Source organism: Oncorhynchus masou, unplaced genomic scaffold (genome assembly GCF_036934945.1).
Source record: "Oncorhynchus masou masou isolate Uvic2021 unplaced genomic scaffold, UVic_Omas_1.1 unplaced_scaffold_2432, whole genome shotgun sequence".
Lineage (NCBI taxonomy): Eukaryota > Metazoa > Chordata > Actinopteri > Salmoniformes > Salmonidae > Oncorhynchus > Oncorhynchus masou.
Window position 1 is genome coordinate 1 of NW_027008885.1, and position 66,685 is coordinate 66,685.

Sequence of the window (66,685 nt, forward strand, 5' to 3'; positions counted from 1 at the left end):
TGATCCACATTACAGGTTATGAGGTCTAAATAATGTGCTGTTCTGACCCAGAACTCTCTGTGATCCACATTACAGGTTATGAGGTCTAAATAATGTGCTGTTCTGACCCGGATCTCTCTGTGATCCACATTACAGGTTATGAGGTCTAAATAATGTGCTGTTCTGACCCGGACCTCTCTGTGATCCACATTACAGGTTATGAGGTCTAAATAATGTGCTGTTCTGACCCGGACCTCTCTGTGGTCCACATTACAGGTTATGAGGTCTAAATAATGTGCTGTTCTGACCCGGACCTCTCTGTGATCCACATTACAGGTTATGAGGTCTAAATAATGTGCTGTTCTGACCCGGACCTCTCTGTGATCCACATTACAGGTTATGAGGTCTTCACTTTTCCTGCATGCAATGTGAAGTCAATGTAATATTAATCTCAGAAGTGTTCAAGGATAAACACATGGGGATCGGTTGTGTTTTCCCATGAAGCTTTACAGATCTATGGACAAACAAGTAGTTAAAATGATCCCCCCCCCCTGTCAGCAGCCTTCTCCTGCCAATCGCCCTGTTCCCGAAACTGGAAGTCAGAATTACATGCAGCCGATTGCTTTATGATCATCTGTCATAGAGATGTCAAAGTATCAAACCCCAACTGCTGAGCTGTTGTTGATACTCCAATTTCATCCCATACAGTCGACAGCAGAGTCACAAGAAGTACAGTCTACCAAAGCAACAGATGAGTTACGAGCCCAATATGGCCATGTTCAGGGGTCAGAAATACATCCAGCTTCCACAGCAATCTCTAAGGTAATTTAGCATTGCTTCGTTGCTTTGTTGGCAGATCTGCTGCTATTTGAGCCGTGTTCCAGAGGACATTAACGTATAGGGAGCAGACTTATACCTGATATGGCTATTAAACGGACCAGTCAAATATCTGCTTATTCTTGGACAGCTTTATTTGTAGACTTTCAAATGTAAAGACAACAGAGATTGTAGAAAAATATAGTCAAGGACAAGTAAAGTCCATGTTTGTGTGTGTAAAACCTGTAATATAAACACATGTGTTTGTGTAGTTTTACCCTGTCTAGGGTTTTTTGTATGTTCATGGGGTTTTTAGCTAGTCTTGGTGTTTATATGTCTATGGTTGCCTTGATTGGTTCTCAATCAGAGGAAGCTGTTTATCGCTGTCTCTGATTGGGGACCATATTTAGGTAGCCATATTCCTTGGATAGTTTGTGGGTTGATATTCTATGTTTAGTTGCCTGTTTGCACTAGTCATATAGCTTCACGGTTCATTTTGTTGTTTTGTATAGTTTTGTTCAGTGTTCGTTCTTTTCATTGAAAGAGTTATGTACGCTTATCACGCTGCGCCTTGGTCTCCTCATTATGACGACTGTGACACTAAGGGGTTAATCAGGGCAAAGTTTGCATATATAGACAGGTATTGACCCCTCCATGGTAGCAGGATCTTGTCTATTTTTACAAGTTTTCTATTGAAATTCATTGTGAAGAGTTTCATTTATATATATCTACTTCACTGTCAACCCATTTTATAAGTAAACTGCAGGGTAATGTAAAAGCTGTATTTTGTAAAGCTCCTATACATAATATTGTACACTTATCATAATTAGGTTTTAGTCCAGAGAGTACATAAAAGTTATCTTCAATGAGACATTGCAGGGATCTAGCTTGCAGACTTAATATAAAACTTGAGTCATCAGCATAATAACACATTGTTTTTAAACCTTGGATTTCTAATCCTCTAATGTTGTTTATATGATCTGATTTTAATAGCTTGCATTTTGATGGCCTTAACGAATAGATATGGTGACAGCAGACACCCTTGTTTCACTCCTCTTGACAATTCAGTGTTTGATGGATCGCCGGAAAAGAGCAGGAATAGGATATTGTAGGCTACAGTCCAAGCTATGTCTACCAATGGTGCGACTGCTGTCGGCATCCAAAGATTATCCAACTTGAATAAACGCTTGGAGGTAAGGATGACAGTAGTGGTGTAGTCTACGGCGATACAGATATCACTTATTATTGATTTCTACATAGCGCAATGATGTCAATAACACTGCTGCTCTCTCATCAATAAGTGCATCAATGACGTTGTCCCCACAGTGAGTGCACGAACATAGCCCTACCAGAATCCATGGATTACAGGCATCATCCGCACTGGCTAAAGGGCAGAGCTGCCGCTTTCAAGGAGCGGGACTCTAACCCGGAAACATAAGAAATCCCGGTATGCCCTCCGACAGAAACCATCAAACAGGCAAAGCGTCAATACAGGACTAAGATCGAATCTTACTACAACGGCTCTGATGCTCGTCGGATGTGGCAGGGCTCGCAAACTATCACAGACTACAAAGGGAAGCACAGGCGAGTGCTGCCCAGTGACACAAGCTTACGAGAAGAGCTAAATTACTTCTATGCTCGCTTCAAGGAAAATAACACTGAAACATGCATGTGAGCACTAGCTGTTCCAGACGACTGTGTGGTCACGCTCTCAGCAGCCGATGTGAGTAAGACCTTTAAACAGGTCAACATTCACAAGGCCAGATGCATTAACCGGATCTGTACTCCGAGCATGTGTTGACCAACTGGCAAGTGTCTTCACTGACATTTTCAACCTCTCCCTGTCTGAGTCTGTAATACCAACATGATTCAAGTAGACCACCATAGTCCCTGTGCCCCAGAACACTAGGGTAACCTGCTTAAATGTCTACCGACCCGTAGCACTCACATCTGTAGCCATGAAGTGCTTTGAAAGGCTGGTCATGGCTCACATCAACACCATTATCCCAGAAAAGCTCCACAGATGATGCAATCTCTATTGCACTCCACACTGCCCTTTCCCACCTGGACAAAAGGAACACCTACGTGAGAATGCTATTCATTGACGACAGCTCAGAATTCAACACCATAGTGGAGCATGTTGAGAGCTTCAAGTTCCTTGATGTCCACATCACCATCAAACTATTATGTTCCAAGCACACCAAGACCGTCGTGAAGAGGGCACGACAAAACCTTTTCCCCCTCAGGTGACTGAAAATATTTGTAATGGGTCCTCAGATCCTCAAGAAGTTCTACAGCTGCACCATCTAGAGCATCCTGACTGGTTGCATCACTGCCTGGTATGGTACCTGCTCGGCCTCCGACCGCAAGGCACTACAGAGGGTAGTGCGTATGGCCCAGTACATCACTGGGGCCAAGCTTCCTGCCATCCAGGACATTTATACCAGGCAGAGTCAGAGGAAGGCCCTAAAAATTGACTCCAGCTACCCTAGTCATAGACTGTTCTCTCTGATTCTGCATGGCAAGCTGTACCGGACTGCCAAGTCGAGGTCCAAAAGACTTCTCAACAGCTTCTACCCCCAAGCCATAAGACTCCTGAACAGCTAATCAAATGGCTACCCAGACTATTTGCATTTTACATTGCCCCCCCACCCCTCTTTTACGCTGCTGCTATTCTCTGTTTATTATCTATGCGTAGTCACTTTAACTCTACCTACATGTACATATTACCTCAATTACCTAGACTAACCTGTACCCCCTGTATATAGCCTCCACATTGACTCTGTACCAGTACCCCCTGTATATAGCCTCGCTATAAATATATAAATCTTGTGTAATTTGGTCAGATAATCGATTGCCATTTTTTTCACGTTGTCTGGCTACATTAGACTATTGTGCCCGTTTTCTGGGACAAAATTCAAATGAAAAAAATGTTGTATCCTGAGAACTTTGTTCTGAGAATTTCCGGCCCAGTCACCAAAGTGTTCTCTCTCAATTGCTACCATGTTTATGTTACCATCTTGCTTCTCCTATTTGTTTCTTATCGAAACATTTCAATTTGGGCATGTTCATATAGGCCACTTCCCCTGAGTGTAAAGGGTTAAAACTATCATGGATGATTATAATAGCTTAGTGTATGAATTGTGTAGTTAAATTTCTCCATCCTCATCCCTGGTTACCAAAACAAGTGACCTCTTTATTGGGGTGTCCGCTTTGATGTGGTTTAAACCCCAGATTGCTCCTTTAGTTAAAGTACAGTATTTTTATGGTATGAAAAACTGTTTTCTGAGAAATAATTCCACAGTCACAAAGGAAGTGTATGTAGGCCGACATGTTTTTAATCAATACTCAACATTTTACCATGAAAATCATATTTTATGAAACACAGGAAATTGACAAGACTTTGGTCTTGTTTATTCAGCTTCTTTTCCCTGTAAGAAGAAAGAAATAACAGAATGGATCAGTATTAATAATGAACATGATAAATATACCAACACTTGGTAATAACATAATGGATCAAGTATTTAAGACTCTGTGCTCAGCTTGATTTTTGAGTGATTGTAAAAGGTCAGTATTGACCTCTGTGAAGGATGAATCATAGGTGGTGTTGATGTGGTCATGTTTGAACATGAGTCAGGTGTAGGTTTAGCAGCACTTCTATACCTTTCCAGAGTCACGGGTCTTGGCTCTGAGCTTGTTGACCTGAGTCTCAGCGATGTCAGCACGCTCCTCAGCCTCTTCCAGCTCATTCTGAACCTTCCGGAACTTAGACATGTGCTGGTTGGATGCTTCCTCCTGGGTGAGGAAAAGAGAGGAGAGCAAAACATCAGCATTGAAAGTTTGAAGCTTCAGGTACCAAATTAGTATATATTTTTTATTTTAAATCAGCACCACCACCAGACCAGATCCCAGCACCACACAAAGCTACAATAATATTTCAACCCTCTCTACTTTAAATGTTACACATAGGAAGAGGAGTCACATACATTTCTTCAGAAATTACTTGCACTATCAACTGAGTGATGTTGACGGTTGTGCAGTAACAACACTTCAACTAAACTGACTAAACTTTTGTAATGTCTCTAGGGACTGTAAGCTCTCAGAGTATTTGACTAAGTCTGTGACTCACCGCTTCCTCAGCCTGCCTCTTGTAGGCCTTCACTTTCATCTGCAGCTTATCTACCAGGTCCTGAAGTCTGGCGACGTTCTTCTTATCCTCCTCAGTCTGTGGGAGAAGTTACAAGAATCAATAGTCCATAGTTTAACACACAAACCAGTGTGCTTTAGTGTGTGCAGAATGCACTTTCTCTTACCTGGTAAGTGAGCTCCTTGACTCTGCGCTCATACTTGCGGACTCCCTTGACTGCGTCGACACCTCTTCTCTGCTCGGCCTCCACCTCAGTCTCGAGCTCACGCACCTTTGTGGAAGAAATAAAGGTCGGCATTTATGTGAGGTGGTGAAGTCAGACGTAACAAATCTTTGTAAAACAGAGGAATCTTCTTCTACTGGTCAAGAAATGTTGTCTGCTCCTATGTACTTTTACGATTTTAATTAAAGGGGTCTATAGTGAAAACAACTACTTTTCATGATGTAGGTGGGTTATTGAGAGAAAAAGCCAATACACAATGCCCCTGTTTATTTTCATATGATCAAATACATTTCCAGCAATCTGTTTTTCAATCCACCCTGCTGTTAACTCACCCTGGACTCCAGTTTCTGGAGCTGCTTCTTGCCTCCCTTCATGGCCAGATTCTCAGCCTCATCCAGACGGTGCTGCAGGTCCTTGACTGTGACTTCCAGGTTCTTCTTCATCCTCTCCAGGTGAGAGCTGGTGTCCTGCTCCTTCTTCAGCTCCTCAGCCATCATGGCCGCCTGGAATGGTAGTTAGTTTCATTTATGCACCAACTGGCACCAATCATAAAGCTCCTTTGGGATCTTGGTGTGGTTAAACCAGCCCAGCGACCGCTGGCCCTTGGGGACAAATCAAGTTGATGTAATTCAAGGACTCACGTCAGTGATGGCCTTCTTGGCCTTCTCCTCTGCATTCCTGGCCTCCTGGACGATGTCGTCCACCTCTCCCTGCACCTGAACCAGGTCAGTCTCCAGCTTCTTCTTGGTGTTCGCAAGGCTGGTGTTCTGAAGGAGGAAACAAGGCGATTTGTTTGACTCTCAAGAGAACTTACAAGTGAGAAAGAGAAAGTCACAAGGCTGAAATCGTGAAAATGTAAACGGTATGCTTGGTTGAGGTTCATTAGAAATGGCTTTTGACCCATACCTGGGAGTGCAGCAGTCCGACGCGCTCGCTGGCGTCCACCAGCTCAGTCTCAGCCACTTTGCGGCCTCTCTCTGTCTGCTCCAGAGCAACTCTCAGCTCCTCGATTTCAGCCGCCATCAGACCGTTTCTGCGCTCCACCATGGCTGCCTGCTCCTTCATATCCTCTGCGGCGCGGACGGCATCATCAAGGTGCAATTGGGCATCCTGGGGTTCACAATTACATAGTATCATTAGACTTGTGGAAGTAGGGGCGATAGGATTGGTAATAAGGGGGAATGGGGGATAACTAGTCAGTCGTACAACTGAATGCCTTCAACTGAAATGTGTCTTCCGCAATTAACCCTCTGAATCAGAGAGGTGAAGGGGTCTGCCTTAATCGACATCCTCGTCATCGGCGCCCAGGGAACAGTGGGTTAACTGCCTTGCTCAGGGGAACAGTGGGTTAACTGCCTTGCTCAGGGGAACAGTGGGTTAACTGCCTTGCTCAGGGGAACAGTGGGTTAACTGCCTTGTTCAGGGGAATAGTGGGTTAACTGCCTTGCTCAGGGGTACAGTGGGTTAACTGCCTTGCTCAGGGGAACAGTGGGTTAACTGCCTTGTTCAGGGGAACAGTGGGTTAACTGCCTTGTTCAGGGGAACAGTGGGTTAACTGCCTTGTTCAGGGGAACAGTGGGTTAACTGCCTTGTTCAGGGGAACAGTGGGTTAACTGCCTTGTTCAGGGGAACAGTGGGTTAACTGCCTTGTTCAGGGGAACAGTGGGTTAACTGCCTTGTTCAGGGGAACAGTGGGTTAACTGCCTTGTTCAGGGGAACAGTGGGTTAACTGCCTTGTTCAGGGGAACAGAGGGTTAACTGCCTTGTTCAGGGGAACAGTGGGTTAACTGCCTTGTTCAGGGGAACAGTGGGTTAACTGCCTTGCTCAGGGGAACAGTGGGTTAACTGCCTTGCTCAGGGGAACAGTGGGTTAACTGCCTTGTTCAGGGGAACAGTGGGTTAACTGCCTTGTTCAGGGGAATAGTGGGTTAACTGCATTGCTCAGGGGAACAGTGGGTTAACTGCCTTGCTCAGGGGAACAGTGGGTTAACTGCCTTGTTCAGGGGAACAGTGGGTTAACTGCCTTGTTCAGGGGAACAGTGGGTTAACTGCCTTGTTCAGGGGAACAGTGGGTTAACTGCCTTGCTCAGGGGCAGAATGACAGATCCAGCAACATGTTGGTTACTGGCCCAACGCTTAAACTACTAGGCTACCTGCCCCCCCAGTGGGGAATAGGCATGTTCATTGGTAAAAATGTCCCCGATATCCCTACAGTATATTAGTCTACTATAATATCCCTACCTTCCTACAGTATATTAGTCTACTATAATATCCCTACAGTATATTAGTCTACTATAATATCCCTACCTTCCTACAGTATATTAGTCTACTATAATATCCCTACCTTCCTACAGTATATTAGTCTACTATAATATCCCTACCTTCCTACAGTATATTAGTCTACTATAATATCCCTACCTTCCTACAGTATATTAGTCTACTATAATATCCCTACCTTCCTTCAGTATATTAGTCTACTATAATATCCCTACCTTCCTACAGTATATTAGTCCACTATAATATCCCTACAGTATATTAGTCTACTATAATATCCCTACAGTATATTAGTCTACTATAATATCCCTACCTTCCTACAGTATATTAGTCCAGTCTACATTCCTACAGTATATTAGTCTACTATAATATCCCTACATTCCTACAGTATATTAGTCTACTATAATATCCCTACCTTTCTACAGTATATTAGTCTACTATAATATCCCTACCTTCCTACAGTATATTAGTCCACTATAATATCCCTACCTTCCTACAGTATATTAGTCTACTATAATATCCCTACCTTCCTACAGTATATTAGTCTACTATAATATCCCTACAGTATATTAGTCCACTATAATATCCCTACCTTCCTACAGTATATTAGTCTACTATAATATCCCTACCTTCCTACAGTATATTAGTCTACTATAATATCCCTACCTTCCTACAGTATATTAGTCTACTATAATATCCCTACCTTCCTACAGTATATTAGTCTACTATAATATCCCTACAGTATATTAGTCCACTATAATATCCCTACCTTCCTACAGTATATTAGTCTACTATAATATCCCTACCTTCCTACAGTATATTAGTCCAGTCTACATTCCTACAGTATATTAGTCTACTATAATATCCCTACCTTCCTACAGTATATTAGTCTACTATAATATCCCTACCTTCCTACAGTATATTAGTCTACTATAATATCCCTACCTTCCTACAGTATATTAGTCCACTATAATATCCCTACCTTCCTACAGTATATTAGTCCAGTCTACATTCCTACAGTATATTAGTCTACTATAATATCCCTACCTTCCTACAGTATATTAGTCTACTATAATATCCCTACCTTCCTACAGTATATTAGTCCACTATAATATCCCTACCTTCCTACAGTATATTAGTCTACTATAATATCCCTACCTTCCTACAGTATATTAGTCCAGTCTATTACATTCCTCTGATCTATTCTTTTCTACTGATTCACAAACAAATCCCTCCCCATGTTCAGGTTGTTGAGCCTGATGTCCCAGTCCCTTTACCTTGAACTGTCCCTGGACGTTCCTCAGCTGTTTCTGGGCCTCAGCGGCCTGCCTGTTGGCGTGGCTCAGCTGGATCTCCATCTCATTCAGGTCTCCCTCCATCTTCTTCTTCACCCTCAGGGCGTCATTCCTGCTCCTGACCTCAGAGTCCAGGGTGCTCTGCATGGAGTCAACCACCCTCTGGCTGTTCCTCTTGATCTGCTCCATCTCCTCGTCCTTCTCAGCGATCTTCCTGTCCACCTCACCCTTGATCTGGTTCAGCTCCAGCTGCACACGCAGAATCTTGGATTCCTCGTGCTCCAGTGTGCCCTGGACAATGAGAAGCAGTCAAGCGAATTGTGCTCAATATATTAGGATGTGTATTCCACAAAGAATTAAATACTGTGTATATGATGACAATATAAACCAATACATGAGCATTGGATTGTAGTTGGTATAGGCAAGCGTAACACTGCTATTCCAATCAAACAGCTGTAGTTTGTACCTCAGCCTCCTCCAGAGCGGTCTGGATCTCAGACTTCTCTGTCTCCACGGTCTTCTTGGCCTTCTCCAGCTCATGGATGCTCTTGCCAGTCTCTCCGATCTGCTCAGTCAGGTCAGAGATCTCCTCTGCACACACAAACACAGAAGCTGTTTAGACTTGGGAGATTTTCAGTGGATATCACCAATGCACTGAAGTTTATAATGAATCATAATAACAGATAATTAATGAACAGCACTTCATACTGTCTTGCAAATCTAATTGCCACCAACATCATTGGGTTGTTCAAAGAATACCAATTACAAGTTCCAAAAATATATATATTTTAAAATGTATATAAAAATTCTGAGATTGTGTAATAGCGATTTTGATATAATGTTGATGATTCCAGTCGATTCCATTTTCAAACACTGGTCAAACATCATGCAAAAAGAACTGCTGTGAAATGCTCACGTTGCAGGTTCTTGTTCTCTCTCTTCAGAGTCTCCAGATGATCCAGAGCCTCCTCGTAGGAGTTCTTCATCTTGAAGAGTTCAGTGCTCATTGAGCGAGCCTCCTTCTGAGCTCCTTCCAGCTCAGCCTGGCCCTCCTCATACTTCTGCTTCCACTCTGCCAGAACCTGGGGAAATCCATGGGATTTTCATTACAACTCATTGATAGAGAGTTTTCAATCGGAAATATGCTACAATTATAATACAACTGATCAAATAGCAGACAGAAAATATCAACCGAGAGTGAGGTTTATAAATGTTCACCTTGTCAAAGTTCCTCTGCTTCTTGTCAAGGTTGGCGGCCATGGCGTTGGCTCTCTCAACGTCAATCATGAGGTCCTCCACCTCTCCCTGCAGTCTCTGCTTGGTCTTCTCCAGGGAGGCACACTTTGAGTTGGTTGCCTCAATGGTCTCCTCAGCCTCCTGCAGACGCTGGGCCAGCTTCTTCCTGTTGGATAACAGCGGGTGGTGTCATGGTGAGTAACTTGTTGTGAAACAAATATTGCACTCGATATTGAAGTAACATTTTCTCAGATCCCCTACCAGCCTCACCATCCGCACCATTTATTTTAGTCTTTGCTATTGAGTGCAACTCACTTGGCCTCCTCCAGCTCCTCTGTGCGTTGGATGGCATCAGTTTCATACTTAGTCCTCCACTGAGCCACCTCACTGTTGGCCTTGGACATGCCGCGCTGCAGCTCTGCCTTGGCCTCCTGCTCCTCCTCAAACTGCTCTCTCAGGAGATCACAGTCATGGCGGGCAGACTGGACACCATGGGCCAGTGCGTTTTTAGCCTGAGAGATAAAGAAAGACAAAGAGAGATTAGAGAGGGAGAGTAAAACAAATGACAGTAGAAGTCTCTGAGGGAGGTGTAGAAACAGTCTGTGTAGATAAAGCTCTAAACTGGAAGGTGGTTTCCATTTAGGATGCCTTACCTTGACCTCCTCCTCAATCAGTCTCTTCAGCTCCTCCACCTGCTGGGTGAAGGCCTGTTTGCCTCTGGTCAGCTGAGACACCAGGGCTTCCTTCTCCTCCAGCTGGCGGCCAAACTCACCTGACCGGGAAAGAGGGACATCTTGTTATGGGGACTCTGCTCTCGAAGATTGACATTTTATTTTGAGGAATCGTAGTGCAGAAACTGTGTGGACTGAATTTACAGCCCCGACACATGTTATTGTGTACTACTGAGGTGAACTATACTGGTTTGTTGTTCATTGTTGAAGGTACCATTTTCTGTAAGGAGTCTGGCCCTCTGTCCGCTGATGTCGTTGACCTGGCGAGCATTCTCATCATTCTTCGTCTTGAGCTCGCTCAGCTGGTCCTCAAGAGTACGGCACATCTTCTCCAGATTTCCCTTTTAGTGAAACATGTGGGACTGTCAACTTCAGTTATTGAATAGTAATTTAGTTGACCCTCAACACTGCTTGACCAAAACATCACTACTCACCTTAGCCTTGGCGACAGCCTCCATGTTGCTGGAGAGGTCATCAATCTCCATCTTGTACTCGCTCTTCTCCTTCTCCAGCTTCTGCTTGACGCGCTGCAGGTTGTCGATCTGCTCCCCGAGCTCAGCCACACTGTCGGCCTGCTTCTTGCGCAGAGCGGCGGCTGTGGCCTCATGCTGCAGGGTGGACTCTTCAAGATCACGACGCAGCTTCTGGAACTCAGCCTCGCGCTTCTTGTTCATCTCAATCTGAGCAGCAGTGGCGCCTCCGGCCTCCTCCAGTCTCTCGCTGATCTCCTCAAGTTCCCTGGAGAGATCGGCCCTCTGCTTCTCAACCTTGGCCCTGGCAGCACGCTCAGCCTCAATTTCCTCCTCCAGCTCCTCAATACGGGCCTAAAACAGGTGGTAAGAGCAGGGGGAATGAACCAGGAACCAAACTAACAACGGTAAGAAGCACAATCTTTACATAGATTAGAAGCACCAGCAAGAAGCCCCATCTTCCATCTTACTGAGCCATCAGAATCCACCAGGAAGAATGTGTGCTACCAGAAGAAATGTGTCAGTTATTTTCCTGTACTGGAGCTTAGATCCTCTACTGTACCTGCAGTTCCTTGATCTTCTTCTGCAGCTGAGCTCCCAGAGACTGCTCATCCTCTATCTTGCTGAGGAGCTGGGTGGTCTCAAACTCCTTCCTAACAAACACAAACACGTTGATTATAAAGTTTGTTTAGGTTAGACAGTGTAAAGGGAGCCTAAGCTAACATTCACTTTGCTTTTAAGAATCACATATAAAGACTATTTCATGATTACAAGAATGAGCCAAGAAGAACCATTATGTTGATCAAGATGGCAGGGAAAACTGTAGTCATTTATTTGTGTTTACTTCTTGATTTTCTCATCAGACTGCTGCTTGTCATTCTCCAGGTCCATTATGGACTCCTGGGCCAGTTTCAGATCTCCCTCCAGCTTTCTCTTGGCTCTCTCAAGGTCCATACGGAGCTTCTTCTCTTGCTCCAGAGAACCCTCAAGCTACAAGATATAAACAGACATGTTAGTCAAATCTAAACAACTGTAGATAAAATCATCTTGCATAATATCACGGCCAGAATGTCAAACTCCACTCACGTCGTCCACTTGCTGTTCCAGCTTGGTCTTGGCCTTGGTCAGAGTGTTGACTTTGTCCTCCTCTGCCTGCAGGTCGTCCAGTGTCTGCTGGTGGGCCTCTTGGAGGGCTTTCTTCTCCTTGGTCAGCTTGGCAACACTCTCATCCATAGACGCCATCTCCTCTGTCAGGTTTTTAACCTGAAAACGGCCACAACAAAATTTGTTTTTGGTCACTTCACCATAAGTGGTTTTAATTAAATGGATAATAGAAATGTGTCAACAAGTACTGTACTATAGATTCAACACTACATGGCACTGTACTCCATGCCAGTGGACTGAATGGAAATCAGAAACGAGGGGGGAGCAGAACATGTAATGAATGTGGGGAGGACACCACAACTGAAATTACACTATTTTGTGTCTTCATTTTTACTGCACTCAAAAAAAGACTTGAATTACAGTTCTGTTTTGAGTTGATTATTCTTTGGATTATTGTTTGGTTAGACTGTCTACAAGACCTTGTTTTCAGTGGCGTGCTTCTCCTTCTCCACTTTGGCCAAGGTGAGCTCCAGGTCATCAATGTCCTTCTTCAGCTCAGAGCACTCGTCCTCCAGCTTCCTCTTCTTGGCAGTCAACTCAGCATTCATCTCCTCCTCATCCTCCAGCCTCTCAGTTGTCTCTTTGAGTTTGGCCTCCAGCTGGATCTTGCTCTTGATGAGCCCCTCACACCTTTCCTCAGCATCGTTCAGATTCTCTGAATCCTGGTTTCAGAACAGGAGAAAAAAAGGTGTTTTCACTTTGTATCAAAATATAGACTTAATTTCATCAAAAAAGTCAGAGCAAATCAATTTAAATGTTTTAAATATAAATATATACCATGGGCATTTTCTTGAGTTAGCCACATAGCGATTGTGTTAGTGTCTGTGTACTTGTGTGTCTAAATGTGCTCTGATGAGGGTTGTTGCTCACTCACAGATGCGACTTGAAGCGCCAGGTCATTCTTCTCCTGCACCATGGCCACCATCTTCTCCTCCAACTCCTTCTTCTTGGCCAGAGCCTTGGCCAAGTCCGACGTCATCTTCTCATAGTTCTCCTTCATGTTGGCCAGCTCCTTCTCAGTCTCAGCGCTCTGCAGCAGGGGCTTGATCTTGAAGTACAACTTCATCCATGGCCAGGTTTTCACATTCATGAATGAACGGATGTTGTACTGGATGGTGAAGACGGAATCTCTGGTCCACAGAAAGGATAGAGTGACATGGTGAGTGACATGGTGAGTGACATGGTGAGTGACATGGTGAGTGACGTGGTGAGTGACATGGTGAGTGACATGGTGAGTGACATGGTGAGTGACATGGTGAGTGACGTGAGTGACATGGTGAGTGACACGGTGAGTGACACGGTGAGTGACATGGTGAGTGACATGGTGAGTGACATGGTGAGTGACATGGTGAGTGACATGGTGAGTGACGTGAGTGACATGGTGAGTGACACGGTGAGTGACACGGTGAGTGACACGGTGAGTGACACGGTGAGTGACATGGTGAGTGACATGCTTAAAGATCTCCTCCAGTGTTTTTGTTTTTTACTTTTCCTGTGGAAGACGATATCCCAAGTATAAATACAGTAAAGTACACACACTAAAGGGTAAAAATATATGTCTGGAAGAAAATAGTTTTTTTTTTTTATACAACTGCAAACTTCAAGGAGTGGCATTCCCAGTATTCCTTAACTGGAAAAGTACAAAATAAAATCATTGGAAGAAGTCTTTAAAGCTACATTCTGCGATTCGAAGAATAACAAAACGGGGACCCCAACACTTTTTGCGTACAGCTGAGGAATGAGGCTAGGGAAATGTAATCCCTCTTAAATTTATATTTATTATGCATTACATACAGGAGGCTGACAGAATTGTTTGCCAAGATGTCTACTCTTCCTCACCTCCTCTCCATCATCTTGGTGAACTCTCTCCTCATGAGGAATCCACGGCTGAGAGCCTGGACCATGCCGACCAGAGAGGCCAGCTTCTCATCTCTCATCTCCTCCAGGACACCCAGCAGACCGGCTTTGAAGAACACCTGACACAGGTTGACATGGTCAATTATGGAACCACAGTCAGGTGGTAACAGATAGAAAGGTTGAATCCAAAGAGAGGAACAAAACCACTAGATTGATTTGAACAACATAAACGTTGTAATCCTTACAAACAAACCATGAGATAGGTTCGTTATGAGTTGTAAGTTATTGTATAGTTGTAGATGAATAATGTACACTGATATAGATAACTGCAGACATATCATTCTGACATAATGCACAAGATAATGAATTGACTACAATGTTTCTTCACATTTTTAAGAAATAATTACAAGATGGATAGATCAACTGGAGAGACATTTAATGGTTAGAGTTTAAATTATCATTGAAGTTGTGTTTTAGTTGGCATCTTTTGCTGGGGGTTTTTTGACTGACCTTGGTGTGTCCAAACTTGTAGTCCTCGTGATTCACATCAATGGACCCAAGCAGCTTCTCAGAAGCCTTCTTGTTGTCCATGAACTGGCCCTCGGGGATGACGCTGGCATTCAGTACTTTGTACCTGAATCAGGAGAAATGTTAAACATGAGTCAAGTTGTAATGGGTTGGTTAAGCCTATTCTGATGCTGGGAAAACCCTTGGAGAAGATATTTCTGTGTGTGTGTGTGTGTGTGTGTGTGTGTGTGTGTGTGTGTGTGTGTGTGTGTGTGTGTGTGTGTGTGTGTGTGTGTGTGTGTGTGTGTGTGTGTGTGTGTGTGTGTGTGTGTGTGTGTGTGTGTGTTTACCTCTGCTTGAAGTCAGCATAGATGATTCTACTGGGGAAGCCCTTCCTGCAGATCCTGATCCCCTCCAGAACACCATTACACCTGAGCTGGTGGATAACCAGGAAGTTCTCCATCAGACCTGGAAACACAAACCAAGTCTCTTTAAATACTCATAAACAGGTTAAAGACGGGTTTGTTAGTGTTACTGATACTGTACTGACAAGATGTCATATTTAACTCAACATCTATTTGTACCTGGAGTCTTTGACTCGTTGGGGATCAGGCAGCGTACAAAGTGAGGATGAGTGCTCCTCAAGTTGGTCATCAGCTTATGTAAGTTCTCCTGTAGGAGGGTTACAAACCATGTTCTCAGAAATCATTTCTGATAGTCACTACAGCTGAATATCCACATTTTAAAAGCTCACCCTGAACTGGGAGGACACAGTCTGCATGGAACCACCCTTCTTCTTGCCTCCTTTCTTGGTTGTATCTGTTATAATGGAGAAAAGTTCAATATAATTATAAATGAGAGGGATCTCAAGTTATCTTCACACGTATCTTAATGCAAATGCTGCCAATGAGATTGTGTAAAATAACACCTATTGTATGAGTAAATTAACCCAGTAAATCACCCTGACAAATTGTGATACATTTAAAGCAGCAATCAGCAGTTGAAACAATAACAAAGCATGCTCCCTGCCCCTGTTTTGATAAAAAAAAACTGAGAGATGGTCTGGAGAAATGTAACCACTCAAATTTATAAACAGATCTATGTATTCAAGGACTGACCATTCATGATATCAAAATGATAGTTTTAATAATGTTTTGAGGCTGTGAAGTGCATGTTTCCCTTTACTTTGCTTACAAGCATACGAGTAAAAGCTTATATTTCGGCTTCTGATGGGGTACAACGGCTGAACTAAGCTGATGTTCTTCAACAAAGTTCAAGAAAGTTATGTTCCTCATGAACGAACGGGTACATGTCTTCAGTCCACAAATGGATGTAGCAACTGCAGACTGACCCTTTAAAGAGAATAGGACTGATTTGTAACTAGTTCTCCATGAAATATTTTGATGTTCTGCTCGTCTTACCCTCAGGTGGGGCAGCGACATACAGGGTCGCCATCAGTTTGACTGAGGACTTCCCGTACAGCTGAAGAACTGAGTCGTTCAGGGGGTCCTTGTTCTTCTCCAGCCAGCCAGTGATGTTGTAGTCCACAGTGCCGGCGTAGTGAACCAGGGAGAAGTGGGCCTCTGCCTTGCCTTTGGCTGGCTTGGGCTTCTCAAATGCCTTGGTTTTGCCAAGATGCTGGGAGTACAGCTTGTCCTTGAAGGTAGTGTCTGAAGACTTGGGGAACATGCACTCCTCTTCAAGGATGGAGAAGATGCCCAATGGCTTTATGAAAAGGGATGTACATCAAATTAGTGATATTTACATTTAGGTTCACATGTATTCCTTTAGCAAATACGCTATTATCAGAGTATCTTCATTTAGTGGCACAATAGGAAACATATTGAGTTCTCAACAGTCGTACCATGTGATAATATCTCACATCACTCCATTTGAACTTTGCTGTTGAGGTCCATTATAATCCTGACAGACAGCTTACCTTCTCAATAAGCTCAATGCAGGCAGCCAAGTCCATGCCGAAGTCAATGAAGGCCCAGACGATTCCCTCCTTCTTGTACTCCTCTTGTTCCAGGACGAACATGGTGTGGTTGAAAAACTGTTGCAGTTTCTCATTGGTGAAGTTGATGCACAGCTGCTCCATGCTGTTGTACTGTTGATGGAATTTCAGAAGGGATCATTTCATCATCATACAAGGCTGTAATCCCTCTCAATCACAACTAATTGTCTTGTTCTGGTCTCAGACTCACATCAAAGATCTCAAACCCGGCAATGTCGAGCACACCGATGTAGAACTGCCTTGGATTCTTGGTGTCCAACATCTCGTTGATACGGATGACCATCCACAAGAACATCCTCTCGTAGATGGACTTGGCCAGAGCCGAGACTGAGTTATTAACCTGCAATAATAATACCTCAAATGAATACATGAGATATTGACCATGTCAAGGGACAAGGTGAAAAGAGCTTGGGGAAAACATCATCACTATTCAAAACAAGCAATTCACTCATCACCAAAATATTTCTGGTGCTCAGAAAATGGTAGAAGCTGTGTTTGGCCACCTTACCTGAGGCACAGTCTGTCCCTTGGTCACATACTCGTTGCCGACCTTCACTCTGGGGTAGCACAGAGCCTTCAGCATCTCAGCTGAGTTCAGGCCCAGCAGGTAGCCGATTTTATCAGCCACTGGAGAGAGAACCAACAACAACAGACTCAGAAACACAAGATTACCTGATTCTGATGTCACACCGACAAAATGTCTAGGTTTTGACCGGTCCAGGACTACCTGACATGATGACTCCTTGCTGTCCCCAGTCCACCTGGCCGTGCTGCTGCTCCAGTTTCAACTGTTCTGCCTTATTATTATTCGACCATGCTGGTCATTTATGAACATTTGAACATCTTGGCCATGTTCTGTTATAATCTCTACCCGGCACAGCCAGAAGAGGACTGGCCACCCCACATAGCCTGGTTCCTCTCTAGGTTTCTTCCTCGGTTTTGGCCTTTCTAGGGAGTTTTTCCTAACCACCGTGCTTCTACACCTGCATTGCTTGCTGTTTGGGGTTTTAGGCTGGGTTTCTGTACAGCACTTTGAGATATCAGCTGATGTACGAAGGACTATATAAATAAATTTGATTTGATTTGGACCCACAACCATAATTTTAAATCATTTCTGGAGGTTGGAATTTGGTCTCTATAAATGATCTCCTGCCAGACTTTGATGAGGCTCTGTCTGTCTTACATGAGTGGGACTGGGACTTGTATATCTATGAGTGGGAATGGGACTAATGTTTACATATTGTATATCTATGAGTGGGAATGGGACTAATGTTTACATATTGTATATCTATGACTGGGAATGGGACTAATGTTTATATATTGTATATCTATGAGTGGGACTGGGAATGAGACTAATGTTTATATATTGTATATCTATGAGTGGGACTGGGAAATGTTTACATATTGTATATCTATGACTAATGTTTATATATTGTATATCTATGAGTGGGACTGGGAATGGGACTAATGTTTACATATTGTATATCTATGAGTGGGACTGGGAATGAGACTAATGTTTATATATTGTATATCTATGAGTGGGACTGGGAATGGGACTAATGTTTACATATTGTATATCTATGAGTGGGACTGGGACTAATGTTTACATATTGTATATCTATGAGTGGGACTGGGACTAATGTTTACATATTGTATATCTATGAGTGGGACTGGGACTAATGTTTACATATTGTATATCTATGAGTGGGACTGGGACTAATGTTTACATATTGTATATCTATGAGTGGGACTCACCCTCAGTGCCGTCTGGCTCGGCCTGCTCCTCACGCTGCTTCTGCTTGAATTTCAAGTTGCCATGGTGCAGTACAGCTCCTGTCAGCTTGTAGATGCTATTTTTCTCATCATTGCTGAAGCCCAGGATTGTAATGGCATCCTGGCATTAGACAGGAAGTACAACAGTGATGAACTGAACGGTAGTTTGTTCACATACAGAACACTACAGTTCTGTGCTCTCAGCAGAACAAATGAGATGGATACATTTGACTGGGTTCTCAGATCCACGTGATTACACTTGACCAACACTGGTAGATGACAGCACAAAATGAATTTTAGACTAGAGATTGACACGGGAACAGGAATCCCGCGGGTTTTTGCGGGTCCTCCGGGATTCTGGCAGGAATGGGAGTGAAGTTCTAGAATCAAGTTCGGACAGGATCAACAGTCCACAGGAGCTGGCAGTACATGTATAGTTATAAATATCGTTTTGGGGTGGAAATATATAATGTGTAGAGTATTTCATTACAATTTATTTTTATTTTTACGAAATACATTGTAATTTCCCCCTCCCCATCTGTCGGCTCACCCTCCCGGTTCACTCCAGTTGTAGCGGGTCACAACGCTACCTCAGATACTAACCGACGTTTGTAGACTAAATGACAAAGCCTTCAGAGGAATTGCAACATCTTGTTGCAGCGAAGGACCCTTCACTAACAATATTAACATTAGAGCCAAGGGAAATGGCGATGTTTTTGTTCAATTTGATGTGCTTGTCTCTGACAATGACGGTACCTAGAACAAGTCTTGTAAAAGAAATGCTGCGGTGTAACGTAATCAAATACGCAACAACAAGAGAGCGGGACAAGCGGCCTGATGCCGCATTGCTGCTCTCCTCCCAACAACTTTATCGTCAAGCCTGATTGTTCGTGTATTTAACTAAACCCGTAACGTATGAGGTGAAGAGTGAAATAAAAATGTATTGACTTATGCAGTAATGCCCGCTCAGGTTTATTTTTTATGTTCATGTTGTAAATGTTCATATGCGGCAGTGTTCAGCTGTAGGTTACTGTGGTCTGTCCTCATCCTCCAGTTTCAATCCATCTACATTTAGGTCGTTTAGAATATGTTCTTATCCAGGGCGATTTAGGCCTACAAGTTAGTGCATTTAACTAAGATAGGTAAAACAACCACATATCACATTGCATTGCTGAAATCATTTAGCATACTTCCTAAACAAACACAATAGCCTACATACTGTATTTCTGTGCGCAAAAATGAGCACTGGACGGGACAAGAGTGATTTTTTTTATCCGGAAGGGACAGGAAAGTTCAAGGGTTGAAGAACGTTTGCTGGATCAGGACAGTACAGGACAAAACATTGACAGGACAAGATGGGAAAGGAATGAATTTTCACTCCCTTTGTCAACCTCTATTTGACACAGTTCCACAGTGACTTAGTGGAACTCTCTTGTGGATGTCTTACATGTACAGTATGGGCCTCAAGGTGAAGTGTGAAGGCATGAAGAGTTCCTTGAGGCACTTGCATAACTAACAACAAGGCAGAATAAAACAAAATCCATGAAAATTCCCAGCTGCCACCAAGTTGGAATTGCACAGTGCATTCAGTGTGTATGGTGGTCCTACCCATTCCATATATAGAACATGATGAACCCTTTGTTTGACTCACGTCTGTGGCATCCAGCTCTTCCTTGTCGTTGATGCTGGCCACAGTGATCTGTCCCTGACTGCACATGGGGAAGTCGTAGGGGTTGGTGGTGATGAGCGACATTTCTATGGACAACAGAGGATGTCTTGTCAGTTAAATCTCTTAGAATTCTACTGTCCTACCTTTACAGTATCTCTCCTTTACTCAGTAGATGGACTCAAGGATGTAGTATAAAATAAATAGCATCAACTGAGACTCGTGGACTAGTGCACCACAGTCCATTACCTGATAGATATTTCCAAAGACCTGACCCATATCAAGATGCCTTGTTACCGTGGATGTACTCATTGTAATAGTATTTATAATGGAGGTAGGAAACATTCCCCCTGAACCTCTACTTTGCCTCACCAATAATGTCAGGTTTGTGATTGGTCATCATCTGGAAGAAGATGTGGTAACCTCTCTCATCGGGAAGCTGGAAGGACACTCTGGACTTCTCGAGCAGGTCTGAGAGAGAGAGAGAGAGACAGAGAGACAGAGAGAGAATATGAGATAAAATGATGTGATGATATGCTCTCCGAATAAGAATATGTGTGAATTTAGGAAATCATTGAGAAACAATGAAAATCAACTCACAGGTCTCAATGTCAGCTTTAGCCAGTTTGCTACCTTGGAAGTGAATCCTGATGAATTTACCCTAAAGTCGAGCATGGGGGTTAGAAAGAGGTTAACTAAATACATCTAACATTTTACTTTGATAGACTCCTTTAAATGTTACAGTTTGTTGGACATCTATTGATACAACAGAAGGGAAATACTGAAATACATTTGTCCAATATTAGATAACTTTCCCAGTGTGCCCTTCATACTTACGAAGCGAGACGAGTTGTCGTTCCTCACTGTCTTGGCATTACCGTAAGCCTCCAGCAGAGGGTTAGCAGCAATGATCTGATCCTCAAGAGACCCCTGATTGAGACAAACACAAGTTGCTCAGAAACTGGTAAAGTGGTAAAGTTAGTTATTCTCGATTGCTTGAAAACATCCCACCAAACTGACATGTGTTAAAATGGCACTTAGAAGCTGAACATACCTGCATTTTGCTGGGGTCTACTTCCTTCTTGACACCAGACACTGCAATGGTGGCAAAGTACTGGATGACACGCTTGGTGTTGACAGTCTTTCCTGCACCGGATTCTCCGCTGGTTAACATGACAGAGAAACAGGGGTTTTAATCACATGTTCGAATGTCAGATTGGCTTTCACTAAGAAATAACATTGAAAAATACACTGTTTTCCTACATAAATTAACAAATATCCCCACTCATCAACTCATTTCTATGCAATGCCTAATCCATTCATAATGTCATGTGTTTTCATCACACCCAAGTGTCCCAAAATATTGCAGTAGAAACCCTTTCTCAAGTGAGATTTTAGTAAACAACTTACGTAATCAGGACGGACTGGTTCTCCTGGTCTGTAACAAAACAACATATTGATTATCATACTCAAGCAACATTATGGGGACATTATTGAATTCATAGCATCATCATGGATTTCATTTTGGAACATTTTCCATTCAAGGCCAGTGAAATCAGATATTACCAGCAAACTGTTCTAATGTAGAATAGAAAACAGTAGATACATCTCTAAAACATATTTTAACTTCCTTCCATCCATCCATCCATCCATCCATCCATTAGAGCTCATACCAATCTGCATGAACTGAAAGGCGTTGTCAGAGACAGAGAAGATATGGGGTGGAGCCTCCATCCTCTTCTTCCCTCTGTAGGCGTTAACAACCTCCATGTCATACACAGGGAGCCACTTGTAGGGGTTCACCGTGGCACAGAACAGCCCAGAGTAGGTCTGGATGAACGAGAATAAATGAAATTAGGGGATGAGAACAATCAGATTGACATTTGCCTGGATTGATGTGAGGATGTGGGTGTACTATGGTATAGTAATGTAGGTCTACTGTATTGGTCTGTTTTGGTTTCTACCATGACTTTATGTGTAGTACTGTATGTGTGTGTATGTTTATACAGGTTTCTTACATAGATCATCCATGCTGCATAACGCTCTTTGAGGTTATACAACACAGAGGCTTCATTCAGGTAGGTCATCATGGCCATGTCCTCAATCTTGTCGTACTTAGGGGGGTTCATCTCATAGACATCTGCATCTTTGAACACTTTTCCTTCCTGAAACAGTCAGAAATCTAGATTATACACAGATCAAACTGGACAGGACTGAATGCTTTTAAAAACAAATATATATATAAAAAAAACTGCATACCCCATTTAATCCGACTACTTTGTTATCAACCACTGACACATACAAGGTGATACTTAACTAGTCAATATAGAAAATTCAATGCCAATTTTAATTAGCAGCGATAAACAGGATGTGCTTGAAGGTTATATTCTGCTTACAAAAAAAACTAAGAAATGCTTATTAATCAATATTTGTTTACTTATTTAATTTGTACAATTGGCATGATACAAATGAAAAAAGTGTCTGCACAATCTTCAATTCTTTTCAAATCAGGCTTACCTCCTTAGTGCCGTTAGGATTCGTGACTGTCACAGTACACTTTCCTTCAGCCCTGGCAGTGACCAAACCCTTAAGGTAAAGCTCCTTGGTGTCTGCGACATAGCAGGCGTTCTTTGAATCAAAGGGTGCGGTTTGTGCCTCCATCCTCTCCTTCTCAGGCTTACGGAGGTATATGGCAGCCTTGCCGTAGATTTGCATCTCCGCGTCCGTACTCATGGTGACGGATCACTGGGAAAGAGGCGAAACAAGAAGCATGATTGACTCTGTGGTGCTTCCTCCACAGTCAACAGAGTTGTGAGTGGTTTCTCTCACAGAACATTTGTCACTTTTCTTATGAAGACTCAAACTATGTCTCACCTTCTTTTCCCCCTTCTACAGATGAATTTGTACTTCTTGGAGAACCCTGGGAAACATTAGGGTGGTGTGAATAAGTCTAAAGCCTCTATCATTTAGCCCCCGGAGGGCCAGAAAACATAATTCAACTCAATCATGACAACCTTGTCCAATTAAACTACAGGTGACACTAGTGACTTTCATTGTCCTGGTGACAACTCCCTTAACTACACATTCTGACAAGAATTCCAATAAATACCCCCGAAAACCCAGTTACATTATAAACCAACCCCTCCATTTATAAACAGCAGGAGCACCACTTTAGACCGTAAATGAAATTTACAGATTTGAATAGAAAACACATTTAAAGTTAAGCACAATAAATAAATAAAACATTTTAAATCAATGTCACCTGATTGCATTTTAAATATCTAACAAGACACATGTAAGATTCTAAGCACACAAAATGTTGAAATGTAAACATGTGAAGAGAGTCTTACCACAGAGGAAGAAGGTGTCTGACTTATGGATGCTGGGCTCTCAGCCTGCTTATATCTGGTTGAAACTGACAGCCAGGCAAAAGTTAATTATGGACCACTCTGGTAAAGGAAATGGATTGACTGAGAGACCTCTGTATTTCTGTGTCTCACTAGCGCCACCAAGTCCCAGGAGCGCCACACTCCCATTACATTACTTTTTAATGCAATAGTTGGTTTTAAATTGAATTTCACTGAATTTACGTAAATTGGATCAAATCAAATGTTATTTGTCACATGTGCCAAATACAACAGGACCTTACAGTGAAATGCTGACTTATACAAGCCCTTAACCAACAATGCAGTTTTAAGAAGAAAATAGATAATAATAAAATAATAATAATTATGACAATATCAATATGACAATAATTATGACGCTGCCACTCAAATACTGTAATGACACTATAATTGTAATAAAAATATATAATGTTACTTAATTTAGTTTCATTTTTGTGGCATTAATCCTTATCAACAGCTTTCTTTATATTTAAAAAAAATATATCTATTATTTTGCTTTCAAACACATCTAAACGGTCTCCTCAGTCACCTCATGCTGTCAAACACATCTAAACGGTCTCCTCAGTCACCTCATGCTGTCAAACACATCTAAACGGTCTCCTCAGTCACCTCATGCTGTCAAACACATCTAAACGGTCTCCTCAGTCACCTCATGCTGTCAAACACATCTAAACGGTCTCCTCAGTCACCTCATGCTGTCAAACACATCTAAACGGTCTCCTCAGTCACCTCATGCTGTCAAACACATCTAAACGGTCTCCTCGGTCACCTCATGCTGTCAAACACATCTAAACGGTCTCCTCGGTCACCTCATGCTGTCAAACACATCTAAACGGTCTCCTCAGTCACCTCATGCTGTCAAACACATCTAAACGGTCTCCTCGGTCACCTCATGCTGTCAAACACATCTAAACGGTCTCCTCAGTCACCTCATGCTGTCAAACACATCTAAACGGTCTCCTCACCTCATGCTGTCAAACACATCTAAACGGTCTCCTCAGTCACCTCATGCTGTCAAACACATCTAAACGGTCTCCTCGGTCACCTCATGCTGTCAAACACATCTAAACGGTCTCCTCGGTCACCTCATGCTGTCAAACACATCTAAACGGTCTCCTCAGTCACCTCATGCTGTCAAACACATCTAAACGGTCTCCTCAGTCACCTCATGCTGTCAAACACATCTAAACGGTCTCCTCGGTCACCTCATGCTGTCAAACACATCTAAACGGTCTCCTCGGTCACCTCATGCTGTCAAACACATCTAAACGGTCTCCTCGGTCACCTCATGCTGTCAAACACATCTAAACGGTCTCCTCGGTCACCTCATGCTGTCAAACACATCTAAACGGTCTCCTCGGTCACCTCATGCTGTCAAACACATCTAAACGGTGGTCACCTCATGCTGTCAAACACATCTAAACGGTCTCCTCGGTCACCTCATGCTGTCAAACACATCTAAACGGTCTCCTCAGTCACCTCATGCTGTCAAACACATCTAAACGGTCTCCTCAGTCACCTCATGCTGTCAAACACATCTAAACAGTCTCCTCAGTCACCTCATGCTGTCAAACACATCTAAACGGTCTCCTCAGTCACCTCATGCTGTCAAACACATCTAAACGGTCTCCTCAGTCACCTCATGCTGTCAAACACATCTAAACGGTCTCCTCAGTCACCTCATGCTGTCAAACACATCTAAACGGTCTCCTCAGTCACCTCATGCTGTCAAACACATCTAAACGGTCTCCTCAGTCACCTCATGCTGTCAAACACATCTAAACGGTCTCCTCAGTCACCTCATGCTGTCAAACACATCTAAACGGTCTCCTCGGTCACCTCATGCTGTCAAACACATCTAAACGGTCTCCTCGGTCACCTCATGCTGTCAAACACATCTAAACGGTCTCCTCGGTCACCTCATGCTGTCAAACACATCTAAACGGTCTCCTCAGTCACCTCATGCTGTCAAACACATCTAAACGGTCTCCTCAGTCACCTCATGCTGTCAAACACATCTAAACACCTCATGCTGTCAAACACATCTAAACGGTCTCCTCAGTCACCTCATGCTGTCAAACACATCTAAACGGTCTCCTCGGTCACCTCATGCTGTCAAACACATCTAAACGGTCTCCTCAGTCACCTCATGCTGTCAAACACATCTAAACGGTCTCCTCAGTCACCTCATGCTGTCAAACACATCTAAACGGTCTCCTCAGTCACCTCATGCTGTCAAACACATCTAAACGGTCTCCTCAGTCACCTCATGCTGTCAAACACATCTAAACGGTCTCCTCAGTCACCTCATGCTGTCAAACACATCTAAACTGTCTCCTCAGTCACCTCATGCTGTCAAACACATCTAAACGGTCTCCTCGGTCACCTCATGCTGTCAAACACATCTAAACGGTCTCCTCAGTCACCTCATGCTGTCAAACACATCTAAACGGTCTCCTCGGTCACCTCATGCTGTCAAACACATCTAAACGGTCTCCTCGGTCACCTCGTGCTGTCAAACACATCTAAACGGTCTCCTCTGTCACCTCATGCTGTCAAACACATCTAAACGGTCTCCTCAGTCACCTCATGCTGTCAAACACATCTAAACGGTCTCCTCAGTCACCTCATGCTGTCAAACACATCTAAACGGTCTCCTCAGTCACCTCATGCTGTCAAACACATCTAAACGGTCTCCTCAGTCACCTCATGCTGTCAAACACATCTAAACGGTCTCCTCGGTCACCTCATGCTGTCAAACACATCTAAACGGTCTCCTCAGTCACCTCATGCTGTCAAACACATCTAAACGGTCTCCTCAGTCACCTCATGCTGTCAAACACATCTAAACGGTCTCCTCAGTCACCTCATGCTTGTGAAGGAGTTGGCCGTTACTTCGTGTTTTGCTTAGTTTGCATTTGTCACCCTGGTAAAACCATATTGCAAAAATGATTTTAAAGCTACAACAGAAACATTTAGGCTTTCAATTACAGCTCATAAAAGTGTTAAATCAACTGTGTAGTTATTTATCTACAGTGGGATCTATTGAAGATGCTGCAGGAGCTTTTTTTTCGTCTCACATTTCAGTTGTCTAAAACGGTCCAGGAGGATTCTTAAGGCGTAACATAACATCAGTACAGTATTTAAATCATCTTATCCACTCATGTTTCTGACAGCCATGTAGCTGCCTCAAACTTTTATTACACTCTGAGGTAAACCGTTTAGCAGCTGGCTTCTATAAAACTGCTTTAAAATGACTATATAGTTACAATAAAGTGTCAGATTCCTTTCCATTTCTATGACATTTTAATTAATCCTTTACAAATACAGTTTTAATATCTTTCTAACAGCTGTAGCAACTTGTGAGGGAGCCACGATCAGCAGAGACATTTCTTTAACCTATTTTTAACACATGTAATTCAGCAATGTAATGCACACACACTAGATGTTAATGTATTTAAATGTAGGTCAATCCTAAAGTCTTTTGTCTGTAATGTCTCTTTTGGTTGTGTGTCGGACTCCAGTAAGACCACCTGTCACCATTGGCGTCGGCCAATAGGGATCCTAATAAATCAAACCAGGAAGTTGTTCTTTCAAGTCAGGCATTTCACATTGTTCAATATCTATCTCATCCTTGCTTTTATCAAACCTCTGCATTTAATAGTCGTTTAAATGTTCTTTGTGTCTAACATGGTGCAGCCATATTAATGTTCAATAGCGTGAACCTTTACACAGAGCCGGCCCTAGCCTTTTGGGGCCCTAGGTGAGATTTGGGCCACAGTGGAAGTCATGGCCCCTGCGTCCCCGGCCGGTTTAGGCCATGATTACTACGAGTTTAGATAGCTGACTAGATTAATTTACCAATCGAAAAATTAGCTGACATAGCTAATTCAGTGACTGATATAAGAACAGAAAACTGCTGAGGCACAACCATTGTGCTGGATGCACAAGTTGAGCAGGGGGCTGACCGTCTGGGAGGAGCATCAAGGCCTTTTAATTTCTTGGACTGTGTTCTAGTCTTCACTGCAGCCAAGGTTCATTGTTTGGTTTCTCTGCCAACATTTCCACACAGCCAAAATCTGGCTCCGTTGCCACTGCTATTAGACAGAAGATATTTACTTGGCGTGTTTGTGGGTGGAGAGAACATCAACACCATGCAGACTAAGAGTTTATGACATTCAAGTTATTTTAATGTGCAAAGATCTGGCATGACACATGACCTGTGTTTCTGTATCTGAGCGACATGTTTTCTCTCAGCTCCAAACTTGTTACCATCCGCAAATCAGTGGGGTGGAGATGTCAGAGGAATAGACAACTGTGAATTTGGCCACAAACACCTCAACTGACTTTACAGCCATGGGTCTTCTCACAATGCACTGTATTGAGATCAGGGCTGGGGTCATTTCAAGTCAATTTAGGAATTGACCTGCAATAATTTCTCATTAAAAGCCTTGAAGTATTGTAATTTCAGTTCAATTCCTGAATGAACTGGGTTGTATTTCTTCATTAACACACTGAACCTGATTTTAGGTCATTAGGGGCTAAATTGAAGAGAATGATCCGTTGATTTAGCTAAACCCGCTATGTTAGCGCTGGGGTGGAATAAGATCCTGCACACCATGAGGATGGGCTGTCCAGAACAGGAGTTTCTGGCCTCTGACACACTGATGTCATTAAACCGTTGAGTAAACTGTCCTTATAAAACTGTCATTGTACATATTTGATGGATTGTGGCAGGCCCTTCAGAGGATCAGACAGTAACTCTTCATCCACTACATTTTAAGGGTGATTTAATTCCTCAGGCAGAGCCGGCTCTAGCCACTAAGTGGCATAACTGGCATAGGGGGCCCCCGACCCCCCCATTCCCCAAAAATAAGTAAAAAATAATAATAATTAGGAAATCTGTCGTCTTCTCAAGTTACTATTAGGAGTTAGAATAGCAGAATACCCAAGATGCATTTTAAAAATGTGGTTGTACATTAGCAGTTTTTCTCTTGTTATGTCAGTCACTGAATAAAGGTCTTCACGGGTCCACCCGATTACCTGGGACCCGAACCGGTCCCAAATTCCATAGAAAGTGTCACGTTCTGACCTTTATTTCCTTTGTTTTGTCATTATTTAGTATGGTCAGGGCGTGAGTTGGGGTGGGCAGTCTATGTTTGGTTTTCTATGATTTGGGTATTTCTATGTTTCGGCCTAGTATGGTTCTCAATCAGAGGCAGGTGTCATTAGTTGTCTCTGACTGAGAATCATACTTAGGTAGCCTGGGTTTCACTGTGTGTTTGTGGCTGATTGTTCCTGTCTCTGTGTTTGCACCAGATAGGACTGTTTTTTTTTCTTCACATTTCTTGTTTTGTTAGTTTATTCATGTATAGTGTCTTTATTAAAGTACCATGAATAACCACCACGCTGCGATTTGGTCCACCTCTCCTTCACCAAAAGAAAACCGTTACAGAAAGACCCTCGGATCTCGGTCGGGTCCTGTTTGATGGCCATTATTTTAGATGCAACAGAAAATGGATGTGTGAAACCATTTCGGACAAATGTTGGACATGTTTCAGGTCAGGATCCGGTCAACCTCAGATCCTAATCGAGTTGGGTATTGATCTTCAGAAAAATGACCTGGTCCTGTCGAAGTCGGGTTGGAATTTTGTGGTTCCAATTTGGCGCGGGTCTCATTTTCAGGACCCAAGAAAACCTCTATCACTGACAGTCTCTTAATTAGCCCATGTCAGTTAAGTTTTTGTAGCTTGCTGAGATAGTCTAGTAACCATGGTTGAATTGGGATGCCAGATAGCCTAGTTGTTAGAGCTGATGGACTAGTAATCTAAAAGGTTGCTAGATTGAATCCCTCAGCTGACAAGGTAAAAAAATCTGTTGTTCTGCCCCTGAACAAGGCAGTTAACCCACTGTTCCTAGGCCGTCATTGAAAATAAGAGTTTGTTCTTAACTGACTTGCCTAGTTAAATAACAAATCAACCAGGCTCGCAGAGCATGAGCTCAGGGGCCTTAACCTCCAGGGGGCCCCCCATTGATTTTGTTTGTCACTCTCACCCATATATCATATTAACATTCCATAAGTCACGTAAAAATGTATAGAATTGCAGAAAATGTGTCATAAAATTGGGTGGGGGTGGGGGGCAAAAACAACATTTAGTTTAGGGTCCCCAAAAGGCTAGGGCCGGCTCTGGAGACACCCTAGCAGCTTGGCTCACATCAGCATTTTTTTACACGGTTCAATCCATTAAAATGTCACAGCAGTAAAACTCTATATCTGGATATGAAATGTCTGTGGCAGGGATCCACAAAACAACCGAGCAGGGTTCATTCAGATCTCATTTCCAGGTCACGTATCTCGCTGTAAATTTAGTATGGGAGGGGCCAATGTCAGCAATGTGAGGACCTCGTGGTCGACCAATAAGGTCTAACTAATGTGCTGTCCTGAACCGGATCTCTCTGTGGTCCACATTACAGGTTATGAGGTCTAAATAATGTGCTGTCCTGACCCGGATCTCTCTGTGATCCACATTACAGGTTATGAGGTCTAAATAATGTGCTGTTCTGACCCGGACCTCTCTGTGGTCCACATTACAGGTTATGAGGTCTAAATAATGTGCTGTTCTGACCTGGATCTCTCTGTGATCCACATTACAGGTTATGAGGTCTAAATAATGTGCTGTTCTGAACCGGACCTCTCTGTGATCCACATTACAGGTTATGAGGTCTAAATAATGTGCTGTTCTGACCCGGATCTCTCTGTGATCCACATTACAGGTTATGAGGTCTAAATAATGTGCTGTTCTGAACCGGACCTCTCTGTGATCCACATTACAGGTTATAAGGTCTAAATAATGTGCTGTTCTGACCCGGACCTCTCTGTGATCCACATTACAGGTTATGAGGTCTTCACTTTTCCTGCATGCAATGTGAAGTCAATGTAATATTAATCTCAGAAGTGTTCAAGGATAAACACATGGGGATCGGTTGTGTTTTCCCATGAAGCTTTACAGATCTATGGACAAACAAGTAGTTAAAATGATCCCCCCCCTGTCAGCAGCCTTCTCCTGCCAATCGCCCTGTTCCCGAAACTGGAAGTCAGAATTACATGCAGCCGATTGCTTTATGATCATCTGTCATAGAGATGTCAAAGTATCAAACCCCAACTGCTGAGCTGTTGTTGACACTCCAATTTCATCCCATACAGTCGACAGCAGAGTCACAAGAAGTACAGTCTACCAAAGCAACAGATGAGTTACGAGCCCAATATGGCCATGTTCAGTGGTCAGAAATACATCCAGCTTCCACAGCAATCTCTAAGGTAATTTAGCATTGCTTCGTTGCTTTGTTGGCAGATCTGCTGCTATTTGAGCCGTGTTCCAGAGGATATTAACGTATAGGGAGCAGACTTATACCTGATATGGCTATTAAACGGCCTTGTCAAATATCTGCTTATTTTTGGACAGCTTTTATTTGTACACTTTCAAATGTAAAGACAACAGAGATTGTAGAAAAATACAGTCAAGGACAAGAAAAGTCCATAACAGAGAACATCAATAAAACTGGGAATCCCACAACTCCCCTTCAGCTGAAGCTGTTGGAACATAAAGCATCTGGAGGAGTAAGGTGTGTGTGTGTGTGTAAAACCTGTAATACAGTGCCTTGCGAAAGTATTCGGCCCCCAGGAACTTTGCTACCTTTTGCCACATTTCAGGCTTCAAACATAAAGATATAAAACTATATTTTTTTGTGATAAATCAACAACAAGTGGGACACAATCATGAAGTGGAACGACATTTATTGGATATTTCAAACTTTTTTAACAAATCAAAAACTGAAAAATTGGGCGTGCAAAATTATTCAGCCACTTTGCTTTCAGTGCAGCAAACTCTCTCCAGAAGTTCAGTGAGGATCTCTGAATGATCCAATGTTGACCTAAATGACTAATGATGATAAATACAATCCACCTGTGTGTAATCAAGTCTCCGTATAAATGCACCTGCACTGTAATAGTCTCAGAGGTCTGTTAAAAGCGCAGAGAGCATCATGAAGAACAAGGAACACACCAGGCAGGTCCGAGATACTGTTGTGAAGAAGTTTAAAGCCGGATTTGGATACAAAAAGATTTCCCAAGCTTTAAACATCTCAAGGAGGACTGTGCAAACGATAATATTGAAATGGAAGGAGTATCAGACCACTGCAAATCTACCAAGACCTGGCCGTCCCTCTAAACTTTCAGCTCATACAAGGAGAAGACTGATCAGAGATGCAGCCAAGAGACCCATGATCACTCTGGATGAACTGCAGAGATCTACAGCTGAGGTGGGAGACTCTGTCCATAGGACAACAATCAGTCGTATATTGCACAAATCTGGCCTTTATGGAAGAGTGGCAAGAAGAAAGCCATTTCTTAAAGATATCCATAAAAAGTGCCGTTTAAAGTTTGCCACAAGCCACCTGGGAGACACACCAAACATGTGGAAGAAGGTGATCTGGTCAAATGAAACCAAAATTGAACTTTTTGCCAATAATGCAAAACATTATGTTTGGCGTAAAAGCAACACAGCTCATCACCCTGAATACACCATACCCACTGTCAAACATGGTGGTGGCAGCATCATGGTTTGGGCCAGCTTTTCTTCAGCAGGGACAGGGAAGATGGTTAAAATTGATGAGAAGATGGATGGAGCCAAATACAGGACCATTCTAGAAGAAAACTTGATGGAGTCTGCAAAAGACCTGAGACTGGGACGGAGATTTGTCTTCCAACAAGACAATGATCCAAAACATAAAGCAAAATCTACAATGGAATGGTTCAAAAATAAACATATCCAGGTGTTAGAATGGCCAAGTCAAAGTCCAGACCTGAATCCAATCGAGAATCTGTGGAAAGAACTGAAAACTGCTGTTCACAAATGCTCTCCATCCAACCTCACTGAGCTCGAGCTGTTTTGCAAGGAGGAATGGGAAAATATTTCATACCCCAAGCGACTTACAGCTGTAATCGCAGCAAAAGGTGGCGCTACAAAGTATTAACTTAAGGGGGCTGAATAATTTTGAATGCCGAATTCTTCAGTTTTTGATTTGTTAAAAAAGTTTGAAATATCCAATAAATGTCGTTCCACTTCATGATTGTGTCCCACTTGTTGTTGATTCTTCACAAAAAAATACAGTTTTATATCTTTATGTTTGAAGCCTGAAATGTGGCAAAAGGTCGCAAAGTTCAAGGGGGCCGAATACTTTCGCAAGGCACTGTATGTGTGTGTAAGCTGTGTGTAAGCTGAGATATGACTAAGTGTCAAGCCCTGACCTTAGTTATCTTTGTTTTCTTTATTATTTGGTTAGGTCAGGGTGTGACGAGGGTGATTTGTGTAGTTTTGTATTGTCTTGGGGTTTTGGTTTATTTATGGTGTTTAACTAGTCTAGGTGTTTATATGTCTATGGTTGCCTAGATTGGGTCTCAATCAGAGGAAGCTGTTTATCGTTGTCTCTGATTGGGGACCATATTTAGGTAGCCATATTCAATGCATAGTTTGTGGGTTGTTATTCTATATTTAGTTGCCTCTTTGCACTAGTCATATAGCTTCACGGTTCATTTTGTTGTTTTGTATAGTTTTGTTCATTGTTCGTTCTTTTCATTAAAAGAGTTATGTACGCTTATCACGCTGCGCCTTGGTCTCCTCATTATGACGACCGTGACACTAAGGGGTTAATCAGGGCAAAGTTTGCATATATAGACAAGTATTGACCCCTCCATGGTAGCAGGATCTTGTCTATTTTTCCAAGTTTTCTATTGAAATTCCTTGCGAAGAGTTTCATTTATATATATCTACTTCACTGTCAACCCATTTTATAAGTAAACTGCAGGGTAATGTAAAAGCTGTATTTTGTAAAGCTCCCATAAATAATATTGTACACTTATCATAATTAGGTTTTAGTCCAGAGAGTACAGAAAAGTTATCTTCAATGAGACATTGCAGGGATCGAGCTTGCGGACTTAATATAAAACTTGAGTCATCAGCATAATAACACCTTGTTTTTAAACCTTGGATTTCTAATCCTCTAATGTTGTTTATATGATCTGATTTTAATAGCTTGCATTTTGATGGCCTTAACGAATAGATATGGTGACAGCAGACACCCTTGTTTCACTCCTCTTAACAATTCAGTGTTTGATGGATCGCCGGAAAAGAGCAGGAATAGGATATTGTAGGCTACAGTCCAAGCTATGTCTACCAATGGTGCGACTGCTGTCGGCATCCAAAGATTATCCAACTTGAATAAACGCTTGGAGGTAAGGATGACAGTAGTGGTGTAGTCTACGGCGATACAGATATCACTTATTATTGATTTCTACATAGCGCAATGATGTCAATAACACTGCTGCTCTCTCATCAATAAGTGCATCAATGACGTTGTCCCCACAGTGAGTGTACGAACATAGCCCTACCAGAATCCATGGATTACAGGCATCATCCGCACTGGCTAAAGGGCAGAGCTGCCGCTTTCAAGGAGCGGGACTCTAACCCGGAAACATAAGAAATCCCGGTATGCCCTCCGACAGAAACCATCAAACAGGCAAAGCGTCAATACAGGACTAAGATCGAATCTTACTACAACGGCTCTGATGCTCGTCGGATGTGGCAGGGCTCGCAAACTATCACAGACTACAAAGGGAAGCACAGGCGAGTGCTGCCCAGTGACACAAGCTTACGAGAAGAGCTAAATTACTTCTATGCTCGCTTCAAGGAAAATAACACTGAAACATGCATGTGAGCACTAGCTGTTCCAGACGACTGTGTGGTCACGCTCTCAGCAGCCGATGTGAGTAAGACCTTTAAACAGGTCAACATTCACAAGGCCAGATGCATTAACCAGATCTGTACTCCGAGCATGTGTTGACCAACTGGCAAGTGTCTTCACTGACATTTTCAACCTCTCCCTGTCTGAGTCTGTAATACCAACATGATTCAAGTAGACCACCATAGTCCCTGTGCCCCAGAACACTAGGGTAACCTGCTTAAATGTCTACCGACCCGTAGCACTCACATCTGTAGCCATGAAGTGCTTTGAAAGGCTGGTCATGGCTCACATCAACACCATTATCCCAGAAAAGCTCCACAGATGATGCAATCTCTATTGCACTCCACACTGCCCTTTCCCACCTGGACAAAAGGAACACCTACGTGAGAATGCTATTCATTGACGACAGCTCAGAATTCAACACCATAGTGGAGCATGTTGAGAGCTTCAAGTTCCTTGATGTCCACATCACCATCAAACTATTATGTTCCAAGCACACCAAGACCGTCGTGAAGAGGGCACGACAAAACCTTTTCCCCCTCAGGTGACTGAAAATATTTGTAATGGGTCCTCAGATCCTCAAGAAGTTCTACAGCTGCACCATCTAGAGCATCCTGACTGGTTGCATCACTGCCTGGTATGGCAACTGCTCAGCCTCCGACCGCAAGGCACTACAGAGGGTAGTGCGTATGGCCCAGTACATCACTGGGGCCAAGCTTCCTGCCATCCAGGACATTTATACCAGGCAGAGTCAGAGGAAGGCCCTAAAAATTGACTCCAGCTACCCTAGTCATAGACTGTTCTCTCTGATTCTGCATGGCAAGCTGTACCGGACTGCCAAGTCGAGGTCCAAAAGTCTTCTCAACAGCTTCTACCCCCAAGCCATAAGACTCCTGAACAGCTAATCAAATGGCTACCCAGACTATTTGCATTTTACATTGCCCCCCCACCCCTCTTTTACGCTGCTGCTATTCTCTGTTTATTATCTATGCGTAGTCACTTTAACTCTACCTACATGTACACATTACCTCAATTACCTAGACTAACCTGTACCCCCTGTATATAGCCTCCACATTGACTCTGTACCAGTACCCCCTGTATATAGCCTCGCTATAAATATATAAATCTTGTGTAATTTGGTCAGATAATCGATTACCATTTTTTTTCACGTCGTCTGGCCACATTAGACTATTGTGCCCGTTTTCTGGGACAAAATTCAAATGAAAAAAATGTTGTATCCTGAGAACTTTGTTCTGAGAATTTCCGGCCCAAGTGTTCTCTCTCAATTCCTACCATGTTTATGTTACCATCTTGCTTCTCCTATTTGTTTCTTATCGAAACATTTCAATTTGGGCATGTTCATATAGGCCACTTCCCCTGAGTGTAAAGGGTTAAAACTATCATGGATGATTATAATAGCTTAGTGTATGAATTGTGTAGTTAAATTTCTCCATCCTCATCCCTGGTTACCAAAACAAGTGACCTCTTTATTGGGGTGTCCGCTTTGATGTGGTTTAAACCCCAGATTGCTCCTTTAGTTAAAGTACAGTATTTTTATGGTACGAAAAGCTGTTTTCTGAGAAATAATTCCACGGTCACAAAGGAAGTGTATGTAGGCCGACATGTTTTTAATCAATACTCAATACTAATCAATACATTTTACCATGAAAATCATATTTTATGAAACACAGGAAATTGACAAGACTTTGGTCTTGTTTATTCAGCTTCTTTTCCCTGTAAGAAGAAAGAAATAACAGAGTGGATCAGTATTAATAATGAACATGATAAATATACCAACACTTGGTAATAACATAATGCATCAAGTATTTAAGACTCTGTGCTCAGCTTGATTTTTGAGTCATTGTAAAAGGTCAGTATTGACCTCTGTGAAGGATGAATCATAGGTGGTGTTGATGTGGTCATGTTTGAACATGAGTCAGGTGTAGGTTTAGCAGCACTTCTATACCTTTCCAGAGTCACGGGTCTTGGCTCTGAGCTTGTTGACCTGAGTCTCAGCGATGTCAGCACGCTCCTCAGCCTCTTCCAGCTCATTCTGAACCTTCCGGAACTTAGACATGTGCTGGTTGGATGCTTCCTCCTGGGTGAGGAAAAGAGAGGAGAGCAGAACATCAGCATTGAAAGTTTGAAGCTTCAGGTACCAAATTAGTATATATTTTTTTAAATCAGCACCACCACCAGACCAGCCCCCGGCACAAAGCTACATAATATTCAACCCTCTCTACTTTAAATTGTTACACATAGGAAGAGGAGTCGCATACATTTCTTCAGAAATTACTTGCACTATCAACTAAGTGATGTTGACGGTTGTGCAGTAAAAACACTTCAACTAAACTGACTAAACTTTTGTAATGTCTCTAGGGACTGTAAGCTCTCAGAGTATTTGACTAAGTCTGTGACTCACCGCTTCCTCAGCCTGCCTCTTGTAGGCCTTCACTTTCATCTGCAGCTTATCTACCAGGTCCTGAAGTCTGGCGACGTTCTTCTTATCCTCCTCAGTCTGTGGGAGAAGTTACAAGAATCAATAGTCCATAGTTTAACACACAAACCAGTGTGCTTTAGTGTGTGCAGAATGCACTTTCTCTTACCTGGTAAGTGAGCTCCTTGACTCTGCGCTCATACTTGCGGACTCCCTTGACTGCGTCTACACCTCTTCTCTGCTCGGCCTCCACCTCAGTCTCGAGCTCACGCACCTTTGTGGTAAAAATAAAGGTCGGCATTTATGTGAGGTGGTGAAGTCCGACGTAACAAATCTTTGTAAAACAGAGGAATCTTCTTCTACTGGTCAAGAAATGTTGTCTGCTCCTATGTACTTTTACGATTTTAATTAAAGGGGTCTATAGTGAAAACAACTACTTTTCATGATGTAGGTGGGTTATTGAGAGAAAAAGCCAATACACAATGCCCCTGTTTATTTTCATATGATCAAATACATTTCCAGCAATCTGTTTTTCAATCCACCCTGCTGTTAACTCACCCTGGACTCCAGTTTCTGGAGCTGCTTCTTGCCTCCCTTCATGGCCAGATTCTCAGCCTCATCCAGACGGTGCTGCAGGTCCTTGACTGTGACCTCCAGGTTCTTCTTCATCCTCTCCAGGTGAGAGCTGGTGTCCTGCTCCTTCTTCAGCTCCTCAGCCATCATGGCCGCCTGGAATGGTAGTTAGTTTAATTTATGCACCAACTGGCACCAATCATAAAGCTCCTTTGGGATCTTGGTGTGGTTAAACCAGCCCAGCGACTGCTGGCCCTTGGGGACAAATCAAGTTGATGTAATTCAAGGACTCACGTCAGTGATGGCCTTCTTGGCCTTCTCCTCTGCATTCCTGGCCTCCTGGACGATGTCGTCCACCTCTCCCTGCACCTGAACCAGGTCAGTCTCCAGCTTCTTCTTGGTGTTCGCAAGGCTGGTGTTCTGAAGGAGGAAACAAGGCGATTTGTTTGACTCTCAAGAGAACTTACAAGTGAGAAAGAGAAAGTCACAAGGCTGAAATCGTGAAAATGTAAACGGTATGCTTGGTTGAGGTTCATTAGAAATGGCTTTTGACCCATACCTGGGAGTGCAGCAGTCCGACGCGCTCGCTGGCGTCCACCAGCTCAGTCTCAGCCACTTTGCGGCCTCTCTCTGTCTGCTCCAGAGCAACTCTCAGCTCCTCGATTTCAGCCGCCATCAGACCGTTTCTGCGCTCCACCATGGCTGCCTGCTCCTTCATATCCTCTGCGGCGCGGACGGCATCATCAAGGTGCAATTGGGCATCCTGGGGTTCACAATTACATAGTATCATTAGACTTGTGGAAGTAGGGGCGATAGGATTGGTAATAAGGGGGAATGGGGGATAACTAGTCAGTCGTACAACTGAATGCCGTCAACTGAAATGTGTCTTCCGCAATTAACCCTCTGAATCAGAGAGGTGAAGGGGTCTGCCTTAATCGACATCCTCGTCATCGGCGCCCAGGGAACAGTGGGTTAACTGCCTTGCTCAGGGGAACAGTGGGTTAACTGCCTTGCTCAGGGGAACAGTGGGTTAACTGCCTTGCTCAGGGGAACAGTGGGTTAACTGCCTTGCTCAGGGGAACAGTGGGTTAACTGCCTTGCTCAGGGGAACAGTGGGTTAACTGCCTTGTTCAGGGGAACAGTGGGTTAACGGCCTTGTTCAGGGAAACAGTGGGTTAACTGCCTTGTTCAGGGGAACAGTGGGTTAACTGCCTTGTTCAGGGGAACAGTGGGTTAACTGCCTTGTTCAGGGGAACAGTGGGTTAACTGCCTTGCTCAGGGGCAGAATGACAGATCCAGCAACCTGTTGGTTACTGGCCCAACGCTTAAACTACTAGGCTACCTGCCCCCCCAGTGGGGAATAGGCATGTTCATTGGTAAAAATGTCCCCGATATCCCTACAGTATATTAGTCCACTATAATATCCCTACCTTCCTACAGTATATTAGTCTACTATAATATCCCTACCTTCCTACAGTATATTAGTCCACTATAATATCTCTACCTTCCTACAGTATATTAGTCTACTATAATATCCCTACAGTATATTAGTCTACTATAATATCCCTACCTTCCTACAGTATATTAGTCTACTATAATATCCCTACCTTCCTACAGTATATTAGTCTACTATAATATCCCTACCTTCCTACAGTATATTAGTCCACTATAATATCCCTACCTTCCTACAGTATATTAGTCCAGTCTATTACATTCCTCTGATCTATTCTTTTCTACTGATTCACGAACAAATCCCTCCCCATGTTCAGGTTGTTGAGCCTGATGTCCCAGTCCCTTTACCTTGAACTGTCCCTGGACGTTCCTCAGCTGTTTCTGGGCCTCAGCGGCCTGCCTGTTGGCGTGGCTCAGCTGGATCTCCATCTCATTCAGGTCTCCCTCCATCTTCTTCTTCACCCTCAGGGCGTCATTCCTGCTCCTGACCTCAGAGTCCAGGGTGCTCTGCATGGAGTCAACCACCCTCTGGCTGTTCCTCTTGATCTGCTCCATCTCCTCGTCCTTCTCAGCGATCTTCCTGTCCACCTCACCCTTGATCTGGTTCAGCTCCAGCTGCACACGCAGAATCTTGGATTCCTCGTGCTCCAGTGTGCCCTGGACAATGAGAAGCAGTCAAGCGAATTGTGCTCAATATATTAGGATGTGTATTCCACAAAGAATTAAATACTGTGTATATGATGACAATATAAACCAATACATGAAGCATTGGATTGTAGTTGGTATAGGCAAGCGTAACACTGCTATTCCAATCAAACAGCTGTAGTTTGTACCTCAGCCTCCTCCAGAGCGGTCTGGATCTCAGACTTCTCTGTCTCCACGGTCTTCTTGGCCTTCTCCAGCTCATGGATGCTCTTGCCAGTCTCTCCGATCTGCTCAGTCAGGTCAGAGATCTCCTCTGCACACACAAACACAGAAGCTGTTTAGACTTGGGAGATTTTCAGTGGATATCACCAATGCACTGAAGTTTATAATGAATCATAATAACAGATAATTAATGAACAGCACTTCATACTGTCTTGCAAATCTAATTGCCACCCCACATCATTGGGTTGTTCAAAGAATACCAATTACAAGTTCCAAAAATATATATATTTTAAAATGTATATAAAAATTCTGAGATTGTGTAATAGCGATTTTGATATAATGTTGATGATTCCAGTCGATTCCATTTTCAAACACTGGTCAAACATCATGCAAAAAGAACTGCTGTGAAATGCTCACGTTGCAGGTTCTTGTTCTCTCTCTTCAGAGTCTCCAGATGATCCAGAGCCTCCTCGTAGGAGTTCTTCATCTTGAAGAGTTCAGTGCTCATTGAGCGAGCCTCCTTCTGAGCTCCTTCCAGCTCAGCCTGACCCTCCTCATACTTCTGCTTCCACTCTGCCAGAACCTGGGGAAACACATGGGATTTTCATTACAACTCATTGATAGAGAGTTTTCAATCGGAAATATGCTACAATTATACTGCAACTGATCAAATAGCAGACAGAAAATATCACCCTAGAGTGAGGTTTATAAATGTTCACCTTGTCAAAGTTCCTCTGCTTCTTGTCAAGGTTGGCGGCCATGGCGTTGGCTCTCTCAACGTCAATCATGAGGTCCTCCACCTCTCCCTGCAGTCTCTGCTTGGTCTTCTCCAGGGAGGCACACTTTGAGTTTGTCGCCTCAATGGTCTCCTCAGCCTCCTGCAGACGCTGGGCCAGCTTCTTCCTGTTGGACAACAGCGTGTTGTGTTATGGTGAGTAACATGTTGTGAAACAAATATTGCACTCGATATTGAAGTAACATTTTCTCAAATCCCCCTACCAGCCTCACCATCCACACCGTTTATTTTAGTCTTTGCTATTGAGTGCAACTCACTTGGCCTCCTCCAGCTCCTCTGTGCGTTGGATGGCATCAGTTTCATACTTAGTCCTCCACTGAGCCACCTCACTGTTGGCCTTGGACATGCCGCGCTGCAGCTCTGCCTTGGCCTCCTGCTCCTCCTCAAACTGCTCTCTCAGGAGATCACAGTCATGGCGGGCAGACTGGACACCATGGGCCAGTGCATTTTTAGCCTGAGAGAGAAAGAAAGACAAAGAGAGATTAGAGAGGGAGAGTAAAACAAATGACAGTAGAAGTCTCTGAGGGAGGCGTAGAAACAGTCTATGTGTAGATAAAGCTCTAAACTGGAAGGTGCTTTCCATTTAGGATGCCTTACCTTGACCTCCTCCTCAATCAGTCTCTTCAGCTCCTCCACCTGCTGGGTGAAGGCCTGTTTGCCTCTGGTCAGCTGAGACACCAGGGCTTCCTTCTCCTCCAGCTGGCGGCCAAACTCACCTGCCGGGAAAGAGGGACATCTTGTTATGGGGACTCTGCTCTCGAAGATTGACATTTTATTTTGAGGGATCGTAGTGCAGAAACTGTGTGGACTGAATTTACAGCCCCGACACATGTTATTGTGTACTACTGAGGTGAACTATATTGGTTTGTTGTTCATTGTTGAAGGTACCATTTTCTGTAAGGAGTCTGGCCCTCTGTCCGCTGATGTCGTTGACCTGGCGAGCATTCTCATCATTCTTCGTCTTGAGCTCGCTCAGCTGGTCCTCAAGAGTACGGCACATCTTCTCCAGATTGCCCTGTTAGTGAAACATGTGGGGACTGTCAACTTCAGTTATTGAATAGTAATCTTGCTGACCCTCAACACTGCTTGACCAAAACATCTCTACCCACCTTAGCCTTGGCGACAGCCTCCATGTTGCTGGAGAGGTCATCAATCTCCATCTTGTACTCGCTCTTCTCCTTCTCCAGCTTCTGCTTGACGCGCTGCAGGTTGTCGATCTGCTCCCCGAGCTCAGCCACACTGTCGGCCTGCTTCTTGCGCAGAGCGGCGGCTGTGGCCTCATGCTGCAGGGTGGACTCTTCAAGATCACGACGCAGCTTCTGGAACTCAGCTTCGCGCTTCTTGTTCATCTCAATCTGAGCAGCAGTGGCGCCTCCGGCCTCCTCCAATCTCTCGCTGATCTCCTCAAGTTCCCTGGAGAGATCGGCCCTCTGCTTCTCAACCTTGGCCCTGGCAGCACGTTCAGCCTCAATTTCCTCCTCCAGCTCCTCAATACGGGCCTAAAACAGGTGGTAAGAGCAGGGGGAATGACCCAGGAACCAAACTGACAACGGTAAGAAGCAACATCTTTACATAGATTAGAAGCACCAGCAAGAAGCACCATCTTCCATCTTACTGAGCCATCAGAATCCACCAGGAAGAATGTGTGCTACCAGAAGAAATGTGTCAGTTATTTTCCTGTACTGGAGCTTAGATCCTCTACTGTACCTGCAGTTCCTTGATCTTCTTCTGCAGCTGAGCTCCCAGAGACTGCTCATCCTCTATCTTGCTGAGGAGCTGTGTGGTCTCAAACTCCTTCCTAACAAACACAAACACGTTGATTGTAAAGTTTGTTTAGGTTAGACAGTGTAAAGTTAGCCTAAGCTACCATTCACTTTGCTTGTAAGAATCACATAAGTCTAATTCATAATTACAAGAATGAGCCAAGAAGAACCATTATGTTGATCAAGATAGCAGGGAATATTGTAGTCATTTATTTGTGTTTACTTCTTGATTTTCTCATCAGACTGCTGCTTGTCATTCTCCAGGTCCATTATGGACTCCTGGGCCAGTTTCAGATCTCCCTCCAGCTTTCTCTTGGCTCTCTCAAGGTCCATGCGGAGCTTCTTCTCTTGCTCCAGAGAACCCTCAAGCTACAAGATATAAACAGACATGTGTTGGTCAAATATAAACAACTGTAGATAAAATCATCTTGCATAATATCATGGCCAGAATGTCAAACTCCACTCACGTCGTCCACTTGCTGTTCCAGCTTGGTCTTGGCCTTGGTCAGAGTGTTGACTTTGTCCTCCTCTGCCTGCAGGTCGTCCAGTGTCTGCTGGTGGGCCTCTTGGAGGGCTTTCTTCTCCTTGGTCAGCTTGGCAACACTCTCATCCATAGACGCCATCTCCTCTGTCAGGTTTTTAACCTGAAAACGGCCACAACAAAATTTGTTTTTGGTCACTTCACCATAAGTGGTTAAATGGATAATAGAAATGTGTCAACAAGTACTGTACTATAGATTCAACACTAGATGGCACTGTACTCCATGCCAGTGGACTGAATGGAAATCAGAAACGAGGGGGGAGCAGAACATGTAATGAATGTGGGGAGGACACCACAACTGAATTTACACAATTTTGTGTCTTAATTTTTACTGCACTCAAAAAAAGACTTGAATTACAGTTCTGTTTTGAGTTGATTATTCTTTGGATTATTGTTTGGTTAGACTGTCTACAAGACCTTGTTTTCAGTGGCGTGCTTCTCCTTCTCCACTTTGGCCAAGGTGAGCTCCAGGTCATCAATGTCCTTCTTCAGCTCAGAGCACTCGTCCTCCAGCTTCCTCTTCTTGGCAGTCAACTCAGCATTCATCTCCTCCTCATCCTCCAGCCTCTCAGTCGTCTCTTTGAGTTTGGCCTCCAGCTGGATCTTGCTCTTGATGAGCCCCTCACACCTTTCCTCAGCATCGTTCAGATTCTCTGAATCCTGGTTTCAGAACAAGAGAAAAAACCTGTGTTTTCACTTTGTGTATCAAAATATAGAGCTCATTTAGTCAAATAAGTCAGAGCAAATCAATTTAAATGTTTTAAATATAAATATATACCATGGGCATTTTCTTGAGTTAGTCACATAGCGATTGTGTTAGTGTCTATGTACTTGTGGGTCTAAATGTGCTCTGATTAGGGTTGTTGCTCACTCACAGATGCGACTTGAAGCGCCAGGTCATTCTTCTCCTGCACCATGGCCACCATCTTTTCCTCCAACTCCTTCTTCTTGGCCAGAGCCTTGGCCAGGTCCGACGTCATCTTCTCATAGTTCTCCTTCATGTTGGCCAGCTCCTTCTCAGTCTCAGCGCTCTGCAGCAGGGGCTTGATCTTGAAGTACAACTTCATCCATGGCCAGGTTTTCACATTCATGAATGAACGGATGTTGTACTGGATGGTGAAGACGGAATCTCTGGTCCACAGAAAGGACAGAGTGACATGGTGAGTGACGTGGTGAGTGACATGGTGAGTGACATGGTGAGTGACATGGTGAGTGACATGGTGAGTGACATGGTGAGTGACGTGAGTGACATGGTGAGTGACATGGTGAGTGACACGGTGAGTGACGTGGTGAGTGACATGGTGAGTGACATGGTGAGTGACATGGTGAGTGACATTGTGAGTGACACGGTGAGTGACACGGTGAGTGACGTGGTGAGTGACATGGTGAGTGACATGCTTAAAGATCTCCTCCAGTGTTTTTGTTTTTTACTTTTCCTGTGGAAGACGATATCCCAAGTATAAATACAGTAAAGTACACACACTAAAGGGTAATAATATATGTCTTGAAGAAAATAGTTTTTTTTTTATACAACTGCAAACTTCAAGGAGTGGCATTCCCGGTATTCCTTAACTGGAAAAGTACAAAATAAAATCACTGGAAGACGTCTTTAAAGCTACATTCTGCGATTCGAAGAATAACAAAACGGGGACCCCAACACTTTTTGCGTACAGCTGAGGAATGAGGCTAGGGAAATGTAATCCCTCTTAAATTTATATTTATTATGCATTACATACAGGAGGCTGACAGAATTGTTTGCCAAGATGTCTACTCTTCCTCACCTCCTCTCCATCATCTTGGTGAACTCTCTCCTCATGAGGAATCCACGGCTGAGAGCCTGGACCATGCCGACCAGAGAGGCCAACTTCTCATCTCTCATCTCCTCCAGGACACCCAGCAGACCGGCTTTGAAGAACACCTGACACAGGTTGACATGGTCAATTATGGAACCAAAGAGAGGAACAAAACCACTAGATTGATTTGAACAACATAAACGTTGTAATCCTTACAAACAAACCATGAGATAGGTTCGTTATGAGTTGTAAGTTATTGTATAGTTGTAGATGAATAATGTACACTGATATAGATAACTGCAGACATACCATTCTGACATAATGCACAAGATAATGAATTGAGTACAATGTTTCTTCACATTTTTAAGAAATAATTACAAGATGGATAGATCAACTGGAGAGACATTTAATGGTTAGAGTTTAAATTATCATTGAAGTTGTGTTTTAGTTGGCATCTTTTGCTGGGGGGTTTTTGACTGACCTTGGTGTGTCCAAACTTGTAGTCCTCATGATTCACATCAATGGACCCAAGCAGCTTCTCAGAAGCCTTCTTGTTGTCCATGAACTGGCCCTCGGGGATGACGCTGGCATTCAGTACTTTGTACCTGAATCAGGAGAAATGTTTAACATGAGTCAAGTTGTAATGGGTTGGTTAAGCCTATTCTGATGCTGGGAAACCCCTTGGAGAATATGTTTCTGTGTGTGTGTGTGTGTGTGTGTGTGTGTGTGTGTGTGTGTGTGTGTGTGTGTGTGTGTGTGTGTGCGTGTGCGTGTGTGCGTACCTCTGCTTGAAGTCAGCATAGATGATTCTACTGGGGAAGCCCTTCCTGCAGATCCTGATCCCCTCCAGAACACCATTACACCTGAGCTGGTGGATAACCAGGAAGTTCTCCATCAGACCTGGAAACACAAACCAAGTCTCTTTAAATACTCATAAACAGGTTAAAGACGGGTTTGTTAGTGTTACTGATACTGTACTGACAAGATGTCATATTTAACTCAACATCTATTTGTACCTGGAGTCTTTGACTCGTTGGGGATCAGGCAGCGTACAAAGTGAGGATGAGTGCTCCTCAAGTTGGTCATCAGCTTATGTAAGTTCTCCTGTAGGAGGGTTACAAACCATGTTCTCAGAAATCATTTCTGATAGTCACTACAGCTGAATATCCACATTTTAAAAGCTCACCCTGAACTGGGAGGACACAGTCTGCATGGAACCACCCTTCTTCTTGCCTCCTTTCTTGGTTGTATCTGTTATAATGGAGAAAAGTTCAATATAATTATAAATGAGAGGGATCTCAGGTTATCTTCACACGTATCTTAATGCAAATGCTGCCAATGAGATTGTGTAAAATAACACCTATTGTATGAGTAAATTAACCCAGTAAATCACCCTGACAAATTGTGATACATTTAAAGCAGCAATCAGCAGTTGAAACAATAACAAAGCATGCTCCCTGCCCCTGTTTTGATTTTTTAAAAACTGAGAGATGGTCTGGAGAAATGTAACCACTCAAATGTATAAACAGATCTATGTATTCAAGGACTGACCATTCATGATATCAAAATGATAGTTTTAATAATGTTTTGAGGCTGTAAAGTGCATGTTTCCCTTTACTTTGCTTACAAGCATACGAGTAAAAGCTGATATTTCGGCTTCTGATGGGGTACAACGGCTGAACTAAGCTGATGTTCTTCAAGAAAGTTCAAGAAAGTTATGTTCTTCATGAACGAATGGGTACATGTCTTCAGTCCACAAATGGATGTAGCAACTGCAGACTGACCCTTTAAAGAGAATAGGACTGATTTGTAACTAGTTCTTCATGAAATATTTTGATGTTCTGCTCGTCTTACCCTCAGGTGGGGCAGCGACATACAGGGTCGCCATCAGTTTGACTGAAGACTTCCCGTACAGCTGAAGAACTGAGTCGTTCAGGGGGTCCTTGTTCTTCTCCAGCCAGCCAGTGATGTTGTAGTCCACAGTGCCGGCGTAGTGAACCAGGGAGAAGTGGGCCTCTGCCTTGCCTTTGGCTGGCTTGGGCTTCTCAAACGCCTTGGTTTTGCCAAGATGCTGGGAGTACAGCTTGTCCTTGAAGGTAGTGTCTGAAGACTTGGGGAACATGCACTCCTCTTCAAGGATGGAGAAGATGCCCAATGGCTTTACGAAAAGAGATGTACATCAAATTAGTGATATTTACATTTAGGTTCACATGTATTCCTTTAGCAAATACGCTATTATCAGAGTATCTTCATTTAGTGGCACAATAGGAAACATATTGAGTTCTCAACAGTTGTACCATGTGATAATATCTCACATCACTCCATTTGAACTTTACTGTTGAGGTCCATTATAATCCTGACAGACAGCTTACCTTCTCAATAAGCTCAATGCAGGCAGCCAAGTCCATGCCGAAGTCAATGAAGGCCCAGACGATTCCCTCCTTCTTGTACTCCTCTTGTTCCAGGACGAACATGGTGTGGTTGAAAAACTGTTGCAGTTTCTCATTGGTGAAGTTGATGCACAGCTGCTCCATGCTGTTGTACTGTTGATGGAATTTCAGAAGGGATCATTTCATCATCATACAAGGCTGTAATCCCTCTCAATCACAACTAATTGTCTTGTTCTGGTCTCAGACTCACATCAAAGATCTCAAACCCGGCAATGTCGAGCACACCGATGTAGAACTGCCTTGGATTCTTGGTGTCCAACATCTCGTTGATACGGATGACCATCCACAAGAACATCCTCTCATAGATGGACTTGGCCAGAGCCGAGACTGAGTTATTAACCTGCAATGATAATACCTCAAATGAATACATGAGATATTGACCATGTCAAGGGACAAGGTGAAAAGAGCTTGGGGAAAACATCATCGCTATTCAAAACAAGCAATATACTCATCACCAAAAGATGTATGGTGCTCAGAAAATGGTAGAAGCTGTGTTTGGCCGCCTTACCTGAGGCACAGTCTGTCCCTTGGTCACATACTCGTTGCCGACCTTCACTCTGGGGTAGCACAGAGCCTTCAGCATCTCAGCTGAGTTCAGGCCCAGCAGGTAGCCGATTTTATCAGCCACTGGACAGAGAACCAACAACAACAGACTCAGAAACACAAGATTACCTGATTCTGATGTCACACCGACAAAAGGTCTAGGATTTGACCGGTCCAGGACTACCTGACATGATGACTCCTTGCTGTCCCCAGTCCACCTGGCCGTGCTGCTGCTCCAGTTTCAACTGTTCTGCCTTATTATTATTTGACCATGCTGGTCATTTATGAACATTTGAACATCTTGGCCATGTTCTGTTATAATCTCTACCCGGCACAGCCAGAAGAGGACTGGCCACCCCACATAGCCTGGTTCCTCTCTAGGTTTCTTCCTCGGTTTTGGCCTTTCTAGGGAGTTTTTCCTAACCACCGTGCTTCTACACCTGCATTGCTTGCTGTTTGGGGTTTTAGGCTGGGTTTCTGTACAGCACTTTGAGATATCAGCTGATGTACGAAGGACTATATAAATAAATTTGATTTGATTTGGACCCACAACCATAATTTTAAATCATTTCTGGAGGTTGGAATTTGGTCTCTATAAATGATCTCCTGCCAGACTTTGATGAGGCTCTGTCTGTCTTACACGTTGTATATCTATGAGTGGGACTGGGACTAATGTTTACATATTGTATATCTATGAGTGGGACTGGGACTAATGTTTACATATTGTATATCTATGAGTGGGACTGGGACTGGGACTAATATTTACATATTGTATATCTATGAGTGGGACTGGGACTAATGTTTACATATTGTATATCTATGAGTGGGACTGGGACTAATGTTTACATATTGTATATCTATGAGTGGGAATGGGACTAATGTTTACATATTGTATATATATGAGTGGGACTGGGAATGGGACTAATGTTTACATATTGTATATCTATGAGTGGGACTGGGAATGAGACTAATGTTTATATATTGTATATCTATGAGTGGGACTGGGAATGAGACTAATGTTTATATATTGTATATCTATGAGTGGGACTGGGAATGGGACTAATGTTTACATATTGTATATCTATGAGTGGGACTGGGACTGGGACTAATATTTACATATTGTATATCTATGAGTGGGACTGGGACTAATGTTTACATATTGTATATCTATGAGTGGGACTGGGACTAATGTTTACATATTGTATATCTATGAGTGGGACTGGGACTAATGTTTACATATTGTATATCTATGAGTGGGACTGGGACTAATGTTTACATATTGTATATCTATCAGTGGGACTGGGACTAATGTTTACATATTGTATATCTATGAGTGGGACTGGGACTAATGTTTACATATTGTATATCTATGAGTGGGACTGGGACTAATGTTTACATATTGTATATCTATGAGTGGGACTCACCCTCTGTGCCGTCTGGCTCGGCCTGCTCCTCACGCTGCTTCTGCTTGAATTTCAAGTTGCCATGGTGCAGTACAGCTCCTGTCAGCTTGTAGATGCTATTTTTCTCATCATTGCTGAAGCCCAGGATTGTAATGGCATCCTGGCATTAGACAGGAAGTACAACAGTGATGAACTGAACTGTAGTTTTCTCACATACAGAACACTACAGTTCTGTGCTCTCAGCAGAACAAATGAGATGGATACATTTGACTGGGTTCTCAGATCCACGTGATTACACTTGACCAACACTGGTAGATGACAGCACAAAAGGAATTTTAGACTAGAGATTGACACGGGAACAGGAATCCCGCGGGTTTTTGCGGGTCCTCCGGGATTCTGGCATGAATGGGAGTGAAGTTCTAGAATCAAGTTCGGACAGGATCAACGGTCCACAGGAGCTGGCAGTACATGTATAGTTATAAATATCGTTTTGGGTGGAAATATATAATGTGTAGAGTATTTCATTACAATGTATTTTTATTTTTACGAAATACATTGTAATTTCCCCCTCCCCATCTGTCGGGTCACCCTCCCGGCTCACTCCAGTTGTAGCGGGTCACAACACTCCCTCAGATGCCAACCGACGTTAGTAGACTGAATGACAAAGCCTTCAGTAGAGGAATTGCAACATCTTGTTGCAGCGAAGGACCCTTCACTAACAATATTAACATTAGAGCCAAGGGAAATGGCGATGTTTTTGTTCAATTTGATGTGCTTGTCTCTGACAATGACGGTACCTAGAACAAGTCTTGTAAAATAAATGCTGCGGTGTAACGTAATCAAATACGCAACAACAAGAGAGCGGGACAAGCGGCCTGATGCCGCAATGCTGCTCTCCTCCCAACAACTTTATCGTCAAGCCTGATTGTTCGTGTATTTAACTAAACCCGTAACGTATGAGGTGAAGAGTGAACTAAAAATCTATTGACTTATGCAGTAATGCCCGCTCAGGTTTATTTTTTATGTTCATGTTGTAAATGTTATTGTGTTGTAAATGTTCATATGCGGCAGTGCTCAGCTGTAGGTTACTGTGGTCTGTCCTCATCCTCCAGTTTCAATCCATCTACATTTAGGTCGTTTAGAATATGTTCTTATCCAGGGCGATTTAGGCCTACAAGTTAGTGCATTTAACTAAGATAGGTAAAACAACCACATATCACAGTCGCGTATAGCATTACTGAAATCATTTAGCATACTTCCTAAACAAACACAATAGCCTACATACTGTATTTCTGTGCGCAAAAATGAGCACTGGACGGGACAAGAGAGATTTTTTTTATCCCGAAGGGACAGGAAAGTTCATGGGTTGTAGAACTGTTGCTGGATCAGGACAGTACAGGAAAAAAACATTGACAGGACAAGATGGGAAAGGAATTAATTTTCACTCCCTTTGTCAACCTCTATTTGACACAGTTCCACAGGGACTTAGTGACACTCTCTTGTGGATGTCTTACATGTACAGTATGGGCCTCAAGGTGAAGTGTGAAGGCATGAAGAGTTCCTTGAGACACACGCCAAACTAACAACAAGGCAGAATAAAACAAAATCCATGAAAATTCCCAGCTGCCACCAAGTTGGAATTGCACAGTGCATTCAGTGTGTATGGTGGTCCTACCCATTCCATATATAGAACATGATGAACCCTTTGTTTGACTCACGTCTGTGGCATCCAGCTCTTCCTTGTCGTTGATGCTGGCCACAGTGATCTGTCCCTGACTGCACATGGGGAAGTCGTAGGGGTTGGTGGTGATGAGTGACATTTCTATGGACAACAGAGGATGTCTTGTCAGTTAAATCTCTTAGAATTCTACTGTCCTACCTTTACAGTATGTCTCCTTTACTCAGTAGATGGACTCAAGGATGTAGTATAAAATAAATAGCATCAACTGAGACTCGTGGACTAGTGCACCACAGTCCATTACCTGATAGATATTTCCCAAAGACCTGACCCATATCTAGATGCCTTGTTACCATGGATGTACTCATTGTAATAGTATTTATAATGGAGGTAGGAAACATTCCCCCTGAACCTCTACTTTGCCTTACCAATAATGTCAGGTTTGTGATTGGTCATCATCTGGAAGAAGATGTGGTAACCTCTCTCATCGGGAAGCTGGAAGGACACTCTGGACTTCTCTAGCAGGTCTGAGAGAGAGAGAGACAGAGAGAGAGAAGAGAGGAGAGAGAATATGAGATAAAATGATATCATGATATGCTCTCCGAATAAGAATATGTGTGAATTTAGGAAATCATTGAGAAACAATGAAAATCAACTCACAGGTCTCAATGTCAGCTTTAGCCAGTTTGCTACCTTGGAAGTGAATCCTGATGAATTTACCCTAAAGTCGAGCCATGGGTGTTAGAAAGAGGTTAACTAAATACATCTAACATTTTACTTTGATAGACTCCTTTAAATGTTACAGTTTGTTGGACATCTATTGATACAACAGAAGGGAAATGCTGAAATACATTTGTCCAATATTAGATAACTTTCCCAGTGTGCCCTTCATACTTACGAAGCGAGACGAGTTGTCGTTCCTCACTGTCTTGGCATTACCGTAAGCCTCCAGCAGAGGGTTAGCAGCAATGATCTGATCCTCAAGAGACCCCTGATTGAGACAAACACAAGTTGCTCAGAAACTGGTAAAGTTAGTTATTCTCGATTGCTTGAAAACATCCCACCAAACTGACATGTGTTAAAATGGCACTTAGAAGCTGAACATACCTGCATTTTGCTGGGGTCTACTTCCTTCTTGACACCAGACACTGCAATGGTGGCAAAGTACTGGATGACACGCTTGGTGTTGACAGTCTTTCCTGCACCGGATTCTCCGCTGGTTAACATGACAGAGAAACAGGGGTTTTAGTCACATGTTTGAATGTCAGATTGGCTTTCACTAAGAAATAACATTGAAAAATACACTGTTTTCCTACATAAATTAACAAATATCCCCACTCATCAACTCATTTCTATGCAATGCCTAATCCATTCATAATGTCATGTGTTTTCATCACACCCAAGTGTCCCAAAATATTGCAGTAGAAACCCTTTCTCAAGTGAGATTTTAGTAAAAAACGTACGTAATCAGGACGGACTGGTTCTCCTGGTCTGTAACAAAACAACATATTGATTATCATATTCAAGCAACATTATGGGGACATTATTGAATTCATAGCATCATCATGGATTTCATTTTTGAACATTTTCCATTCAAGTCAAGTGAAATCAGATATTACCAGCAAACTATTCTAACATAGACTAGAAAACAGTAGATACATCTCGAAAACATATTTTAACTTCCTTCCATCCATCCATCCATCCATCCATCCATCCATCCATCCGTCCATCTATCCTTCCATTAGAGCTCATACCAATCTGCATGAACTGAAAGGCGTTGTCAGAGACAGAGAAGATATGGGGTGGAGCCTCCATCCTCTTCTTCCCTCTGTAGGCGTTAACAACCTCCATGTCATACACAGGGAGCCACTTGTAGGGGTTCACCGTGGCACAGAACAGCCCAGAGTAGGTCTGGATGAACGAGAATAAATGAAATTAGGGGATGAGAACAATCAGATTGACGTTTACCTGGATTGATGTGAGGATGTGGGTGTACTATGGTATAGTAATGTAGGTCTACTGTATTGGTCTGTTTTGGTTTCTACCATGACTTTATGTGTAGTACTGTATGTGTGTGTATGTTTATACAGGTTTCTTACATAGATCATCCATGCTGCATAACGCTCTTTGAGGTTATACAACACAGAGGCTTCATTCAGGTAGGTCATCATGGCCATGTCCTCAATCTTGTCGTACTTAGGGGGGTTCATCTCATAGACATCTGCATCTTTGAACACTTTTCCTTCCTGAAACAGTCAGAAATCTAGATTATACACAGATCAAACTGGACAGGACTGAATGCTTTTAAAAACAAATATATATATATATATATAAAAAAAACTGCATACCCCATTTAATCCGACTACTTTGTTATCAACCACTGACACATACAAGGTGATACTTAACTAGTCAATATAGAAAATTCAATGCCAATTTTAATTAGCAGCGATAAACAGGATGTGCTTGAAGGTTATATTCTGCTTACAAAAAAAACTAAGAAATGCTTATTAATCAATATTTGTTTACTTATTTAATTTGTACAATTGGCATGATACAAATGAAAAAAGTGTCTGCACAATCTTCAATTCTTTTCAAATCAGGCCTACCTCCTTAGTGCCGTTAGGATTCGTGACTGTCACAGTACACTTTCCTTCAGCCCTGGCAGTGACCAAACCCTTAAGGTAAAGCTCCTTGGTGTCTGCGACATAGCAGGCGTTCTTTGAATCAAAGGGTGCGGTTTGTGCCTCCATCCTCTCCTTCTCAGGCTTACGGAGGTATATGGCAGCCTTGCCGTAGATTTGCATCTCCGCGTCCGTACTCATGGTGACGGATCTCTAGGAAAGAGGCGAAACAAGAAGCATGATTGACTCTGTGGTGCTTCCTCCACAGTCAACAGAGTTGTGAGTGGTTTCTCTCACAGAACATTTGTCACTTTTCTTATGAAGACTCAAACAATGTCTCACCTTCTTTTCCCCCTTCTACAGATGAATTTGTACTTCTTGGAGAACCCTGGGAAACATTAGGGTGGTGTGAATAAGTCTAAAGCCTCTATCATTTAGCCCCCGGAGGGCCAGAAAACATAATTCAACCATTCAATCAACCATTCAACCATTCAATCATGACAACCTTGTCCAATTAAACTACAGGTGACACTAGTGACTTTCATTGTCCTGGTGACAACTCCCTTAACTACACATTCTGACAAGAATTCCAATAAATACCCCCGAAAACCCAGTTACATTATAAACCAACCCCTCCATTTATAAACAGCAGGAGCACCACTTTAGACCGTAAATTAAATTTACAGATTTGAATAGAAAACACATTTAAAGTTAAGCACAATAAATAAATAAAACATTTTAAATCAATGTCACCTGATTGCATTTTAAATATCTAACAAGACACATGTAAGATTCTAAGCACACAAAATGTTGGCAAATGTAAACATGTGAAGAGGTGGAGAGAGTCTTACCACAGAGGAAGAAGGTGTCTGACTTATGGATGCTGGGCTCTCAGCCTGCTTATATCTTGGTAAAACTGACAGCCAGGCAAAAGTTAATTATGGACCACTCTGGTAAAGGAAATGGATTGACTGAGAGACCTCTGTATTTCTGTGTCTCACTAGCGCCACCAAGTCCCAGGAGCGCCACACTCCCATTACATTACTTTTTAATGCAATAGTTGGTTTTAAATTGAATTTCACTGAATCTACGTAAATTGGATCAAATCAAATGTTATTTGTCACATGCGCCAAATACAACAGGACCTTACAGTGAAATGCTTACTGACAAGCCCTTAACCAACAATGCAGTTTTAAGAAGAAAATAGATAATAATAAAATAATAATAATTATGACAATATCAATATGACAATAATTATGACGCTGCCACTCATACTGTAATGACACTATAATTGTAATAAAAATATATAATGTTACTTAATTTAGTTTCCTTTTTGTGGCATTAATCCTTATCAACAGCTTTCTTTATATTTGAAAAAAATAGATCTATTATTTTGCTTTCAAACACATCTAAACGGTCTCCTCAGTCACCTCATGCTGTCAAACACATCTAAACGGTCTCCTCAGTCACCTCATGCTGTCAAACACATCTAAACGGTCTCCTCAGTCACCTCATGCTGTCAAACACATCTAAACGGTCTCCTCAGTCACCTCATGCTGTCAAACACATCTAAACGGTCTCCTCGGTCACCTCATGCTGTCAAACACATCTAAACGGTCTCCTCAGTCACCTCATGCTGTCAAACACATCTAAACGGTCTCCTCGGTCACCTCATGCTGTCAAACACATCTAAACGGTCTCCTCGGTCACCTCATGCTGTCAAACACATCTAAACGGTCTCCTCGGTCACCTCATGCTGTCAAACACATCTAAACGGTCTCCTCGGTCACCTCATGCTGTCAAACACATCTAAACGGTCTCCTCAGTCACCTCATGCTGTCAAACACATCTAAACGGTCTCCTCGGTCACCTCATGCTGTCAAACACATCTAAACGGTCTCCTCAGTCACCTCATGCTGTCAAACACATCTAAACGGTCTCCTCGGTCACCTCATGCTGTCAAACACATCTAAACGGTCTCCTCAGTCACCTCATGCTGTCAAACACATCTAAACGGTCTCCTCGGTCACCTCATGCTGTCAAACACATCTAAACGGTCTCCTCAGTCACCTCATGCTGTCAAACACATCTAAACGGTCTCCTCGGTCACCTCATGCTGTCAAACACATCTAAACGGTCTCCTCAGTCACCTCATGCTGTCAAACACATCTAAACGGTCTCCTCGGTCACCTCATGCTGTCAAACACATCTAAACGGTCTCCTCGGTCACCTCATGCTGTCAAACACATCTAAACGGTCTCCTCGGTCACCTCATGCTGTCAAACACATCTAAACGGTCTCCTCAGTCACCTCATGCTTGTGAAGTAGTTGGCCGTTATTTCGTGTTTTGCTTAGTTTGATTTGTCACCCTGGTAAAACCATATTGCAAAAATGATTTTAAAGCTACAACAGAAACATTTAGGCTTTCAATTACAGCTCATAAAAGTGTTAAATCTGTGTAGTTATTTATCTACAGTGTGATCTATTGAAGATGCTGCAGGAGCTTTTTTTTCGTCTCACATTTCAGTTGTCTAAAACGGTCCAGGAGGATTCTTAAGGCGTAACATAACATCAGTACAGTATTTAAATCATCTTATCCACTCATGTTTCTGACAGCCATGTAGCTGCCTCAAACTTTTATTACACTCTGAGGTAAACCGTTTAGCAGCTGGCTTCTATAAAACTGCTTTAAAATGACTATATAGTTACAATATAGTAACAGATTCCTTTCCATGTCCATGACATTTTAATTAATCATTTACAAATACAGTTGTAATTTCTTTCTAACAGCTGTAGCAACTTGTGAGGGAGCCACGATCAGCAGAGACATTTCTTTAACCTATTTTTAACACATGTAATTCAGCAATGTAATGCACACACACTAGATGTTAATGTATTTAAATGTATGTAAATCCTAAAGTCTTTTGTCTGTAATGTCTCTTTTGGTTTTGTGTCGGACTCCAGTAAGACCACCTGTCACCATTGGCGTCGGCCAATAGGGATCCTAATAAATCAAACCAGGAAGTTGTTCTTTCAAGTCAGGCATTTCACATTCTTCAATATCTATCTCATCCTTGCTTTTATCAAACCTCTGCATTTAATAGTCGTTTAAATGTTCTTTGTGTCTAACATGGTGCAGCCATATTAATGTTCAATAGCGTGAACCTTTACACAGAGCCGGCCCTAGCCTTTTGGGGCCCTAGGTGAGATTTGGGCCACAGTGGAAGTCATGGCCCCTGCGTCCCCGGCCGGTTTAGGCCATGATTACTACGAGTTTAGATAGCTGACTAGATTCATTTACCAATTGAAAAATTAGCTGACATGGCTAATTCAGTGACTGATATAAGAACAGAAAACTGCTGAGGCACAACCATTGTGCTGGATGCACAAGTTGAGCAGGGGGCTGACCGTCTGGGAGGAGCATCAAGGCCTTTTAATTTCTTGGACTGTGCTCTAGTCTTCACTGCAGCCAAGGTTTATTGTTTGGTTTCTCTGCCAACATTTCCACACAGCCAAAATCTGGCTCCGTTGCCACTGCTATTAGACAGAAGATATTTACTTGGCGTGTTTGTGGGTGGAGAGAACATCAACACCATGCAGACTAAGAGTTTATGACATTCAAGTTATTTTAATGTGCAAAGATCTGGCATGACACATGACCTGTGTTTCTGTATCTGAGGGACATGTTTTCTCTTAGCTCCAAACTTGTTTCCATCCGCAAATCAGTGGGGTGGAGATGTCAGAGGAATAGACAACTGTGAATTTGGCCACAAACACCTCAACTGACTTTACAGCCATGGGTCTTCTCACAATGCACTGTATCGAGATCAGGGCTGGGATCATTTCGAGTCAATTTAGGAATTGACCTGCAATAATTTCTCATTAAAAGCCTTGAAGTATTGTAATTTCAGTTCAATTCCTGAATGAACTGGGTTGTATTTCTTCATTAACACACTGAACCTGATTTTAGGTCATTAGGGGCTAAATTGAAGATTATGATCCGTTGATTTCACTAAACCCGCTATGTTAGCGCTGGGGTGGAACACGAGCCTGCACACTATGTGGATGGGCTGTCCAGAACAGGAGTTTCTGGCCTCTGACACACTGTTAACTGGCAGATGTCATTAAACCGTTGAGTAAACTGTCCTTATAAAACTGTCATTGTACATATTTGATGGATTGTGGCAGGCCCTTCAGAGGATCAGACAGTAACTCTTCATCTAATACATTTTAAGGGTGATTTAATTCCTCAGGCAGAGCCGGCTCTAGCCACTAAGTGGCATAACTGGCATAGGGGGCCCCCGAACCCCCCCCACACCCCCCACAAATAAGTAAAAAATAATAATAATTAGGAAACCTGTCGTCTTCTCAAGTTACTATTAGGAGTTAGAATAGTAGAATACCCAAGATGCATTTTAAAAATGTGGTTGTACATGAGCAGTTTTTCTCTTGTTATGTCAGTCACTGAATAAAGGTCTTCACGGGTCCACCCGATTACCCGGGACCAGAACCGGTCCCAAATTCCATAGAAAGTGTCACGTTCTGACCTTTATTTCCTTTGTTTTGTCATTATTTAGTATGGTCAGGGCGTGAGTTGGGGTGGGCAGTCTATGTTTGGTTTTCTATGATTTGGGTATTTCTATGTTTCGGCCTAGTATGGTTCTCAATCAGAGGCAGGTGTCATTAGTTGTCTCTGACTGAGAATCATACTTAGGTAGCCTGGGTTTCACTGTGTGTTTGTGGGTGATTGTTCCTGTCTCTGGGTTTACACCAGATAGGACTGGTTTTTTTTCACATTTCTTGTTTTGTTAGTTTATTCATGTATAGTGTCTTTATTAAAGTACCATGAATAACCACCACGCTGCGTTTTGGTCCACCTCTCCTTCACCAAAAGAAAACCGTTACAGAAAGACCCTCGGATCTCGGTCGGGTCCTGTTTGATGGCCATTATTTTAGATGCAACAGAAAATGGATGTGTGAAACCATTTCGGACAAATGTTGGACATGTTTCAGGTCAGGATCTGGTCAACCTCGGATCCTAATCGGGTTGGGTATTGATCTTCAGAAAAATGACCTGGTCCTGTCGAAGTCGGGTTGGAATTTTGTGGTTCCAATTCGGCGCGGGTCTCATTTTCAGGACCCAAGAAAACCTCTATCACTGACAGTCTCTTAATGAGCCCATGTCAGTTAATATTTTGTAGCTTGCTGAGATAGTCTAGTAACCATGGTAGAATTGGGGTGCCAGGTAGCCTAGTTGTTAGAGCTGTTGGACTAGTAATCTAAAAGGTTGCTAGATAGAGTCCCTCAGCTGACAAGGTAAAAAATCTGTTGTTCTGCCTCTGAACAAGGCAGTTAACCCACTGTTCCTAGGCCGTCATTGAAAATAAGAGTTTGTTCTTAACTGACTTGCCTAGTTAAATAACAAATCAACCAGGCTCGCAGAGCATGAGCTCAGGGGCCTTAACCTCCAGGGGGCCCCCATTGATTTTGTTTGTCACTCTCACCCATATATCATATTAACATTCCATACGTCACGTAAAAATGTATAGAATTGCAGAAAATGTGTCATAAAATTGGGTGGGGGTGGGGGCAACAACATTTAGTTTAGGGTCCCCAAAAGGCTAGGGCCGGCTCTGGAGACACCCTAGCAGCTTGGCTCACATCAGCATTTTTTTACACGGTTCAATCCATTAAAATGTCACAGCAGTAAAACTCTATATCTGGATATGAAATGTCTGTGGCAGGGATCCACAAAACAACCGAGCAGGGTTCATTCAGATCTCATTTCCAGGTCACGTATCTCGCTGTAAATTTAGTATGGGAGGGGCCAATGTCAGCAATGTGAGGACCTCGTGGTCGACCAATAAGGTCTAAATAATGTGCTGTTCTGACCCGGATCTCTCTGTGATCCACATTACAGGTTATGAGGTCTAAATAATGTGCTGTTCTGACCCGGACCTCTCTGTGATCCACATTACAGGTTATGAGGTCTAAATAATGTGCTGTCCTGAACCGGACCTCTCTGTGGTCCACATTACAGGTTATGAGGTCTAAATAGTGTGCTGTTCTGACCCAGACCTCTCTGTGGTCCACATTACAGGTTATGAGGTCTAAATAATGTGCTGTTCTGACCCGGATCTCTCTGTGGTCCACATTACAGGTTATGAGGTCTAAATAATGTGCTGTTCTGACCCGGACCTCTCTGTGGTCCACATTACAGGTTATGAGGTCTAAATAATGTGCTGTCCTGAACCGGATCTCTCTGTGATCCACATTACAGGTTATGAGGTCTAAATAATGTGCTGTTCTGACCCGGACCTCTCTGTGGTCCACATTACAGGTTATGAGGTCTAAATAATGTGCTGTCCTGACCCGGATCTCTCTGTGATCCACATTACAGGTTATGAGGTCTAAATAATGTGCTGTCCTGACCCGGATCTCTCTGTGATCCACATTACAGGTTATGAGGTCTAAATAATGTGCTGTTCTGACCCGGACCTCTCTGTGGTCCACATTACAGGTTATGAGGTCTAAATAATGTGCTGTCCTGACCCGGATCTCTCTGTGATCCACATTACAGGTTATGAGGTCTAAATAATGTGCTGTTCTGACCCGGACCTCTCTGTGGTCCACATTACAGGTTATGAGGTCTAAATAATGTGCTGTTCTGACCTGGATCTCTCTGTGATCCACATTACAGGTTATGAGGTCTAAATAATGTGCTGTTCTGACCTGGATCTCTCTGTGATCCACATTACAGGTTATGAGGTCTTCACTTTTCCTGCATGCAATGTGAAGTCAATGTAATATTAATCTCAGAAGTGTTCAAGGATAAACACATGGGGATCGGTTGTGTTTTCCCATGAAGCTTTACAGATCTATGGACAAACAAGTAGTTAAAATGATCCCCCCCCCCCTGTCAGCAGCCTTCTCCTGCCAATCGCCCTGTTCCCGAAACTGGAAGTCAGAATTACATGCAGCCGATTGCTTTATGATCATCTGTCATAGAGATGTCAAAGTATCAAACCCCAACTGCTGAGCTGTTGTTGACACTCCAATTTCATCCCATACAGTCGACAGCAGAGTCACAAGAAGTACAGTCTACCAAAGCAACAGATGAGTTACGAGCCCAATATGGCCATGTTCAGTGGTCAGAAATACATCCAGCTTCCACAGCAATCTCTAAGGTAATTTAGCATTGCTTCGTTGCTTTGTTGGCAGATCTGCTGCTATTTGAGCTGTGTTCCAGAGGACATTAACGTATAGGGAGCAGACTTATACCTGATATGGCTATTAAACGGACCAGTCAAATATCTGCTTATTTTTGGACAGCTTTATTTGTACACTTTCAAATGTAAAGACAACAGAGATTGTAGAAAAATACAGTCAAGGACAAGTAAAGTCCATAACAGAGAACATCAATAAAACTGGGAATCCCACAACTCCCCTTCAGCTGAAGCTGTTGGAACATAAAGCATCTGGGGGAGTAAGGTGTGTGTGTGTGTGTGTGTGTGTGTGTGTGTGTGTGTGTGTGTGTGTGTGTGTGTGTGCGTGTGTGCGTGTGTGCGTGTGTGCGTGTGTGCGTGTGTGCGTGTGTGCGTGTGTGTGTTTGCGTGCGTGCGTGCGTGTGTGTGTGTGTCTACAACAAGGTATGATCATGCGAATGGGACCCCATTGAGTTGTTTGGCGGCCATATTAGAACAAGTCTTCTGTGATTGTCTTGTAATCTACAAATATTTTTAAAAACCTGTTCAAGCCATGTGTATGTAATTTGGTGCCAAATATCACCAAAGTAACCAACCAAAAACGTAACTTCCAACATTCTCATGTCAATTGCACAATATGGGCTAATTTTAAACAATATTTCAAGGTGTTGCTGTCAAATTTGGTTATATTATATACATTTGAAAGGTAATGTCATGACCTGTCAGCTCCACTTGTATTAGGGTTTCCTTTTTTAAAGCAATTCATACAGGTAATTCTGATATGCACCCTAGATGTCAAAGGTCAAAGTTCTGTTGACCTGAACATATCCCCGAAAATGTGTCTAGTGGATAGCTGTGAATCAATGCTTTTCAATTATATACTGAATGAGTATTGCGTATATGTGAGCAATAACTTGTTGTATACGGACAATCCCTACCCTCTCCTATGGGGGAAATGAATAGGATGGAGGGATGAATGAAAATGTGAAAAAACCGAGAACGCTCCCATTTCTGCACTGCTATCACACGTGTTACAGCTCTGGGGACATAGACCTTCAACGAAATCACTGTGAGACATCGTCACCCCAAGTGAACCCTACGACCCAAATGTGGGGGTCTGGCCCTTGGACTGTTTCTGGAAACGACAGCCTGCAGTACCCAGGTCGGCCTTGAACTGCATGGCTTCAATGAGAGGGGCGCAGTCGTTCTCCCCTGATTTCAGCTGACTGTTTGGCTTTCATTCCAACCTTTCCCACCACTGTGGATATATTTATAGCCCTCTCATAAGAGTCGGAGGGCTCCGCTATGTGTCTGATATGCTGACAAAGCTATCGAGCCTCTAACTCATTGCAATTTGAACCCTCTGGAAAATGTGGATAAGTCTAATGTTACTGAATACATGAAATGCTTTTTTCCTAAATGGGTATAGACTTGTTATTGCTTGTGTTTGCAGATGGGGGGGGGATCTGTGAAACTCACTCCTCAGTCTGACGTGTCTCCCCTTGCCCTGCCAAATAGAAACATTAGCATTACCATTAACAATAACGTTTAATGAACTTCATCCCTGAGGGGCAATCATTTCTGGCAGGCATATGATACAGTTAAAAGCCAATAAACATACACTTGAAGGCCCCGAACAGTCAAAATCATGTTGAAATCATGTTGAACAGCCCCGAACATTCAAAATAATGTTGAAAGACCCTGGACAATCAAAATCATGTTGAAATCATGTTGAAAGGCCCCGAACAGTCAGAATCATGTTGAAATCATATTGAAAGGCCCTGAACAGTCAAAATCATGTTGAAATCATATTGAAAGGCCCCGAACAGTCAAAATGATGTTGAAATCATGTTGAAAGGCCCAGAACAGTCAAAATGATGTTGAAATCATGTTGAAAGGCCTTGAACAGTCAAAATCATGTTGAAATCATATTGAAAGGCCCGGAACAGTCAAAATCATATTGAAATCATGTTGAAAGGCCCAGAACAGTCAAAATCAAAGTAATCAAATTGGATGATGTTTGGATGATGGGCGTTGTTTCCATAGCGATCCAGTCTACTGGTGTGAAAACCTGACTGCAAGGTGTTAGCAAAGATACGTGTGTTTCCCCTTTTCATCTGTGGTGAATGGTGGAGTCAAGAATCAATATCACGCTAGTTCATTTAACACTGATTCATTCATTTAAACACTGAGTAAATGCTGTGCATTTCATGAAATATAGAGTTTCTCTTTTAATTGCGTGCTGGTACAAGGTGCACTGCTCATGCTATTTAATCATACAGGGAGTTCCAGAAGTATTGGGACTGTGATGTGTTTTTTGTTGTTTTGGATCTGTACTCCAGCACTTTGGAATTCATATGATACAACGACTGTGAGGTTAAAGTGTGGTCAGCTTTAATTTGAGGGTATTTTCATCCGTGTCGGGGGGAACCATGTAGAAATCACAGCACTTTTTGTACACAGTCCCCCCATTTTAGAGGGAATTTAAAGTATTGGGACAAATTCACTTATGTATATTAAAGTAGTAAAAAGTTAAGTATTTGCTCCCATATTCATAGTACGCAATTACTCTACAAACTTGTTGGCTGCATTTGCTGTTTGTTTTGGTTGTGTTTCAGATTATTTTGCTGTTTGTTTTGGTTGTGTTTCAGATTATATTGCTCTTTGTTTTGGTTGTGTTTCAGATTATTTTGCTCTTTGTTTTGGTTGTGTTTCAGATTATTTTGCTGTTTGTTTTGATTGTGTTTCAGATTATTTTGCAGTTTGTTTTGGTTGTGTTTCAGATTATTTTGCTGTTTGTTTTGGTTGTGTTTCAGATTATTTTGCTGTTTGTTTTGGTTGTGTTTCAGATTATTTTGCTGTTTGTTTTGGTTGTGTTTCAGATTATTTTGTGCTCATTTTGGAGTCACATTTACTGTATTAACGTTTTGAAATATTTTTCATTGTGTTTCCTTCTACACACACATTAATCTACTGCAGTGATCACCTGCCTGCCAATATTTACTGCCAGCCAGCCCAGGGGAAGCCCTTGCATTGATCCCCTGTTTCCTAAAACACTAGCACACTTTGTCTATGAATATACCATCTGTCAGAGGAAGCCTTCCCTACATGATGACTCACAGAGGTCAGGGTGGAGAGGTTAACTGTGTTGAATAGTTATACTACATGTTGACTCACAGAGGTCAGGGTGGAGAGGTTAACTGTGTTGAATAGTTATACTACATGTTGACTCACAGAGGTCAGGGTGGAGAGGTTAACTGTGTTGAATAGTTATACTACATGTTGACTCACAGAGGTCAGGGTGGAGAGGTTAACTGTGTTGAATAGTTACACTACATGTTGTTTGCTTAGCACATGGGGATGTGTGACACTTCCTCCTCGGCCTGAGGTGTCCCCACCTGCACCAGGGAATAGAAAGCTTTTCACGTGGCACCGGCTGGCAAGACACTTCAGGAGGGCGGTCAAGTCTGCAAAGCAAAGGTCCTGAGTTTCCGCCAGGTTTGGGCTGAATTTGGGAGGAAGTCGTACTCGCTAAGCAAGCAGTGTGACGTCCTTTACAAATCTGGAGATTTGTAGGAATAAGTAGCAAAGCCCACGAGCTGGGTCATGTTCATTAAGGCATGTAACAAAACACATCTTCAGAAATGTTGCAATTAATTTATTTGCCTGGACAAAGACAGTGATTGGATAGAATGCCTGGAGAGATCAGCAATGAGTTAGAATGACTGGACAGAGGTAGTGATGGACTAGAATGTCTGGACAGAGGTACTGATGGGATATGTAGATTGTTCTGGACAGAGGTACTGATGGGATAGCTAGATGGGTCTCTGGACAGAGATACTGATGTGATAGCGAGATGGGTCTCTGGACAGAGGTACCGATGGGATAGCTAGATGGGTCTCTGGACAGAGGTACTGATGTGATAGCGAGATGGGTCTCTGGACAGAGGTACTGATGGGATATCTAGATGGGTCTCTGGACAGAGGTACCGATGGGATAGCTAGATGGGTCTCTGGACAGAGGTACTGATGGGATAGCGAGATGGGTCTCTGGACAGAGGTACCGATGGGATAGCTAGATGGGTCTCTGGACAGAGGTACTGATGGGATAGCTAGATGGGTCTCTGGACAGAGGTACCGATGGGATAGCTAGATGGGTCTCTGGACAGAGGTACTGATGGGATAGCTAGATGGGTCTCTGGACAGAGGTAGTGATGGACTAGAATGTCTGGACAAAGGTACTGATGGAATAGCTGGATGGGTCTCTGGACAGAGGTTCTGATGGGATAGCTAGATGGGTCTCTGGACAGAGGTACTGATATAGGATAAAGATACAGGATAAATGACAGGAATAAATATTGCACCATTTATGTTAGTAGAGACCTTGACGATTAGGAATAATGTAAATAAATACTTAAAACGTAAATAGGCTAAAAGACTAAACAAATTTGTAAAAAACACATATATGATCCCATCCTTATTTAGGCCGAAGAAGAACACACAGGGGGTTCATAATAAAAGCCTTCAGAAAGTATTCCTACCCCTCCTACCCCTACAGCCTGAATCATGTGTTTGTCACCCATCTACACACAATATCCCATAATCAAATCACATTGTATTTGTCACATGCGTTGAAAACAACAGTGAAATGCTTACTTACAAGCCCTTAACCAACAATGCAGTTTTAAGAAAAATAAGTGTTAAGTAAAAAACAGATAAGTAAAAAAATAAATAATAATAAAAGTAACAAAGAATTAAAACAGCAGCAGTAAAAACTGGAAGAGAACAGTTGGCTACATCTTCTCGGCTCGGTCTTTCAAGCTTCACCAGTTCTGTTATTCTCTCTCATTAGGTCTGAGCAGTAAGAGGATCCCACCGTACACCGGAATTGGAGAGCGCTTACAGAAATACTGGAAAAATGCTGACGTGAGCCAAGGCGCTAGGTTGCCTCAGCCAAACACCTGTCTGTGCTGATAGAACCGCTCGGCGAGCACGGACCCAGTCGTTTACAGCACCTTTAGAATGTATTGGATCAAGAGTTACTGTCTGATCCTCCCAAGGCCCAGCCAAAATACCTAAAATATGAAGGATGACAGTATTCTAACTTGTATAACCCCCCCCTGCCTCCAGCGCCTGTCATAAAGTCTGCATGGTGAGAATGTTCTCTCACCCAAAAACACTCCAAGTAAATATCTTCTATCTAATAACAGTGGCACTGGTGCCAGAATTAGAATGTGTGTCAATGTCAGCCCATTCACATTAAACAGACGTAAGATATGGAATGTAAATTTGTGTCCCTCCGTTACGTATGATGTGTTCCTTACATTACAAATGGAATAATGGGTATGGTTACCTAATACGTGCCTTCAGAAAGTATTCATACCCCTTGACCCTTGACACATTTTGTTTTGTTATAGCCTGAATATTTATTTTTGCCAACCATCTACAAACAATATCCCATAATGACAAAGTGAAAACATGTTTGTTTTTTTGAAATATTTGCTCATTTATTGAAAAGAAAATACAGGAATATTTCATTTACAGAAGTATTCACACCCCTGAGTCAATACATGTTAGAATGACCTTTGGCAGTATTCACACCCATGAGTCAATACAATTAATCTTCTCCTTTCCCCCTTCTGATGACCAGGTGGCGAATCGCATCTCTGCATGTCTGGCAGACATATCAGTGTGGATGACGGATCACCACCTCAAGCTGAACCTCGGCAAGACGGAGCTGCTCTTCCTCCCGGGGAAGGACTGCCCGTTCCATGATCTCGCCATCACGGTTGACAACTCCATTGTGTCCTCCTCCCAAAGCGCTAAGAACCTTGGCGTGATCCTGGACAACACCCTGTCGTTCTCAACTAACATCAAGGCGGTGGCCCGTTCCTGTAGGTTCATGCTCTACAACATCCGCAGAGTACGACCCTGCCGCACACAGGAAGCGGCGCAGGTCCTAATCCAGGCACTTGTCATCTCCCGTCTGGATTACTGCAACTCGCTGTTGGCTGGGCTCCCTGCCTGTGCCATTAAACCCCTACAACTCATCCAGAACGCCGCAGCCCATCTGGTGTTCAACCTTCCCAAGTTCTTCACGTCACCCCGCTCCTCCGCTCTCTCCACTGGCTTCCAGTTGAAGCTCGCATCCGCTACAAGACCATGGTGCTTGCCTACGGAGCTGTGAGAGGAACGGCACCGCAGT

The 66,685-nt window shown here is 43.0% G+C and overlaps 2 protein-coding genes across 5 annotated transcripts; both read right to left on the reverse strand.

The window, feature by feature from the left end:
* Positions 1-4,146: 4,146 nt before the first annotated feature.
* Positions 4,147-22,888, reverse strand: LOC135533532 (myosin heavy chain, fast skeletal muscle-like). Of its 2 annotated transcripts, none has more exons than XM_064960811.1 (39): positions 22,700-22,888; positions 22,174-22,320; positions 21,829-21,985; positions 21,566-21,593; positions 21,210-21,318; positions 20,993-21,085; positions 20,756-20,816; positions 20,528-20,626; positions 20,141-20,244; positions 18,472-18,610; positions 17,225-17,343; positions 16,907-17,056; positions 16,639-16,809; positions 16,121-16,424; positions 15,454-15,518; positions 15,284-15,371; positions 15,050-15,167; positions 14,703-14,826; positions 14,175-14,311; positions 13,210-13,465; positions 12,755-12,997; positions 12,258-12,434; positions 12,016-12,161; positions 11,734-11,824; positions 11,136-11,525; positions 10,916-11,042; positions 10,624-10,742; positions 10,286-10,482; positions 9,953-10,136; positions 9,651-9,816; positions 9,201-9,325; positions 8,717-9,025; positions 6,072-6,275; positions 5,807-5,932; positions 5,498-5,668; positions 5,109-5,213; positions 4,925-5,020; positions 4,459-4,590; positions 4,147-4,226 (listed from the first exon to the last, which is right to left on the reverse strand). In XM_064960811.1, the coding sequence occupies exons 1-39, from the start codon at positions 22,886-22,888 to the stop codon at positions 4,209-4,211; spliced, it is 5,784 nt and encodes a 1,927-aa protein (XP_064816883.1). In that variant the 3' UTR covers positions 4,147-4,208. The 2 variants fall into 2 exon arrangements, with proteins under 2 accessions (XP_064816883.1, XP_064816882.1); XM_064960810.1 differs by having other exon boundaries at positions 15,454-15,564; positions 16,140-16,424; positions 22,673-22,888.
* Positions 22,889-36,048: 13,160 nt separating this feature from the next.
* LOC135533534 (myosin heavy chain, fast skeletal muscle-like) lies at positions 36,049-53,477 on the reverse strand. Of its 3 annotated transcripts, none has more exons than XM_064960814.1 (39): positions 53,289-53,477; positions 52,755-52,901; positions 52,410-52,566; positions 52,119-52,146; positions 51,763-51,871; positions 51,554-51,646; positions 51,316-51,376; positions 51,084-51,182; positions 50,696-50,799; positions 48,999-49,137; positions 47,540-47,658; positions 47,222-47,371; positions 46,954-47,124; positions 46,436-46,739; positions 45,768-45,832; positions 45,598-45,685; positions 45,364-45,481; positions 45,063-45,186; positions 44,570-44,706; positions 43,664-43,919; positions 43,206-43,448; positions 42,715-42,891; positions 42,471-42,616; positions 42,192-42,282; positions 41,594-41,983; positions 41,373-41,499; positions 41,082-41,200; positions 40,742-40,938; positions 40,408-40,591; positions 40,106-40,271; positions 39,655-39,779; positions 39,170-39,478; positions 37,929-38,132; positions 37,664-37,789; positions 37,355-37,525; positions 36,966-37,070; positions 36,782-36,877; positions 36,326-36,457; positions 36,049-36,093 (listed from the first exon to the last, which is right to left on the reverse strand). In XM_064960814.1, exons 1-39 carry the CDS (start codon positions 53,475-53,477, stop codon positions 36,076-36,078), a joined length of 5,784 nt encoding a protein of 1,927 aa, XP_064816886.1. In that variant the 3' UTR covers positions 36,049-36,075. The 3 variants fall into 3 exon arrangements, with proteins under 3 accessions (XP_064816886.1, XP_064816884.1, XP_064816885.1); XM_064960812.1 differs by having other exon boundaries at positions 45,768-45,878; positions 46,455-46,739; positions 53,262-53,477; XM_064960813.1 differs by having other exon boundaries at positions 52,755-52,891; positions 53,258-53,477.
* Between the last annotated feature and the right edge of the window lie 13,208 nt (positions 53,478-66,685).

Coding starts and splice junctions, on each gene's coding strand:
- LOC135533532 (XM_064960810.1), bottom strand. CDS start 22,888: ATGAGTACGGACGCGGAGATGCAAATCTACGGCAAGGCTGCCATATAC. Junction 16,810..16,906: donor CCGGGTTTGAGATCTTTGAT/GTGAGTCTGAGA, acceptor TTCCATCAACAG/TACAACAGCATGGAGCAGCT. Junction 10,137..10,285: donor GAGGAGCTGGAGGAGGCCAA/GTGAGTTGCACT, acceptor GTTATCCAACAG/GAAGAAGCTGGCCCAGCGTC.
- LOC135533534 (XM_064960812.1), bottom strand. CDS start 53,477: ATGAGTACGGACGCGGAGATGCAAATCTACGGCAAGGCTGCCATATAC. Junction 42,617..42,714: donor TGGAACAGCAAGTGGACGAC/GTGAGTGGAGTT, acceptor TATATCTTGTAG/CTTGAGGGTTCTCTGGAGCA. Junction 41,201..41,372: donor CAGACTCCTTACAGAAAATG/GTACCTTCAACA, acceptor CTTTCCCGGCAG/GTGAGTTTGGCCGCCAGCTG.